General features: G+C 33.3%; 2 protein-coding genes and 1 long non-coding RNA gene across 8 annotated transcripts; 2 read left to right on the top strand and 1 right to left on the bottom strand.

Annotated features, from left to right (window-relative positions):
- Positions 1–1,277: 1,277 nt before the first annotated feature.
- Positions 1,278–16,093, bottom strand: LOC114933653 (uncharacterized). 5 transcript variants are annotated; one of them, XR_014924539.1, is made up of 8 exons: positions 15,912–16,093; positions 15,306–15,412; positions 14,383–14,613; positions 13,279–13,433; positions 12,966–13,192; positions 10,946–11,100; positions 2,584–10,847; positions 1,278–2,516 (listed from the first exon to the last, which is right to left on the bottom strand). It is a non-coding gene; the product is annotated as an uncharacterized LOC114933653 (long non-coding RNA). The 5 variants fall into 5 exon arrangements; XR_014924540.1 differs by lacking the exon at positions 1,278–2,516 and adding an exon at positions 11,446–11,485 and having other exon boundaries at positions 10,662–10,847; positions 15,912–16,073; XR_014924537.1 differs by lacking the exon at positions 1,278–2,516 and having other exon boundaries at positions 10,662–10,847; positions 15,306–15,447; positions 15,912–16,071.
- Positions 16,094–16,471: 378 nt separating this feature from the next.
- On the top strand, positions 16,472–32,265 carry LOC114931367 (uncharacterized). 2 transcript variants are annotated; one of them, XM_085481863.1, is made up of 8 exons: positions 16,472–17,385; positions 23,916–24,170; positions 25,980–26,172; positions 28,700–28,913; positions 29,011–29,156; positions 29,235–30,071; positions 30,159–30,659; positions 31,074–32,265. In XM_085481863.1, the coding sequence occupies exons 1-8, from the start codon at positions 17,060–17,062 to the stop codon at positions 32,175–32,177; spliced, it is 3,576 nt and encodes a 1,191-aa protein (XP_085337989.1). In that variant the 5' UTR covers positions 16,472–17,059; the 3' UTR covers positions 32,178–32,265. The 2 variants fall into 2 exon arrangements, with proteins under 2 accessions (XP_085337989.1, XP_085337988.1); XM_085481862.1 differs by having other exon boundaries at positions 29,235–30,659.
- Positions 32,266–39,464: 7,199 nt separating this feature from the next.
- Positions 39,465–40,136, top strand: LOC146723492 (uncharacterized; the record flags this gene model as incomplete). Its single annotated transcript, XM_085481861.1, has 2 exons — positions 39,465–39,468; positions 39,559–40,136. Coding segments are annotated over exons 1-2 (582 nt in total), but the record flags the coding sequence as incomplete, so codon positions are not given.
- Positions 40,137–54,272: the final 14,136 nt, after the last annotated feature.

Genomic DNA, 54,272 nt, shown 5'->3' with positions numbered 1-54,272 from the left:
GAACCTTCACTACCACATACGCAGAATTTTTACTTTCGATGGAATTGGATGTTTTTTTTCATGTGTTTGTAGCTTATGACTTGCGGAATAAAATGTAATAGCCTTAAAGCTAAATATTCGACAGTTACAAGTCACAGTCAACCAGCTCGCAAAGTCTTAATTTGTCATGTTTGACTGGCTGTAAATAATACCATCTATTATTTAGCTTTTAAGCTTATTATTATATTTTTTATTTAACATCATAAAAGTTACAACATGTGAAAAAATTATTAACTGATTTTAATATTCATCTAGAATTTTTTATACATTTTAAGTTCAAAAACTCCTAATAAAAATAAAATTGAATCTTGGTAAGATCAGCTAGTTTTCTCATATGTTATAACTTTTGATATGTTGAACAAAAAAAATGTAATTAAATAACTATCTAATATTTAACTTTGAGGTTATTATATCTTTTGTTCAGCAGAACATAAACTGTACAACGTATGAAAAAAACAGCCAATTCCATCAAAAGCTAAAATCCTATATATTTAATGCGAAGTCTTTTTAGGAGTACATGGTCTGAGTATAAAATTTTAGAACTACCTTTACTAAAAATAAAAAAGTCGTTATACTTTCAATATTGTTTTTATTTTGCAATAAATGAATCTGCTTCATAGTCAAATCAGTTTTCTTTTAATTTTAATTTAAGTTAACGGAAAAAAACAGCCAGAATTAAATTAAGAAAATAAAGACGATGATAAAGCACACCTCTTTTTTTCAACTTCTTGCTCTTACGAAATCGAGCATGCCAATGAAAAACGTTTTCTGAACGACGTTGAATAATTTAGAAGAGCAACGCCAAACGCCCTTTTTAATTATATTTTATTTGTTTCTGTAGCAGTTTTATCCAATTTTACACAAAAAATTGATCGCGTATTGTTAATTGCTTAATAGACTTCCATGACAAGATAAAACAAATTATATACACGTCACACAAAACAGATTATTTGAACATGAACTGACCTGAATTAATTTGATAGAAATGTAGTTAAAGATTAGCACAAGAGATTTTAAGTGGCGAAAAATAAGTAACGCTGTTTGCGCACATTTTATTACAAATTTATAGTCCTAAAACTTTATAGCTAGATCGTGTATATAGTACTCAAGTACAAGTAATCCCAAAAACCATTTATTTCAGAATTACAAAGCATATTCTGTTATAGAACTCACATTTTTTGAATATACAATGTATGATATATTTACACGATTGTTGACAATGTCTATGGTTTTATTTTGTCTGAAGAATGGCTAATTTTTATTACAAATTCTAAAATAATAACAGACATTTATTTTATTTTTGACAGACTGTTTATGAGCGCGATAGTTATTGCGGTGCGAGAAATAGGGAAGACAAGTACTGATTTTTTTATAGACAACAAGCAACACAGTTTATTATATAAATCGAACACGAACACAATATGTACAAGATATTTAAGTTTCAGATGCTGAAATCAGCGCGAGCAGTTTATTGAAAAAACACGAGACGTAATTCCGTTTCAAAAGATTAGCAGTTTACAATTGGCGGTACCTTTGTGTGAGGCTGAAGCAACGAGACTGTCTTATTTGGTCGAGCGGAACGCTTTTTATTAGCGACCTAAAGAACTCTCCTAATTTTTTGACATTCAATGATTTTGGATGAATTTAAACATTTTGAGGTGACCCAAGAGCGCTGTTTTTAATTGGTAGCTGATAGTCTCTCATGTCAGAAATACGCTTCTGCCATGCGCAAAGTTTCAATCCGATCGAACCAATGGTTGATGGGCGTCCATTTTGCGCATTCGCGCATGCCTCATTAAATCATCGACGGTTTGCAACTTTTTTCAATATTTATTTTTATTGACTAGTTTTATTTGAAAAAAACAGTATGCACGCGATAGATTTATGGCCTTAGATTATATTTATATGTTTTTTCTATCGGTCTCTAATTGAAAAATCTCGAAATAAAGAGTTTTAAGCCGGTATTCATAGTCCGATCTTATATTTAAGATCGTCTTAATTAATGGTCGGAAGTTGACTTAAGACCCTGTTTAACCAATCAAATAGCTACGTAGCGTCCTAAGCTCGAACTTAAGACGATCTTAAATATAAGATCGAACTATAAATACCGGCCTTAATTTACATTACAAATGTTTTTAATTGCTATCTCAAACACAGACCAAATCGTTACAAAAGTAGTAAATCTGCTGTACATTAAAATATGTGATATAATAAAAGGCCAACTTAACGAGCTTATATGCTATTAATTGAAAAATTTATTTATTAATTTACGTCATACTATACAAAAGTTAAGATAAACGTTTCGACTGTACGACAGTCTTTCTCAATATCCTAATAATATGTTAAAAAATTAATTTAGTCATTTCGACATCATAAATAAATACAACAATTATAAGATTATATGACGAACGCAGTACAAAATTCATGTTTGTTGGCATGAGTTAGAGCGTCAGATGCTGTTATATTATGTAACGACACTGTGAACAAATTAATATATCCGCTCAAATATTACATTTAGATTTTTAATAAATAGTATTAACTTACTTTTTTGTCAACGAACATAACACTTTTTTTAAAAAATTATTTCTTTTTACTTAACATAATCACAATGTGTACTTTTTTAAAAAACAAATCGATATCTGTATCTTACAATGTCGGCGCGCTGTATATATACCCAATTTTTAAGATGACGTAGACAATTTTTTTAGAATATCATAATAAGAACCGTCAAGACGCTCGGTGTCCTTTTTTAGGTTGATACTGTTGTTTTCTTCTTTAATATATATCATTTCTGTAGATTAAGTTTATTTAATAACAGAAAATACTTTTTATATAACTTTATATAAAACTCGGCAATAAATAGTTATTAAAATTATGCAATTATAAAATTTCTTTTATTATTTTAAAATGTCGTGCCATTTTTTTTGTACATCCTGTATAAACCTGCTGTATTATATGTATACTATATTGTACTATACTGTACTAAATATACTATTCTTAATTGATATAATATCTAGTATATACAGGGTGTCTGACATATTAGATGTCACATCGAAAATATACGAGTAGATCTCGTTATTTGGAGACCATTTTTCTCAGCAAAAATATTAAAGCATCAATAATTTTTTAGTTATAATTAAGCGATTGAAAATAAAGGATTTTTCACAAATTAAGCCTTGTGGAAATAAAATATTAACAAAATCACATTTTCCAATTAATTTTAAGTAGAGTTTACTTTAATAAAATTTTGATTTAAGATTTAGTTATAAAAACACATGCTGGCAAAAATTGAGAATATGCAAAAAATGATGTCTTCCTCAATATTTTTGCTGAGGAAAAATCGTTGGTCTTCAAATAACGAGATCTACTTGTATATTTTCGATGTGACACTTTATGTCAGACACTCTGTATATATAGTTCTTAATTAATATATATAGTATAGACATTAGATTATTAATTATTTATTGATTTTATATCGATTAATTACTTAAATAGAATCGATAGTTATTACAATAAAAAAATTATTTAAAAAATTCAAGATAATCCGGGTAGCAAGCGTATACGTCATTTTGACGTTCAATGACGTTAGTTTTGTTACTTGAGAATAAGTTATTATAACAAAAAATATTTAAAAAGCTAATTTAAAGCTATTTAAAAAGCTAAAGAGTGTATTTCTCGAGTATTTCTCGAAATCAAAAATTTTAAGGTATGGTTTGGAAGAAGGGAGAAGGAAAAGATTGAATGAATTATGAGACCCGAAAAACAGGTCAACGACTGAAAGAAGCGATATTGTTTCAAACGTTCGTTTGGTGGAGGAGCTCTCTTCTTGATCAAAGAATTAAATTTCTGTGTTATCCGAGAAGAAGAGAGAAGAATAGGACTTTATGTCATTTTCAAGGTGAATATACCCAGGTAGAACATAAAACTCATAATAACATCATTATAACGTCACTTAAAAGCCATTTAAAAAAAACCATAATGATCTCATTTGATACATTTTTCGTTATTGGTTGGATAAGATTGATGGGGATGAGAATCCGTGAATTAGGCTAAGCGCTCCCGCTCGAAAGAGGAAGATGAAAGAATCCAAACCTCAAGGTAACGCGGTTTTCGGGAGAGCGGACGTTCCGTTGCGAGTGTAGGCTAAGTCGGGTCACAATTAGAAAAGTAAGAAAATCTCAGAGAAGAGTCAAGTCCACCAAGAGTCAGGACCATCTAAAGTTCACGAGCTGGAGTTACTCCAACGCTGTCTCGGAGCAGAAGTGTCTGTCGAACGAAATAAACTCTTTTACATTTGATCACGAGAATTGAATGATTACCAACCCGCTCATCTTCCACGAGCCAATCCTTACAGTTAATAAAATCAGAAGTGGGATTAACAACCTGTGCACAAATGCTGATTCGAGCCCAGGAAGAGACCCGATTTGAGAGTTTGCGAGGACGCCTGGAAGGGCTCACAGAGGAGCAACTCCGTGACGAAGCAATGACGTTGGGGTAGATCGCAGAGGGATCTTATCAGAGATTACTGGATCGAATTTTGGATCACTAGGGGACCAACCTGGGATTGTTGAACACGGAGCCGGTACCCCAAGCACCAGAGGAAGCGATGGCGCCGCCTGTTCCGTCGGGGAAGAAGGCCGGACAGCTGAGTAACACCGCGGGAGGAACTCGAGACGCAGCGCAGCCCGACAACGAAGAGATGGTACGGATACTAGCAAATATCCAGCAGATGCAGATGCAGAGCCGCCTAATGGAGCAACTGACGGTGCTGGTAGCGAGGACCCAGGAAACTCGCGCTGTAAATGCACCAGCGAAGGTGGAGGAAAAGATACCTAATAAGCAAGGAGAGACATCCTCGCCGAGCAGCCCAGGGCAGGCTGAACGGAGGTAGTAGTAGTAGTAGTAGTAGGAAGAGCGGGTGGGACTATATATGAGTCCCTAAAGATCACCTAGATCTAAAAGTTCCTTTGCGACACTCCGCTGTGCTTGAGAATTATCCCTGTAATACTCAATCCGGCGTTTTTCGCCAGATTGCACAGGTTGTTTATCCTTTGTTTATACAGCTCATCTGGTTCCATGAATGTGAACCCTAGATGTCTATATCTTTTTCTTCCGGGGTCTGGGTGGACTCGAACCTGCGCTCCACCTATTTTTCGTCTCAGGCGAGTTTCGGTGACGCAGCGTGCACGGCCATCTGCCGCCTTTGAACGGAGGTACCTTAATTAAAATAATTTCTCCGCAAATACCTTTGTTCGAGGGCTCCGAAAGAGACAGTTAGTTTAAGAGCTGCCGCCACGAGAGTGACGAACTCACGCTACCTCGCCCATTCGGGCATACGCGACCACTGCTATCCATCGTCTATCGGAATCGCCCCGAGAATGACGATAGAAAAATCCAGCTGCGCCTGCGAGCGTACGCAGAATGGACAGTTTAGCCACGACGAGCGAGTGAGCCCTTCTGCTCCTCTAGCCGATTTTCCTCCTAGGGACCACACTTACGCCATAAGGACACGGTGTGCGTGTTAGGCTGGTGCGGTCCCGCATCTCGCTCGCCGTGCCCACGGGGACCATGGGGAGGCCTGTCCATTTGTGTCCCGACCCGGATACACGCTCTGACCCTGAATGGGTGGATTGGTTTGGATAAGAGAAAAGGATGATTCTACTTTTTTCTCCGAAAGGGACAACGTGAGCAGATAGCTCGAACGAGTCGACTACGTTGGCGGTTTGTACGAGATCGGCGATAATATTATACTGCTAGCGACTACCAGCCGTCTCATAGGGATAGCTGGACTAGACTGGTATAATCGCCAGCCCACGAGCGTGATCTTTTCGTGGACCGAGGTGAAAAAGGGGTTAATGGAATATTTCTAGCACAAGGTCTCATTTACAGTAGCTATGTCGAGAATAAACGAACGAGTTTGGTTGCACGCTAAAGAGAAGTTTGTCGATTACGCAAACGATAAACTAAATCTAATGCAATTTTTAGATCTATCGGAGAAGGATCAAATTGATTTGACAGCGGCCGGCATAAGATTGCCCCTGATCCAGGTCGCTGCGACAGATAACCGAGCAGAGAGCTATCCGATTTTATCGAGCACATGCGGCGAGTGACAGAGACCACGGTGGTCACCGGCGGCCCAGAATTTCAATCTTCGAGACAGACGGGAAGCACTGCAGCAAAAGCGGAAGGCGCTTACAAGGACTTGGTGTGCCGAAATTGCCAGCGGAAAGGCCATATTGCGAAAGATTGCCGATCGAAACAACCGGGACACACGAGGTCCCAATGTCCGTCGAGAGCGTCAGAGCAACCAAAGACAGCGGCCAAAACGATCGCGAAGCCGGCCGACATCGCGACTATCGTAAGCGAAAAAGTATCGGAGATACCTTACTTACGCTTAGAAAGTTTAAATAATCGAGCCTGCTTTCTGAAAGCTTTAGTAGACTCAGGTAGCCGAATTAGCTTTGTAAAAAATTCAGTTTATAACGGCTTTCAACGTGACGTAAAGTTAGATCCGTCACCCTCAAATCAAAATTTTCAAGGCATAAGTAATACTCCGATTTGTATATTAGGAGCGGTAGAAAGCGTTGCGCGGATCAAGGATATATGTCGGGACTTAAAGATACAAATTTTGGTGGTGCCGGACACGACTATAAAGTATATTGTTAGGTAGAGCTTTTTTATTGGGAACGACTTGACAGTTACTTATAGACCGGGTCATTGAAAATGCGAGATTACGGAGAGTCATAACCACAAAACGGAGAAAATTTTATGTATAGACGCAATAAAAACGTGGAATTGGCGCAATGTAATATTAAGTAATTTGGAAAACAATGTGAACAGTGAGATGAGAAAAAAAAATCGGTTCGACGAGGTTGACGATATGCCTCTCGAGACGGTTAAAGATAATTACACAGTACGGGTCAATATAAAGGATGACTTTATTTACGCTTACGCGCCCCGGCGAGTATCTTATAATGAGAGATTAAAATTGCGGGAAATAACGGATGATCTGCTCAAACGAGGAATAATAATACCAAGTAGCTCGTCTTATTGTGCCCGAGTGGTGCCGGTAAAGAAAAAAACGGAGATATAAGAATGTGCGTGGATCTCCGTCCGTTGAATCAGAGGGTACATAAACAAAAGTTTCCGTTCCCTATTATCGAAGACCAACTTAACGGTTTGCAAGGAAAGCAAGTGTTTACAGTGCTTGATCTGAAGGACGGATTCCATCAGATCGACGTTCATCCGGACGATACCAAATATTTTTCCTTTGCTACGCCGGACGGGCAATTCGAGTATGTAAAGTTGCCCTTTGGTTTCGCAAATTCACCCGCCGAATTCCAGAAGAGAATCTTGCAAATATTTCAGCCGTTGATTCGCAAAAAGAAAATATTAATATATATGGATGATATAGTTATTGTTACCTGCTCTATTGAAGAAAATTTAAATAATTTGAAACAAATATTAATGATATTAAAACAATACGGGTTTGAATTAAATTTTTCAAAATGTCAATATTTAAAAACAAAAATAGAATATCTAGGTTATATTGTTTCCCAGGAAAAAATTACAATGAGCGACAAACATACGCAAACCATACTAGATTTCCTCCAGCTGAGAACGGTTAAACACCTGTAAGGTTTTCTTGGTTTGCTACGCCGGACGGGCAATTCGAGTATGTAAAGTTGCCCTTTGGTTTCGCAAATTCACCCGCCGAATTCCAGAAGAGAATCTTGCAAATATTTCAGCCGTTGATTCGCAAAAAGAAAATATTAATATATATGGATGATATAGTTATTGTTACCCGCTCTATTGAAGAAAATTTAAATAATTTGAAACAAATATTAATGATATTAAAACAATACGGGTTTGAATTAAATTTTTCAAAATGTCAATATTTAAAAACAAAAATAGAATATCTAGGCTATATTGTTTCCCAGGAAAAAATTACAATGAGCGACAAACATACGCAAACCATACTAGATTTCCTCCAGCTGAGAACGGTTAAACACCTGTAAGGTTTTCTTGGTTTAACTAATTATTTTCGGCGATTCATTCGCGACTACGTCTTAAAGGTGCAGCCATTGCACAAGCTGATGAGAAAATTGGCGAATTTTGTCTTCGACAAGGAATGTGTACAGGCGTTCCAGACATTAAAAAAAGAACTAATTATCCGGTACTGTGCCTGCACAATCCTTCGGCGGAAACGGAACTCTACACAGATGCGAGTGGCGTTAGTTTTGGAGCAATTTTACTCCAAAAACAAATAGATGGCAAATTAGCGCCGGTAGCTTATTTTAGTAAGGCTACCTCGGATATTGAAAAGAAATATCATAGCAACAAACTCGAGACATTAACAATTGTCAAAGCGTTAGAAAGGTTCTACATATATCTGCAAGGTATCCTCTTCAAGGTCGTAACCCACTGTAACTCCCTTGTATTAGTTTTAAAGAAAATTGAAATTAACCCTAGAATCGCGCGGTAGAGTTTGGATTTTCAAAACTATAATATCGAGGCCGTGCACTGGGGAGACAAAATGACACACATGGACGCGCTTAGTCGTAACATATATGTGATAAATGCACTCTCCTTCGAGGATAAGCTTATGTATAGACAACTGTTGGACCCGAACCTACAAAAACTCACCGAGGAAATTGAGTTGAAAGGGAGCAAACATTTCACTTTAATAAACGGCATGATTTTCAAAATCCATAGCAATCAATCCTTATTCGCAGTACCGGAAACAATAACGGAAAATATTATACGCGTCTACCATGACGAGACGGATCATGTAGGGATGGAAAATACCTTGAAGGGAATATAAGGGCATTATTGGTTTCCGTGTATGAAAAACAAAATAAAATCTCACATTGAAAATTGCGTCATCTGTCTCCAATTCTCTCTCTATACGCAACACCGCGAAAGAGAATTGCAGATAGTGGATAAAAACACTACCCCTTTCGAAACTATACACGTGGATCATTTCGGACCATTAGAGACGGCGTCCAATCGATATAAATATGTATTAATGGTTGATGACGCGTTTGCCAAGTATAACTGGTTAATACCTACCAAAACGACCAATGAAAAAGAAGTTGAAGAACGCCTTTCGTTCTTATTTAATATGTTCGGAGTACCAAGGCGTATAATTAGTGATAGAGGCTCGTGCTTCACCTCGCAGAATTTTGACCAGTTCCTAGAAGACGTATGTAAATGTACAACATGTCAAAGTCGCCGTAGCTTCCCCGTGGGCGAACGGGCAAGTGGAAAGGGTAAATAGCTTTCTAAAAAGCACTCTAGCAAAAATAACGGAAGATCCGAACAAATAGAAAACAAAATTGGGCGACGCATAATATGTCGTAAATAATACGCATCACAAGTCCATTGTTACAACGCCGAGTAAACTATTATTGGACTATGACCAGCGAAGACATAGCGATAGATCTTTATGCGAATTTATAAACGCCTTTACCAAGATCCAGACAGATTTTGTGGAAAAGCGCACTGCCCTACGCAACAGTGTGCGACTAGCGAATAAAAAAATTCGAGAATATAACAAAGCATACTACGATAAGAAACACAAAAAGTCGTCATTATATAGTGTAGGCGATCTAGTTTGATAAGAAGTATGAATGTTAAACCCGGCGTGAATCAAAAGTTACTTCCCAAATATAAGGAACCGTATTAAATTAAAGCCGTACTTAAAAAAAATCGTTACATAGTCGCGGATAAGAAAGGGTATAATCGTACGCATAAACCATACAACGACGCAATACTTTCATCAGATAAATTAAAACCGTGGATCTGAATAGGTGATTACTCTAAACCGATAGAAACAAAGGAAAACGAAGACGAGGACAATAACAAAAACGAGGACAGTAATAATAATAACGATGAGAACTGTGACGCGTGAATACAAATACCAAAATTATTATATTATAAGTCAAAATTTATTATGTAGTATAGTTATAAGTGTACTTCATTTGTTCTTTTTGAAAAATATATATATATCTAATTATATTTGTATCGACATATATGTGAGCGTTGTTCAGGGTCGAACACGAGGGTCAGGCTGGCCGAACTGTAAGGATTCCTGTGAAACGCGAAGACCGTAATATAAATCGTATAGGTATGTTATTGAGAAGTAGGATTAATGGGGATGAGAATCCGCGAATTAGTATAGTCCCAACAAAACTTAAGGGGGGAACAGGGGATGTATGGAATTAAATCTCTTGTAGAGATTATTCCAATTTTAAATCTTGGCCGTGACCAAGTAAAATTTAGTGCCTTGTGCACAGGTTTTTAATTCTAACGAAAACATTTAATTTTGTTGGGATAACGCACTGTCATCGACGATTTGGCTCTTATTGCCTGTTTGACACTCAATTTATATTTATATTTATATTACAGAGCCTTGTTAAATTCTTAATATATATATATATATATATTTATAAATGAATTACACATAAACTAAAATACACATAAACTATAATTATGAAAAAAAAAATTTGATATGTCGTACAAAGTACACAAAGTGACAATGCTATAATTAATGATAATATATTATCATAAACTCTTGTAAATATAAGTTTTGTAACTAAATAATAATAACTGCTCAGATCTCAAAGTAATAATTAACATTATTTTTTATTATTTATCAGTTTAAACATCTCTTATCTTATCAGGTACGTTTTCCTTATTATTTTTCGTTTCTCTGTGATATTGTTGCTTCGCAAAACGAAACCATTCCGCCATAATGTTTTCTGTTTCTGTTTCCGTTAATGTTGGGTAGTGTGAAACAACTTCTCCTTAAAGAAAAATAATAAAACAATTTTGATAGATATTTTGTAATACTTTATATTTAAAAATTAAAAATTTTTTTAATAGTTTATATCTTGAAACTTACTTTTTATTGTTTTTATTAACTGCAAATTACAAATTTTAAAATTATCTTTTTTCTCTTTCCAGGAACAATCCATGGCACATTTATTTGTGAAAATATTCTTTAAAATCCGATGAATATTGTCTTTATGATTATTCCCTCCAATTTTCGATAAAAATCTTTTCTCCAAAATAATATTTTTTGTTTGTTAATATATTTGCTTATCATAAAGTTTTTATATTAAAAAAATCATAATATATATTTATATATGACTGTTCGAAAGTTTGGAAACATTTACGATTATTTTACATCTCATAAAAAGTTAAAATTTCTAAAAATTCTTGAAAAAAGTAATGCAAATAAATAAAACAAAAAATTTTTTTTTTGTAAATATTTTATAATTTTAAAATTTATTTTTTTTAAATAAGTTTAAATACAATCAATTTGAAATATTATAAAAAAGCTCACATATATTTTTTATAAAACCATTAGTAAAGTTAACAAGTAAACCTATTTAATAATACCTTTTCGTTGATTTTTGTCGAATAATGTTTCGTCTATATTCTTTTAAAGTAAAACAAAACTATTGAAAAAACTTTATAACCAATTTTCAATTATATGTAATTTTTTTAGTAACAAAAAATATAGAAACAAAAACAATTTTGTAGCTTTTACCGCTCCTCTCTAAAATATATATTTTTTAAAACTCATTTATGATTTTTTTGTTTAAATACTTGACTTTTTATAAGTTATGAAAAAATTACGGTAAAAGTGAAGATCAGCGGTTCTTCTCACCGATTTTTAAAAACTTTTTTTACAAGTAGATTTTGATGCGTAGAAAAACTTTTTCCTTTCACGAAATCGTCGCTCTGCCATGCGAAACGAGATATTAATTTTTTAAGATAACCACTTTTTAACTACTTCTTCGCTCTGCCTGCACATACACACACACAGCGGAGCGATGCGGGGAATGCGAAAGGGGTGCGAGGGGCCGAAGGCCCCCCTCGCACCCCATCCCCCTGCACCATCACGCCGGTAGGAGTGCCTGAGCATAAAGGCCTAAACACAATAGAAAATATAAGGAATAGGAACAGGGAATAACGTAAAAAAGAAAGACAGAGAAATATCTTTTTCTCTCTTTTTTCCTACATTATTCCTTGTTCTTATTCCTTATATTTTCCATTGTGCTTAGGCCTTAAGTGCGCGAAACTTTCTATGCATAAAGTGTATTCGTGGATACAGTGTGAGCCCCTCGCAGGAGAACGGAACACACTGTAATCACGCATATACTTTCTCACCTGTATGGCACGATTGCTTCTTATTAATTAAAAGGCAAAGCAATGTTTATCGTGGCGCGAAGCGCCTAATACTCATGATAGGGATTCTATTTCCCCAATGGAGTTATTTTTCAGCGGGCCGCAGGTCGGTGCGGCGAGCGTAGCGAGCCGTATTATGTCTATCTTAGAGTGTTTAGGTCGTCGCCTGGTCAATCGCAATCACACTAGAGAGTTTAGGCATCGACCTAAACACTCTAAGATAGACATGATACGGCTCGCTACGCTCGCCGTACCGGCCTGCGGCCCGCTAAAAAATAACTCCATTGAGGAAATAGAATCCCTATCATGAGGAATGAGCGTTTCGCGCCACGATAGACATTGCTTTGCCTTCTAATTAATAAGAGGCAATTGCAACGTATCCGCGCGTCTATTTCCATTATCTATTTCTATTTAAAATCGAAGAAACTTTATCTCCCCTTACACCCCTCCGCTGTATATGTGTGTACGTGTGTGCAGCCGGAGCAAAGAAGTCAATTAAAAAGTAGTTATCCTTGAAAATTAATATCTCGTTTCGCGTGGCAGAGCGACAATTTTGTCAGAGGAAAAAGTTTTTCTACGTATCAAAATCTACTTGTAAAAAAATTTCAAAAAAATCGGTGAGAAGGACCGCTCATCTTTACCTTTACCAAAATCACAAGTGTTGCCGAATTATATAATAATATTAACGATAATAAAAACATACATTGTAAAAAAATTTAAAAACTTACGAGTAGCGTTTCTGCTTCTTTATTTGTTTTCAATATATTTTCTATATTTCTTATATCTTCAATTTGGTTGAGAAGAAAAAACTCCACAATAAAATTATTGCTTTCCATAGATTGTTGTATTGGATAGCTCCGCCTGATTACATCTTCAATTTTTTTCAATCGTTCAGTGTTATCTCTTAATGTTACATTGCATGTTGCCACCAAACGTTTTATCTCTTTTAAGTTTTCTGTAATGTTATAGCTAATATTGTACGTATATATAAGACAAAGATATTATAAAATTAAATTAAAATTGTTTTGAAAAATAACGTACCTTGTATATTAAAGTTTTCTTGCGTTTGAAGAGGAGTTGAGAAAAAAATTGGTACAAGCAGTATTTAATTCATTATTAATCAATTGATTATATCGTCTTTTAGATAAATATCGTAATTCTTTAGGCATGATGAACAAGTTTTTCTTATATAAATGCTGAAAAAAAATATATATATATATATATATGTATATATATATTTACATGTATATACATACATATACATACACACACACATTTATACATATATATAAAATATTTGAATGCACATATCTATTATACATATAATCTTTCCACGATTATCTTCCGAACCTCATTATTCGTTATTCTCAGTATCAAAAAACTTTATTAGGAAAAAGTAGTAATATATAGATAAGAATCTGTAGAAAGAAACTAACCCTCAAAAATTGAAGATAAAAAAAAAGATAAATTAAATTTTAATTTTCATTAAATAACAGTTTTAATAAATTATAAAAAGAAACAAATTTACAAAAATCTATTTTTTGTTAATTTTATATGATGTAATAAATTCTATATAATTAGATAGATAAAATAAAGATAAAATATAATAAACTTTAAATCCATTATGAATATAAAATTAATAAGAATTCTGAATTTATATAAATCTTTATTTATTATTATATATTTAAGTAAATAGATTTCTTTCTGTACAATCTCATCTATATAAAAGAAGTATAATAAATCAACTTATTATTAACACATCAATAATAAACAATTGTAAAATGTTTTTTTAAAAGTATTAAAAAATAATTTATTAAAAGCTGTTCTAATTGAAATAAAAATGATTTAAAATCTATATATATATTGATCTAATGCAATAAAGTAGCTTAATTCTAAAGATTTGTTCTATAGTTTTACTAGTTAGAAATCAAAAATATTAAAATATATTTTACGTCTCTATGACAGAATGCTGCAATAATGTAATTATTACAGCATTCTGTCATAAACGTAAAATGTACTTGCAAAATGATTGATAAATTTTAATATGTCTAACTAGTACAATATACAAAATAAATATATTTGACCAAAAAGCTTAATTTTTCACTTAGCATAAAAATATACATTATCTTATTATTAGAAACTTACCTAATATAATTGTTGATTATATTATTGGGTCTCTATTGGAACCAAACCATATTGGTGTTATCTGCTGCAAATCTTTATCTTTCACCAACAGATACTATGTTAATAGTAATGCGCATATATATATAATATATAATAATCCATATGACAGCGTTTTCTCTCTCTCTCTCTCTCTCTCTCTCTCTCTCTCTATATATATATATATATATATATATAAGTACCTGTGACAGATTGCTGCAACATAATAAAGATAATAATTATTTTTTTATATATTTTCTTATATCTCCTAACAAAAACACAAAGTACCAATAATATACAATAACTGTTATTAATTATTATAATTTCCTACTCAATAATGTTACTATAATATAATACAACATGCCTTGTGCATAACAGTTATATTGTTCAGTAAAAATTTAAATTATTATATACTATAAGATCTATTGTACAATGCCACAGGCAATAGGCAATAAGAACAGGAAATAACGTAGAAAGAAAAGACAAGAAATATCTCTTCTCTCTTTCTTTCCTACGTTATTTGATTCTGTTCTTATTATTTGTTGTCTGTAGCATTGTGCAATATATAGATCTCATAATTATAACTTCCCATCCAACAATATATTATGTATAACTGTTTTATGTTCAAGTATGTTAATAATATAATTATATTTATTGTATAATTGTAACATAACCTAGAACTTTATAGGCAGAATATGATAAATTATTTAAACATATATATATTTTTTAAATATGTATAAATATATATTTATAAATAATTTATCATTATATATTTAATATTCTGCTTATAAGGTTTTAGGTTATTTTACAATCACAGTCGTTGAAGGCCGTAACATGTTAATTAAAATATATGCAAATGCTTCCCATAACTTATATCAAACGTTTATTTAATAAACAAATAAGCTTACCTCTGATTGAAATTGCACTTTATTAGACATTGCGTAAAAAAGACTAACACACAGGACACACACGATGACACACGTGTCGGATCTCTTCTTCCCTGCACAAGTGCGCACTAGCGGAAAAGGCGGCGGAGATAAATATATCCTTCTTAATACAAATTATATTATACCAATATGACATAAACATAAAAATTGTTATGTAACACGCGACATACCAGTTATATTAATGTTCATTTATATAACATATAAATAACAAAGTAATATTATTAGCAATATAACACAGTTACATTGTATATATAAAATAAAGTTACGTAGCTATAATATTAATAGTGTAACATTTGTTATATTAAATGTTAGTCCTGAGTAATATAATATTTATATTTTCATTATGTTATATCTGTTATATTACATGTTACTCCTGAGTTATATAACATTTATATTTGGTGTTTGCTGAGATGCAATATTTTAGTAATATTTCGTGTTGTAGGGGTTAAGCATCACCATAAAAGCTTTTCAAGATCCCAACTCATTAAATAAAAATATTTATTTACGATTATATTTCCCCTCAGTTACAATAAATAAAATTATAAAATGCATTTATACAAAACATACATAAATTTTGAATTACCGCGTAGTCGTGGAGTGAAAATGATAGAATTTTGTTACTAAAAGCCCTTGCACAATACTAGGTAACAGGCAATAGGAATAAAAAATAGAAAATATCCACCAATAGGAACAGAGAATAATATCTATCTCCTTTTCCGATTAATTGATATTTTCTATTTTTTATTCTTATTGCCTGTTGCCTGGCATTGCGCAAGGGCCTTAATTGCGATAGTTTGTATAGAAGCACGGTTCTCGGTACCCCGCGAATCGCATGCACGAGCTGGAATACTTTGCTATAGTTTACGTCACGTATACTGTACTGATTGTGAAATGCTATAGATAGTACAGTATACGTGACGTAAACTATAGCAACATATTCCAACTCGTGCGACTCGCGGGGTACCGAGAACCGTGCTTCTGTACTCGTCTATATTCTTTAGTATAATCGAAGCTAGATTTCCCTAGTAATCTGTTGGTAATCCTGAAACTTGAGTTTCGCGCTGTTACCACGCGAGGTCTCTAGTATCAATTAGTGACTTTATTTTGGAGTCTGCCCGTCGACCAACCGATTCAAAACTTTCGAGAGAATATCAAACGGAGCGCGCTCTATGCCAATGTGATATAAAGTTCAGTAGCTTCTGATACATTCGTTCGAAGTTCGAATACGAAGCGCGTGTTCTATGGTGGAGATGGAGTAAGAACAAATGCGGATCGCGAGTAACGGAGAATGGATTAGTCGAGAAGACGATCGTGGACCCATTATAAGTGGGTGTCGCGCCGAATTGTTTTTACCTGGTTCGCATTCGACCCTCGGCGTTCTCGACTCGAACGTTTTCAACGATGTGGCTACCACGGGCAGTGCCGTTATGACAAATTTGCGTGACCCTATACACAATACTCGCGCTTCGGCGAGTTGTTTCACGCGGAACAGTCTCTTCTTTCGAAGCTTTTAAAGGAGAGAATAATAATAATAATAATGGCGCGCCGGGATGCTAACCCGGAGTAGCCCAGCTGACAATCGGCCAAAAACAAAATGGTAGCTCGCCGTGCTGGTCGTGCACCGACAGGTGATACGTTTCCGCGTTATTACACTTATGTGAGTTAAAACACCGTGGCGGGACGGGGCGGGATTTCGGGGGCGAATTTAGGTTACGATGAGTACTGACAGTCATGATCGGACGAAAACACCCTGCAAAGTACCCGGAAGAGGCGAGGGGCAAGTGGAGGAGGGGGAGAATATGTTCGATGATAAACGGATTAAAAAGGAGCACGGTGACATTTGCGCGGAGAATGGTGACGCTGCCATCACCGCCGCCGCCGAGAAAGAACAGCTGCCGGCCGGCAGATTCGCCTCGAACGGCTTTCACGGAGATGGCGATCTACTGCAGGATCTCATCGCGGCTAAGTTCACGACGTTGGCTAACCACGGCGCTTCTACCAAACAGGACAAGATTCGCATCATGATAGAGGATGGCATTAGGTTAAAAAGCAATTTTTTTCAAAAATTTTGATTTTCAAAATTTTTAGTATATATGATTATTTCGATTTATATTACACAGTGTCTCGGAGAAAGGAAGCCCCGCATAATCTACTGTCTCTTTTTCCCGAAGGTTTTGGATACCTATAAAAGGTTTACTCTTCATAAAAAAAGATCTACCGTATAACCTATTAATGACAGATAACTGGGATCATTTGGAGACGATTTTTTTCCTCAGCGAAAATGTCGAGGTCATCATTTTTTTGCCATCATGTATTTTTGTAACTGAACCTAAAATTAAAATTCTATTAAAGCAAATTTTACCTGAAAATTAACTAAAGAGTGTGGTTTTGTTAATATTTTATTTCCACAAGGTTTAGTTTGCGAAAAATCCTTTATTTTCAATTGCTTATAGCTTGAAAATTGTTAGTGTTTCGACGTTTTCACTGAGGAAAAATCGTCTTCAAATAACCTAGGAATCTACCATTAACAGGTTATACAATAATAGGTCTGGGACACTTTGTATATTGAGCTGCAAGAGTCCTTTGCATGAAATTATAAACATGATTTACTTACAAAATACTTTTTTCTCAATAGCTGCTGGCATATCAACATATAGAACATGATTTATGCACATTTCAATGTAATAAGAAAGTTTCTATTTTGGTCATTGGACAATTTCTGGTGTTAAAGTGCTTATTTATTATAAGAAAAAAAAATAAAACATTTTCTTTTTATATTTTATGTTATATATTTGCTAGCCTCAGTAGCTAAAAAAGTATTGTAAATTATGCATATAATTAATGAGTTTAATTCAGTTAGAAATATAAATGAAATGTTTATTATGTATGCAATTAACATTTCTATTAATATATGCAAAATGGGTAAAAATGTGCATGTACATACATACATACATATGCAAGTTTATTAGAAACATAGTATAAACTATGTTTTAATACATTTGACAATGAGATATATTTGAACATCACATTCATTCTGTTTCCAAATCTCTACCAAATATCTTTCTTTAAGTGAATGAGCATTTTTGATATCAATATTAATTTTACTAATTTATTGTGTTATGTGTGTATTTTGTCAGATATTTTTCAAACAAAAATTAATCTATTTTGTATAAAGCATATTTATAATCATAATTAGAAAGAAAGAAGAAGCAAGAAAAGACTGAGAAAATAAGCTTTATTTAACAATTTTTTTTATTTTGTGCATAATATTTACAAAAAAATCATATAAACAAGGTGTCCCATTTTAACTTTCGGATTGAATTTTCTCGATAACCAGACTATCGAAAAGTGTTTCATACAAAAATTCGTAAGATGTCGAAGGGTGCATCTTATTATAATCCAGATAGCAAACTGTCGTTAAACGTCAAAATAACGTCATTCGATGTCAAAATTCGACGTCATTTTGACGTTTAATAACGTCAGTCTGCTACCTGGGAAACATAATCTCATTTTAGGTGAAGGCATTTTCGAAATTTCGAGATCATTACTTTTTCGAACAGAAGCACTATAATTTTTTTACATAAATTGATTCGTCGTAATATTTGACTTAAAAAATGGTTAGAATTAAATAATCGAAAAATAAATGATTTATGAAATATTTTATGCTTTATCTTGACATATTTTGGCAAAAAATATGAAATATCGTAATATATTCATTTTTTCGATAATCTTAATAATTTTCTGCACAGAATAATGAAATAAATTAATTAATGTAAGAAAAACATAGTTATTAAAAAAAGTATACAGTTGCACATTGCAAATTTTTTTTTAAATCACACGACTATATTTTTTTTACACCAATTGATTTATCTCAATATTTTATGCAAACAATTTATTAAGGTGAAATTATTGAAAAATAAATATATTACGATATATTTAGATACACACATATGTATGTATACATAATTAAATGCTTATATAATTCCATAGTTATCATACAATATTTTAATATAATTTTCTGGGCTATTTAAATATTAAAAACACTTAATATCTTATTAGGACTACAATAAAATAAAAAATCTTAATGTTAATATGAAAATGAGATCACAATAGTTTTTGAGTTATAATTCAAAGTCTACTATTGATATTGTAGAAATTACATATTTAGGCTTAACTGGTACCACACATCCAAGTTTATAATTATACATTTACCGAGATTTGGCATTTATTATTGATTCTCATAAGTCTGATATTGATTTTTGCACATTTAATTTGATTTTATTGTTTTTTTATGTGTGAGTATACAATGTACATATACACTACATCAGCAATCAGCTGATATTGATAAGTTGATTACAGAATACTAAATTTTAACTATTATATGCAAATTATGTAACCTTTTTTTAGACAGACGGCTAATTTAACAATTGAAATAGTTAATTAATTATTTTGTTAAAAAATATTATTAATCTAATATTAATTTGCTGTTACTATACAATTTATTAATCAGCTCTTCAATGATATACCATAACATTTATACATAAAAATGATGAATTAAAATTTTAGTTGTGCAATGAAAATAAATATTACGCCACCTTAATAATGATTAATCATTAAAAAAAAAGATTACATAATTTGCTTATTAATTTTTGTTATTAAAATTTAATATTAGTAATCAACTTGTCAGTATCAGCTGATTGTCATAGTGTACATAGTAAAAATATATAAGAAACAATAAAATAACATCAAATGTGTAAAAATCAATATCAGACTTATGAAAATCAATAGCAAATTATGTGTGCAAAATATATAATTACAAACTTGAATGTGCGAAGTTTGTGCGATATCGTTCGTCAACTTTGATCAAAAGATGCTGCAGTGTCTCGTGTCAAATCATACGCAACAATAGCGAAGTAGATTGTATTAATATATTTATACGCGAGCCATCTAGTTGAAAATATCTTAGGGATTTTAATTATGTTATCGGATCTTAATAATGAATGGCTGAACAGATAAAGTTCTTAATAAGCTTCATTGACAGAGAGTTTGGGATAACACACTTCATCCATTTTACATAAAGTGTTTTTATTTTTGCTCCATACATCCCGTATGAACAAAGACATTATAACTTGAAAGTCTAAAATATGTAAATTTTTGCCATGTGTTTTTCGTCGCGTTGATCATCATTTTATGAAAATATTTTTTTCTCAATTTCTGACATAAGATTGCGTTCAGTATATATATACATATATATACATATACATATCATTTACATATTAATATCTTATCCAATATCATAATTTATAACATCAGTAATACAGTTAGCAAGTTTGAATTATCGGTTAATAAGTTTTCGGACTATTATTGAATCATGCCATTACGATCTAAAATAAAAATCTTTGAAATAGTTTTTAATCACTGGAAAATTGCCTATGATATTTTACATTACACTATGGAACAGTTTTGCAATGAGATTGAAAAACATTATAAATTTTCTCTTGATAGCACTAGTTTACAAAAAAATTTTTTTTCATTATTTTAAACTAAAGAAGGTGTTTGTTACAGATTTTTGGATGCTGAAAACGATATTGCAAAGCAATTTTCACCAGCACGTCAGATTTCTGATAATTGGGATTTAATATGCAAAAATGACTTTTTTGCGATATTTGAATTTTTTGTGAAAAAAAGTTAATATTAAATTCTGTAAATTCTCATCAGATGTAATGAATTGTTATATTGTTATATTGTTTATCCTCTATAAAATGCAGAGGATGAACAATACATTCATGATATTTGATCCGACTTTTCAGATAACATTAACCTTTTTTTGCAAAATTCTCAAATATCACAAAAAGGCTATTTCTTGCGATTTGTGGCATCGTTTTCACCATGAAAAAATTTATAAGAAACTGGTTTAAAATAATTTTTGGTTGTAAACAAGTGCGTAATCTTAAACTACTGGTTTATTGATATCATATAGAGAATTATGATTTCATATAGAGAATTAGAAACGAAAAATTACTCATGAACTTTTTTCTTGCAAAATACAGAATAAATATATGCATAATTTTTTTTAATGCCACCATGTTTATAATGTGAATTAGTAAAGTATGTCGGAGAAATTCTTTTTTATAATATAAAAAAAGCGGGCTAATTAAGAGCCAGGTGTAAAAATTCTTTTTTATTCATTTTTTAATTAATAATAACTGTAATTTGTCTTTACAATAAAATCGTTTACAAGATCATTTTCGTTGAAAATATAGGACAAGTGCAGATAAGTCATAATATAATAATTTATTAATGCAAGATGAAGAAATAAAAGAAAGGAGTTTTTGATGCAATTTATTACTAATTTGTTATTGAATACAATATTTTAAAAAATTTATTTATTTGGAAAAAAATTATATTATATTTCTGAAGTCATAATTCGATATAGCTGCTGCAGTAAAAACATAGGAGTCGTTTTTAAAACTCTTTTACATTTTGGAATATATTCAGACGCGTGCGAATATTTTTTGATAAAAGAATAGGAGGATTTCGAGAGAAAAAAATTGATCAATAATAATTACTCGTGATATAAAATAATAAATATTTACATAAATATAAATTTGCAAGAATGATTGTAATATTGATTGCCTTTAATTAATAGTAGATAAAATTAAGCACGTAATATCGAATTAATTCAATTCATAATAAATGCTTATTATCTCTTATATTCTTATAATAGTTTTATAAACTCTTATATTCTTAATTTATTATTAATATACAGGGTGTCACTTAATTGGCGCCCATTATTTACATAGCAATATTCCTCGTGGAAAACTGAGTCAAAAAGTCCTGAGCCATTTTTTCTTATAATGCATAATAATTATTAACGATAAAAAAAGGCATGTCAAAGGCGCGCGCAAAAGGATAGCGCCTTGCCATAAGCATGTGCCTTGCATAGTGCGCTCACGCACATCGCCACACGTGCGATTTACCATTATTAGTAATAATGATTAGTGTTATTATGGCTTAACATTATTAGTAATTACGGCTTTATTATGCATAGAAAAAAATGGCTCAGGACTTAGTTTTCCACGAAGAATGTTGCTATGTATTGTAAATAGTGGACGCCAATTAAGTGACACCCTGTATTATAACATTTATTTTTATATTATACATATATAAAGATGAATCATAACATTATTATTGTTTTGAAAAATATGTTGCATTAAAATTTTTTAGAAAAAAGTTAAATAATTGTATATCAATATAAATTTTACTAGAAAATTTTTAGTATTTCTTTAATATACAGAATTGGATATTTAACTTTATGACATAATTAAATTAACTGTTTTATGCATACAATTATAGTTAAAAGATATTTTCAACAAAAATTTCATAATTTTAAAGGGAAAATGATGTAGTTTGCTTATGCACTTTTTTACAATATTTTAATATTTTTTCTGTTTTTTAAATTAGGATCATATATTTTTTTCTTATGTAAATCGATTTTTCTTATCATTCTACATACAAAATGTTTATGCGATTTGGTAAAACTGTATCTTTAAAATAATTAAAAGAAGAAAAAATATAGCAGGCAAAATTAAATAATTCTAAATTCTTTTGCAATTTTACATGCTTTTAACAATTTTATTATTTTCACGTATTTTTATGCGTGGAAGTAAAAGTATTAAGACAAAATTATGTAAAAGTCAATAGTCTGAAATATTTCATAAAAAATTTGAAAAAAATGAAGATAATGTGACAATATCGTTAAAAAAATGCATGCTATAAGAAGTTTGTATACATATTATTCCCCTGAAAATTTCTTCCGTAATTTAAATAATTTTAGTAAATAAAATATTGTAATTTTATAATTATACGTTAATAAAACATATACTAATATTAAAATATAATATTAATATTAAAATATATGAATCTATATTCAAAGACATATATGATATAAAGTTATTAAAAATGACAGATAATTTAAGCTTAAAAAAGTATAAGTATTGTATTTTATTAATTTCGCCAATATTTTAATTAGTTTTTTTTAATATAAAAGTTTTATATCCCTATGAAGTTAGGTACATGTTTTAAGATTTTATAATGTTGTTTTGTTTTAATATATAACTTATTTATGTTTATATTATTATTAAAAGTTATTTCAAAGAAAAGTTATTAATTAAAACGTTATCAATTTCTTAATTTCAAAGCCACTTTTTTTAAAGACAATTTTAGATATAAAAATTTTATTTTATTTTTTATTTTATATGTTTACAATTTTATTGTACATTTTATTCCATTTATTTATCTCTTTTTCTTAATTTATTTATCTACAATCTAGAAAATATTCTTTTGAATTTACAATATCCTATACTATAACATTTTGCCATAAATATACATATATCTCTATACAATACATTAGACTAGTATTACAACCAAAGTACGTATTTTAATAATAATTTGTGCTAAATATTTTATAAATTTTGCAAAATATTTTTTTACTATTTTTAAAAAATTTTGATTTTTTTGCTTTGAATAAAAGAAATTGCAATAATATTTATATAATTTTTTTATTTATAGCGAAGAATCTAGAGCACGCGTAGATGAGATCTTCTCGCAAGTGGAACAACTTAAGTTAGAGGAAAAGTTATTGTTGTACCTGAAATTTCCGTTACTGCTGACAAATCCAGGTGGGACCATTGATCCACTGAGGCAGCCACTGAATCCATTAGGAAATCGTTATGAAATTCATCAAACTATTATGTGGATTAAAACACATTTAGAAGAAGATCCAGATGTATCTTTACCGAAACAAGAAGTCTATGATGAATACAAGTAAGTTTCAAAAACTATTTATTACTATCTTAAGAATATATAATTTGGCTCTCCAAATAAATACAACATATATATTTGCATGTATATCGGCTGTAGAGCCTACCGCGATGCTTTTTGCGTTAACGAAAATTAATTTTTCGTTGATTAGGAATAGTATCCTTGGTTTGGATCTCTATTTCCTGTGTTACTACATTTTAATCCCCCCTGTAAAGCTATAGGCAAGAAAAATATTGTTCTGAAAGTCGGCTGAATCGGGAATCGAACCCGAGACCTTTCGCTTTCGAGAAGTATTGTTTGGTAAGTGTCTGAATAGCTCAGTTGCAAGAGCAGTCGCCCGGCAAGCGAAAGGTCTCGGGTTCGATTCCCGATTCAGCGGACTTTCGGAACGATATTTTTCTTATCTATAGCTTTACAGGGGGGATTAAAATGGGGTAACATAGAAATTAGAGATCCAAACCAAGAATACTATTCCTAATCAACGAAAAAATAATTTTCGTTAACGCAAAAAACATCGCGGTAGGTTCTACAGCTGATATACATGCAAATATATATGTTGTATTTATTACTATCTCAAAAACTTACAGATAAATCTTATTATTTTAATGTATTTTAAGGTGACTGAAACTATTTGACACAGTTTTTTTTAAGCAGAAACGATTCAAGATTTCAAAAACTTTTGTTTTTAGGACTATCCGTTTTTTAGCTAGGCATATAACTTAAGAGGAGTTCGTTATAGGACCTAAAAAATATGGGTCCTTCAAGAATGTGAAGTCATTCATAGTTTATCTTTGCTCAACGATTACAAAATTTTCTTTATTCGAAAAGACGATATTGATCTATTCCTGAATGGCAGTTCTGTTTTCTCGAAAAGTGTCCTCGTAATTCTTTGATTTTCTTTGCTTTTTGAAGGCATTTTTGGGTTTTATATCATCCACTCTTTCTGATAAACTTAACTTTCAAAAAATCCTATAAGAAGAAGTCTAAAGGCATCATATGTATGAATCTCAGTGATTAAGAGATGTTATTTTTTTCTTTAAAGGTCCAATGCCACAACACTAAGTGTCTTATGTTCAAACACGAATATCGGAATTTAGATCAGTGGTTTGAATTTGTATCACACTCAAAGTTTTAGGAATTTTAAGAAATGTTTTTTAATCCTTTACCGACGATAAACTGTGAATGATCTTAAATAACTTTTAAATGAACTTTAAATTATCTTCAATGATCTCAAATGTCTTTAAATAGCTTTAATGACCTTGAATAATCTTTAATTAACATGCCAGGGTTGATGACTTTTTGGAGTTGGTTATTTAATATACTTATCTAGTTAAACAAATAGGTGGTTCTAATTAACAAAGAAACAAAATTGTATATGAAATCTCGAAGATATCTCCACCTAAAAAAGAACTTGTGCTCGTTGTAAAATGTCTTCTTCAGTGTCTTCAAATAATTTGAAAAATAATTGCATAGAAAGATTAAAAAGAGAGAGAATTGCGTAGGTAGAATAAGTCTCGAAATTGAAAATACTAAAAAGTTTTCATAAAATTAAATAAAATACTCGTTTGCGATTTTTATTTGAAACACTAGTTTTTGAGACTTTATTAGAATTTAAAGGTAGCCAATTACAATAAGCATTTAGACTTAATAAACATTTACAATAAACATTCAGACTTAATAAACATTAACAATAAACATTTAGACTTAATAAACATTTACAATAAACACGTAGACTTAATAAACATGTTTACTTATTCATGAGCATTGTGGCGTATTTTATACTAGTATTAGATATATTATTTCTGTTTTCAGCATCTATTGCATAAGAAATTCCATGAAGCCGTTATCAACAGCTGATTTTGGAAAAGTCATGAAACAAGTATATCCACGAGTGCGTCCTCGCAGACTGGGTACACGAGGAAATTCTCGCTATTGTTACGCGGGTATGCGTAAACGAATTAAATTGGATCCTCCAACACTGCCAAAGATATCTGGCCCTCAAACTGTAAGCAGCCTAACTGAACACTTATATACATACACGCACACACGCACGCACACACATACGATAGCTCGTACATACAGGATATACCACACCCAGTGAAAAACGATTGGTTGAACCGTCATCGATTTGACTACGAATCTCTCTCTCTCTCTCTCTCTCTCTCTCTCCTCTCGATCTTCGCATCGTCCGTAGATTAGAGGTCAGGATCAGAGGATATCATCGCATGGCGTCGAGAGCAGCAGACCCTCGACGCCAGACGCAGACCAACAGCAGCGAGACGTCAGCAGGACCAAACGGTAAGCCAGCCACAAGAAACGCAAAAGAGTCGACATACGTACTCAGAAAGCACGAACAGAGGACACCGCAGACCGACAAACGCCAGACAAAAACGCTCCTACGACCCGGACCACCGTAAGCCCGACAGCCACCCGCCCCGCAAGAGCGACGAAGGACCGTCACCTCGAGCCTCGTCCTCGCGTCCGCAACTCACCATAGCTTCACGCCGGAGCCCGTCCGACTAGCCGCCCACACGACCAGGCCGCAGCGGGTAAGAACACAATCGAGGGAACCCATCCACGATCGCAGGGAACCGGGCCCGCCAAGCACTAACGGTAAACATCGCTCATCTCGGCCACCCCTACGTTCCATCCGGAGTCAACGTCGCTCCTTTCTTCTCACTCCTCTCCACCTCTTCTGCCTTTCCCTCCGCTATCACCTACCCGTCTCTCCCTACCTTTCCCTCCCCTTTTTCTTCTCTTCCCCTCTCTCCCCCCTCTCATCCCCCCTCCTCCCTCCCTCCCTCCCTCTCTCTCTCCCCCTCCTTTTCTCCTTTTTCTTTTTTTCTCTCTCCCTTTTTTTCTTTCCCCTTTCCCCCCTCCCCCTCTCTTTTTCTTTCCCCCCTCTCTTTCCCTCTCTTTCTCTCTCTCCTTTCCCCCCCTCTCTCTTTCTCTCTTGACATCGATTCGACCATCATTTCTCACTGAGTAGGAAATTGCTGCAACTAATTAGCTGTTATTTTGTAATGCATACAGTTATTGATAAAACAAAAATTGTGTTGGAAATAGAAAAGTTTGCAGTTTTTAATGAATATAAATAAAATGTTTGTATACCAGTTTATTTTATTGAAACAAGTAATGAAAAAAGTGGTAATAATGACATATGTAAACTAATGATAAATATTTTCGAAGTGCGCTTTATTTAAATTTGTACAAATTCTGTTTTTTTATGAAAACTCGTAAAAACTTTCTACCATGTCATTTTTAATGTTATTGACGATTCTTTTAATAGCTAATATTAAATCTGGCACTGTTGAAAATATTTATCATTAGTTTATGTGATTTTATGTGATTATTAGCTCTTTTTACATTACTTTTTATCAATAAAATAAACTAGTATACAAACATTTTATTTGTATCCATAAAAACTGTAGAGTTTCCTCTTTCCAGCATAATTTTTGTTTTCTCAATAACTGCATGCATTAAAAAATGACAGCTGATTAATTCCAGCAATTTCCTATGGGATACTTTGCACATACATACATACAGGGTAGTCAAAAAGTATCGGACCCCTCCAATATTTCCGTTCCCTTGCATTTTACAAGAAAATGTTTCAGACAAAAGTTGTAGGGTTTAAAAAGATCTATTTACTGATCTTATCAGTTTGACCTTGGATGGCGTTGCCAAGGTCAGATCAAAATTACATTAACTTTTTTAAATGGAACACCTAACTTTTTATTGCATATTCTTATAGCTTATCTCGAGACCTTTCCAAAACACTACAAGAAAGTTTATTTTCGTTGAGTACTTTCCGAGTTGTGAGGCTTGAAAGCTACAGTGTACTGTAGTGTGGGTCCAGCCAGTTAAGGCAAGAGTGGTGTGTGGGTCCGGCCAGTTAAGGCAAATGTGGCGTGTGTCCAGCCAGTTAAGGCAAGAGTGGCGTGTGGGTCCAGCTGGCCGGACCCACACGCCACTCTTGCCTTAACTGGCTGGACCCACACTACAGTACACTGTAGCTTTCAAGCCTCACAACTCGTAAAGTACTCAACGAAAATAAACTTTCTTGTAGTGTTTTGGAAAGGTCTCGAGATAAGCTACAAGAATATGCAATAAAAAGTTAGGTGTTCCATTTAAAAAAGTTAATGTAATTTTGATCTGACCTTGGCGACGCCATCCAAGGTCAAACTGATAAGATCAGTAAATAGATCTTTTTAAACCCTACAACTTTTGTCTGAAACATTTTCTTGTAAAATGCAAGGGAACGGAAATATTGGGGGGGTCCGATACTTTTTGACTACCCTGTATATATACATATATATATACATATAGTACATTACGGGAAATTTTATTTGAAATTTTTGAGTTGGGGTTCTCCTGAAGGAACAAAAACCTCTTCAATTCTCTTAAAAAAGTAGCTCCTTAAAATGACCACATATTTTGCGATTTTTAATAATTTTGATAAGGACAAATTTTATGGACACTCTTGTGTGTTGTATTTGTGTATATATATTTAATTATTTAATTATTAAATTTAGGGAGAGCATTCAGAGGAAAACATCACTGAGGAAATGTTAGGAGCTTCGTCTACATTGATAAGAGAATGGGCGGAAAACGTATTAGGCTTGAAATTTCCAAATTTGAGTGCCTTAGCGCGCCATCTGGTTGATAATTTTCGAGTTGATACTAGGTCTTTGGCTGCTGTGTGCATTCTATCCACTTCAGAGGAACGTAATGCTTTATCTAATAAACGTGAGTTCCCCAAACTTGCCGAATTAGTTTTTCTCCTAAACTATCTTGCATTTCAATTGTCTTCACTTCGAGAATTCTCAATTGTGACATTATTTAGAAGCAATTTCGGATTTATCAACAACGCCTGTGAATGCTAAGCCTGCTAAACTTCGAGAGGCTCAATTGCAGTTGCAACGTAAGCTTCAGCAACGGGAGCATATAAAAGATCAGAAACGTCGTCATCATCTCGACACTATCATACAGGTATATACTATACTATTTTCAGCTTATAACATTTACTTATGATTACAGATTGCATTCAGAATTTTCTTTTTTTCGCAGAATAAAGAAAAGATTGTCGAAGGTAAAGGAAATATTAGTAAAGGATATAAAAAAGTCAAGTCTAACCTATCACCTCAAGGTACAAACAACACAACAGCGACAACAGTGATCGGACAGAATTCACTGACAAAAGTGAATTTGTCTACTGTAGTCTACAACCGGCAGAAAAGGGTATCGAAAGTCTGTAATCAACAGCAGCAGCAGCAACAGTCCTGCAATGTTTCTGAAGAATCCAACTGTGATAATCTAGTAGTATCGCGTGAAGATAGACAGAGTAATAGCAACCCTAGAATAATGACGAGCGTGCAACGCGATGTTAAAGGTAAAAATTCCAGAAAACGTGCCAATAATCCAATTGTAACGCAGCAGGAGCCCAGCCCCGAGAAACAAACAAAACTTACAGAAGAGAGTTCGAAGCATTCCAGTGTCCTGTTACCCAAGCTAGCGTCTATCCAACGTACCGGCAAGATATCGGTAATACTAGCTAGCAAGTCCATCAAGTGCAAAACGATCGAGGCTGCGGACAGTCAACTCGCTAAAAACTGTGATATCGATTCATCGAGTTGTTCCGTTTCTGGTGTAGTAACGGAAACACCCTCGGGACTCCTTATGAAGGATCAGATCTGCCTCTTGAAGGACGCGACGCCGATCTTGAAAAATGAAAAAGTCCGAGACATCGAAACAGACGCCCTGGATGATTATTTGAACGGTGGAAATAATTCGCAAGAACAAGAGGAAGAGTTGCTGCAGTACTTTCAACAGAGTAATTCGTCTAGTTCTGACGTGGAGACCAGCGTCATCGGTTCCGATGCTGAACAAATTTCTCATTCGGACAAGGTATCACAATTACGACTGATATTACAACAGAATTTGAAGGCATCTGCTATCGCTACTAATGTAACGCCTACGACTATCATTCGACAGAGCGTCGTTGCCGCGGATAAGCGAGACTCCACGCAGAAATGCAATAACAATCTTATCCTTTCGACTCTACTGAATCATAATCCGAGCAATACTCGTCGTGTCAGCTTCGAGACGAACGTCATCGAGCATACCACCCAGGAGGCAGCAGCGCCGAGTGTAGTAGCCAATACTGTACCGCAAAGTCCAAATACGCGGCGCAGGATATTCAACTTTACTCCGATCTCACCTGGACCGCACTCCCCGATCAATGGCCGGGCATCCAAATCCAATTCGGCGAACGCCAGCCCATTCGTCTCTCCGCGTAACACTCCGGTACCAAGGTCACGCAGTAACCTGCAGGCTGGCAGTTCCAGATCGCGCGGTCAGAAGACCTTTTCACGTTCCATCTCATGCAGTGTTCCGTACACTATCAAAACAACGGACACCTTTATTGTACCGACATCTAGCGGAGCGGAACCTACGCGCCATGTGCTTACAATTGCAACGACCGATTCGTCAGAGGTGAGATGGAAAGCATGTACAAATTAGCTCGAGCATGCGGTTGGATCTTGGTATTTTTCGATATATCGATTTTTCATATCTTTGGGTATTTTTTAAACGTTTTTAATGTTATTTATATAGGTTATTTATAAGGTGTTTAGTTATTTGTAAATACAAGGTGTTTCAAAAAGATGGACAATTTCAAATCTCTACATTTCTGGAACCACAAACCGCCCATAAATGAAATTGTTATTACTTGACAGGAAGGATCAAATGATCGCTAGATACTCCCAGCGCACTATTAAAGTTATTAGTTTTATAAAGTATCACAATCCATTGTCTCATGGAGGCAACATGGAGTAATTCACAAGCAATTTGAAATTGGTCCATCTTTTTGAAACACCCTGTATTTTATAAAAATGTTTTCCAACGCAGGTCGTTCTAAAGGGCTCGCCATGCACCGCATTTTTGGACCTAACACCGCAGAAACAATTATTGATCAATTATCCGAGCCAGGAAAATCTACAAGAGATCAAGAATGTGTATCAGAAGGAACCACCTCCACCCGATCAGGAGATCACGGAGCTTCTTCATGCCGGCAGGCACTTGAATAACGAGCAGTTATTCTACAGATCGCAATCGGTACCGTTGCATAGGATGGTGAATCCAATGCAGTCCGTAATATCCCCAATCTCGACTCAACACCTATCGACGGTGCAGAGTCAAAGCTTTAACCCATCGACGAGCAGCTCCGTCGCGCCTACCCCCGTACCAAGCGAATACAACGACTTCGGTTCTTCCATCGGACAAGAGAGCACGTACTTACTGGACGACGCGAACTTCATGTCGGACGAGCAGCAATTTTTAATGACGGACAAAGGGATCACGTCGGAGAATATTAATAACATCCTTACAATTTTGGATGAGGAGGAGGGCCAATCGAATTTGCAAATATTGCAGACCGAACAGACCACGGAGGAGACTCTGAACAACGCGATCGACCTCGCTTTACCGAATACCAATCTAAATCTGTCGCAGGAAGACATGTTGGATCCGTCGAGTATCCTCAGCGATCCCGGCGGCGCGTTGCAGAAGATAATCCAATCACGCTCGTATCCCAACACGCCATTGCCGGCTCCGGTGTCTTCGTACACGCCGTCGTACATCGAGGACAGCAACGGTTCCAGGTCGTACCCGTCGACGCCGCTGCACACGGTGCAACCCCAGGAGGTGTACCAAGATCCGAGCAACTCGATGCTATCCAACCCCATTCTGAATTCTCTCAGTTTGCAGAGCGACGCGATCAACGTTGCTGTTTCTACCGTCACTGGCGTCACCGCCTGCACTAATGTCGACACTGCCGCAACCGCTTCTTCCAACAATCTGTGCAGGAACGTCGCCGATCTCTTGGAGGCCAGTTTCCTCGGGGAGACTGATCCTGAGACGGATGATCTGGACCCCCTCGGTAATTTCGACGGCCTGCAGGATATGGACTCGTTGACGCCGTTGTTCAACGAAGTCACGGAGCCTAATCGCTGAATGAAACTCTGTTTTCTTTCATCTCTCTGTATCTTCGTAATTTTTGCATTCGCACAGGGGAGAAGTGTAATAAACTATATAGACTGTTTTTTGGGTCCGATGGTTTTTAATCGTATTATTTATATAGATCATTTTAGAGTGAATGAGAAAGAAGATTACACAAGAGTAAGATGTATAAGTAAAATTTTATTAGTAAATATAATTAAATATTATTCAGTTTTAAGAATGTAGAATATATATACATACTTCGAATTTTCTGTATCTATCGCGACATTGTAATTTGATCATATAACAGTTATATTTTAATTATTTTTTATTACAAATTTTTATGTATATATAGATTTTTTATTAGGAAGGAAATTATTTCAGCTTATAGTTAATTATATTTCAACATGCAATTTACTATGCGGACTGTATATCGTCGATTGTTTAATCTTTATCTCAATAAAAATAGTATTGAATATTGTTCGAACTTTCCGAAAAACTTTGAAAAACTAGCGAGATTTTTTTTAATTCATGTTTATAAATTATTAAAAATTATACGATTTTAAGTATACATATATTATTAAAGAAAAATGCTTGTGTTTTCCATGAAATTTGTTTTATTCCTCAGTCAAAACTTTTTTGTAGAAAATTATAATCACAGTATATACAATTTTAAAATTTGTATTTTATTCTGAATATATTAAACACTTTATGCTATTCAATAAATGTAACTTGAAATACACATGTATGTATATATTTGGGTTTTACGTTTCAAACATTTCGATGATAATTAGAATTAAAATTGTACATTTTTTAGAGAAACACTAAGTTACTTAATTCAACAAAAAATGCAATAAAATTATTTATCGTACATTTCTTAATCCGTTCTTTAGAATACATTTTTCTATAAAAGTGATACCAGAAAAAAGCGCCAAGTGAAAATAAAAAAATCATATAATATAAAATTTAATTCTTATTTCCTACAAAATATCCCATTTCAAAAATCGCGCTCAAATTTTTTTCAAAAAAAATGTATTTCCTAAAAAAAAAAAAAAGTAAAAATACAATAGAAAAATAATACAAAATCAACTAATTTATACCAGTGTTCAAGCTCGTATGTAAACAAACACAATGATAACTTATTAGTAAGTAAGTTATCAAAAGTAAAAATTTTCGGAGATTTGTATATAAAAATGGAATCCTATTAACGCGCGTAATTTACGTTACTATATTTACTATATATTGTATAAATATATATTATAGGCATGTCAAAAAATTTTAGTCTTGAAATTAAGTTAAAATATACATCTTTAAAAAAATTGAGATTTTCCGAGTGGTTGGTCACTAGTAGTTATATAATGTAAAAAAATTACCTTTGATATGGATTACCTTCAAGGATATATGAAAGATATCTAAAAATGGTATAAAATTTATATAAATTATTTAGATTTGCTTTTACTTTGATACTAAATAAAGCTACTGTTAATATGGTTTTTATTAATTCACTAACTCATTTAAAAGTTATTGCAATTTAAATTTCTGCTACTTTTATATATATAATAAGTATAATCTTATTATATGCATAATCTTAGAATTCGTTATTTTGATTGATTACATTAAAAATATCAAAAAGTAATACTATGTATTTAAATTTTTTTACATGTATAACTGAACTTTCAAGAACAATATGTTGCAAAATTACATTAACATTCACTAAACCATTTAGAAGAAAATAATAGTAATAACAATATTTTAATAAGAATTAAAATAATAATTTGTTGAAATTCTGACTTTCTTTCCGTCTTCTGAGCATTCAGTGTCAACACTGAAAATAGCTAAAAGTTGGAATATAAAACTATAGGTTTTTTATTACTGTACTGATGAACTTAGTGCACACTAGTGCAATAAGTTAAAGTGAGATACGTATATTTTGTTCACTCTAACTTATTGCACTAGTGTGTACTAGTTCATCAGTGCAGCAATAAAGAACAAACCCATAATATAACGATTTTATATAAGATGAATAGATTTTCCATAAGATATTCATCTTATATATATTAGTAGAATAGCATTGATATATTAGTAGAATAATGAATCTCCTTTTTTATATTTTTTTCTAATCAAACAGATAAAGTTTGAAACTTTGAAGGAGAACAGTAAATCCCAACAGAATAGTAAATAAATCTCCTGTCCTATTCTTTTTTTTCAATCGATTAATGTCAGATGATAACAATATATGCGGTTTAAATCATACCCAAATCTCCGGTCACTATTATTAGTGGCGAATTTTCGCAATTTTTAAACGCCTTAGGAAATAAGTATTGGGAAGATCGCGAGACAGCGCTAAACAAACAAAATTTTTTGGCTCCATCAAGCAAAGATAAAAAAGAATTGTTGAGTCCCAATATCAAATCGAACCTTTCAAAAGAAAAGAGCAAGAAAAAAGGAATAAGTATGTCCTGAAAATGTCTACAAATATATAATGCATAATTATGTCGAAATCTTTATTAAAGATTTGCATAGAATTTGCTCATGTAGACAAATGTATAAGATGTTTCAAGTATTATCAAACAAAAACATAATTTTAATAAGTATACATATAAGAGTAGACTAGTTTGCAGTTTTAAGATTAGTTAAATTTTCAAACCAAAAAAATTAGTTTCTTGTGACAATTAATTCAATATATTATTTTAATTATATATGAAAATGATATAATTTTAAATATAAATCTAAATCACAAGAAAGGCATAAAGATGAGCGATACGCAGATGTTGCTGCGCACCTTTCCAACAAAACTAAGTTTTCGTTGGAAAATAAACCGTGCACAAGGCACGTGTTATTCTCGGTGTACTACCAAGACTTAAAGCGGCGAATAGGCGTCACTTAGAGTATATATAAGTAGAGAAGGGTATAGAGTCGAAAGGTCTGAATAGCTCAGTTGGAAGAGCAGTCGCCCGGCAAGCGAAAGTTCTCGGGTTCGATTCCCGATTCAGCGACTTTCGGATCTATATTTTTCGCTCGCATTTATTTATTTATTTCCGTAAGGGGGGGGGTTAGGGGGTTTTTGAAATTAGATCTCAAGTATGAGATTATTTCAAACTTTAAGTCTTGGTAGTAGTACACCGAGAATAACAACACGTGCCTTGTGCATGGTTTATTTTCCAACGAAAACTTAGTTTCGTTGGAAAAATGTGTAGCAACATCCGCGTATGGCTCTTTACGCCTTTCTTGTGATTTAGATTTATATTTAATATTACAGAGCCGTAATTTAATCTTAGTTGGATATAATTTTAATTATTATTTTTAAAGAAAATGAATTTCGATTTGCCCCAGTTAACGGTATATATATTAACATTTTTATAAATTTTTATTTTTTGAAAATTTTACTTATTGAACTTATTCACACAGCATACAACTTTTATCATATGTATTATACATACAATTAATTGATCAATCAATTACGTTACGACAATTTAATTATCAAATTATTTTAGGAATTTAAATAGATACAGTAATAACAAGATAGATTGCAAAATAAAGATACATGAAGAGTGCTTAAAATCATAGAGTAAACACAACTGGAGTTTTACAAATTTTATTGCCTATAGGTTTATTTATTTGATGAACGATGTAAATATAAATGTTTCGCAAATTAAAAAAAAAATCGCAATATTTAAAATAAACTGCGATTTTTATCGAACATTAATATTCATGTAATACATATGTACTTCAGCTTTGTAAGAGAGAGAGAATTTAAAAGAAAGAAAACATATTAAGCATATATGTAAAATATAAAAGAATTTGATATTGCATGCTAAGTTTTACAAATATGTTCTTATAAAAATTTTTCTAGTAAAAGTTTTTAAATTTTTTTGAAAGACACTTTACATATACAAAATAATATTTAAAAATCGACACACACATATAATATAAAAGTTTTAAAATAAAGTTTGAAAATAAATAGTTTAAAAATATATTTAAAAATATGAAGTCAAACATATATGTAAATATAATAACTTTTCAGCCAAATAAATAAAATGTTAATTTTTGCAGATTATGTGATATAAAATTTATCTTAGAATCATCCTTGTATTTTAAGAATGATATTATCATCTGTATAGACAAACACACACACGCACACACACAACGGTTTAGATCTGGCGTTGAAAGAATTAAAATTGAAGTGATGAAATTGAAGTGACAAAAAACGTAGCATACCTGGATCAGGATATTAAAATGACATAAATTTTATATATATATGAGTCATTCCACGTCAAATCGGCCACCCCCCCCCTCCTCCATCCAAAATTGTATTAAAGTAAAGGACCCCGCCCGGTTCTTATGGAAAATGGGGTCCCGGTCAAATTGGCCCAACTTTTGATATGATGTAGATTTTGACTCACTGATTAAAAGTCTCAATGGTCATCAGGCCAAATAATGAATAGTTTTGGAGTTACAGCGGCTTTAATATCCAAAATTGACGCCGGACGATATCCGTCGTCCGGCGGTATAACGCGATGGTAGGCACTTGATATTTCGTGTGTTTCATCCTTCTCAGAGTCTTCATTCATACTTTTATGTGTTGCACACTTACACATCTATATACACGAATATACATACACGCGCATACACACACATACGCGCGCGCGCACTGTTGGGTAGAGTGCGCGCGCGCGCGCGTGTATGTATATTTGTATATATAGGTGTGTAAGTGTGCAACACATAAAAGTATAAATGAAGACTCTGAGAAGGCTGAAACACACGAAATATCAAGTGCCTACCATCGCGTTATACCGCCGGACGACGGATATCGTCCGGCGTCAATTTTGGATATTAAAGCCGCTGTAACTCCAAAACTATTCATTATTTGGCCTGATGATCATTGAGACTTTTAATCAGTGAGTCAAAATCTACATCATATCAAAAGTTGGGCCAATTTGACCGGGACCCCATTTTCCATAAGAACCGGGCGGGGTCTTTTAACTTTCAAGGTACCAAAATTTAGCTTGAAGCATCTAGTTAACTTTTTATATGCCGTGGCAATTTTGAGAAATGTTAAATAATACCTTGGTTTTGTCAGTTATTTAAAAAATGGTATGTATTTTCTTATTCAAATCTTTACTATTTCCTTACAAATAAAGTACAAAAGTCATTTTTAATGTAATTTGATCTACTGAATCCGAATCTAAAGTCAGAAAAACAAAAATTTTTTTTTGCAAATAAATAATTAGTTATTGATATTTACTTCTAAAAAATAAAATTAATGTTATTATTTGTAAAAATGCTTTTTTTACTACGACATTTCTGTGCTAGAATATTAACTTATTCTGTGCCAGATAGCAAAATGTTAACAGAATGTCGGCAGTATGACAGCAAATTTAATCATGAATTTAAAGCAGATTCCTGTCCACTGTATCCGCAATTGATGACATTCTGCTAGCATAAATAGTAAGCAAAATCTGACAGTAGACTAGCGGCAAAAACCGAGAAGATCTGCACAATATAGTTGATGGGAAATTGGCGGCAGAAACCGAGCAGATCTGTCAAACACAATCTGATAGCAGATTGGCGACAGAAATCGAGCAAGACCTGCGCACGCAATCCCTTGTCATTTGAATATATGATACAATTGAATATTTTTCTGTAAATATGTATACATAAGATGTATCATCTGTTAATTATATTTCTTTTATAAATATAAAGTTTAATGTATAACATATATTGTATTGTAATTATATCTCACATAACAATTAAATGTTTAATTTAATTTAATTAATAAAATAAATTTTAAAAATAATTAAATTATAATTTAAAAATTTAATATATAATTTATAAAAATTAAATTATCTCTTATTGTTTTATGCTTTAAATGGGAAGTAAATGGATAATTTCTCATTTATATTTTATTGATTCTAATCAGTTTAATATTTTTATGTTAGACTTGTTTTTAAGTTCCTTTGAATACATAAACAAAATAATTTTTGTGAAATAATTAAATAAAATTTGCTAGTTACGTCGAAGTCAAGTTTTCTAAGCTTATTTTCACCACTAGCGACCAATATTAATTTTGATTAATATTAATTTTAATTGAAAATAATTTTTCTATATTAGTAAACAATTTTAGCTATTATTTAACAGCACTTTCTAGTAATTTTAACAAAATAACTTTGTTATATTAGCAAAGGCTTTAATGTGGCATTAACAATGCATTTTATAGTTATATTAGCAAATAAATAAGTAATTTTGCGTATTAGGAAGATAACTTTTATAGCAATATATCTTATTTGCAGTAATATCCGTTCAGGTTTATTTTCTATCTAAGAAATAAAAAATTTCTGTACTGCTGAGTCTCGTAGGCTTCGTAAAAAATTTGATTGGCTCGCGAATAAACATAATGAGTCAAATATTAGAAATATTAATTATTGTTTTTCTACCGTCAGAAATGACAATAACATTAATCAAAGAGGAGCTTCTTTAAGATCAAGTAAGAATATTACATTTCCTACTAAGTATGTTTATTCTTTTTCTAAAGAAAAATTGATTATTAACGACCATTCCAGCAACATCCTTAACGAAGAAATCTTGATTTCTCCTTCCCTCTTTAAAGAACACAAAAAACAACCTTTGTGCTTGAGAGACAAATGGTTCGTTAATTTGTCATCTAAAGATATCCCACAAGATGTTCGAGGTTTATTGCAAATGGGTGAGGGTTTTTGCTTACCGACTATTTCAAACGAAGATAAAATAACAACTGAATTTATCAAACATATAGAAAATAATATCAGAAAAATACAGAATAAACGACGAGATAATGCAATTGACATCAGAAATCGGTCTATCCCACTGATCAAAAAAATATTACACATTTCAATTTTATTAAAACTAACACTGATAAAAATATTTTAAAAGCTTTGACCACGACAAAAAAATTCATAATTGATAATCCTGACATATTATTTACACGTGCTGACAAAGGCAACATACTGTAGTCATGGATCAGCTTTCATACTTTGATAAGATGCATGACTTATTAAATGATAGTGATACATATACAAATATCCAACGCAATCCGATCAATAAAATTTTATCTGATCTACATTTATTAAAAAGATGGAAAGATCGAGACTTTATTTCAGATTGAGACTTTATTTCACGATCTACTTATATATAATTTTCTTAATTCTAATATCGCTATACTTCCCCGAGCCTATGGGCTGTCTAAAGTTCATAAAAAAGATTTTCCTCTCAGAATAATAGTCTCATCTGTTAACAGCCCATTATACTCATTAGCCACATTTATTCATGGGTTAGTTAGAAAGAGCATACCATTAGCAAGCAGTCATGTTTAAACTAAACAGTTTTTATTTAATAAATAAGTTATCCATTGTTTTTATAGATGATTATTATGAGTTAATTTCTCTCGATGTTGTGTCTCTTTTTACAAATGTTCCTCTGGATTTGGCTATTGACAGTATTAATAAAAGATGGGAACTAATTTCATCCAATATTAAGATTCCTAAAGATGAATTTCTGATAGCTGTCAAATTAATTTTTAACTCTACTTATTTTAGTTTTAATGGACTCACATATAAACAGACTTTTGGCATGCCCATGGGCTCACCTTTCTCACTAATCATCTCAGATATTGTTTTACAAGATCTTGAGAGCAGAGCAATATCCATGCTTCCAGTTCACGTTCCTTTTTACGTTAGATATGTGGACGACATTGCTATGGCCATTCCTTCTGCATTTTTTAGATCTGTCTTAGAAATTTTCAATTCATTTCATCCCAGATTGAAATTTACCATGGAAGTGGAGATTAATAAATGTCTTAATTTTTTAGATGTCACTATTATCTGTCGTGAGGGGCAATTAATATTTGATTGGTTTCAAAAGCCTACCTTTTCGGGTAGATACTTAAACTATCACTCTAATCATCTGCTTTGTCATAAGAAAGGAAGAATTATTGGCTTAGTAGATCGGGCTTTTCTTCTATCTCATCCGACATTTCATGAAAAAAACATCATTTTCATAAGTAATATACTGTTGAACAATAATTATCCTTTTGTATTCATTTTTGAAACTATAAATAAAAGATAAAAATTTCTGCTTAATAACAAAGATGCCAACATATATAAAATGTTGTAAGTCGGATAAGGGACCTTTCTTTTTATTGCCTTATATAAAATCGTTGTCTGAGAAATTTGACGGTTTCATCAAAAAAGCGGATTTATGTGCAGCTTATACATGATTAGATAATCTGAAAACTTTCATTAAAATACATAAAGATTCTTTACCACAACAATTACATAGTAATGTCGTTTATAGAATCAATTGCGTGAACTGTGAGGCTTCTTATGTTGGTCAGACAAAAAGATTACTAAAAACTCGCATTTTGGTGGATGCATTCGGTGGATCACAGCTGGATGCTATACATCCGTATTGGCTTTAATATTGCCTTATACAACAGTAGTTTATTCTTCACTGATAGTTGTGATCCTCTTTGTAGTAGCCAGAACATTTTACGTAGTTTAAATCCAAGCTGCTTCCTTTTGATGAAAATGTGTGTTTGCTAATTCAGTTGGCGATCGAAGTAAATGCCTAGGTATTTAGCAGACTCTGATTGTGGATTTGGTTGAGTGTCACCTGAGGACAGGTTTCTCTTCGAGTAGTAAAGGTCACATGGACTGATTTGGTTTCATTAGCCTTTATACGCCACTTTTTCAGCCACTTTTGAATGACATTAAAATTTGTTTGTAGCATCTGAGAGGCTATTACAGGATTTGCTTGAGAGACTATAACTGCAGTGTCATCCGCGAATGTTGCCGTTGTTACTCCAATTGTTGTAGGTAAGTCAGTCATGTAGAGGAGGTAGAGCACTGGGCCTAGCACGCTTCCCTGTGGCACTCCCGCTTGAATTTTGTGTAGATCCGTGGTTGCGTCTTGATTTTTCTCAAAGAAGTGTCTATCTTAAAGATACGACTTTAGAAGAATGAAGAAATTTATAAGTAGATTTTGTTTGATTTTGTATAATAGGCCATCGTGCTATACCTTGTCGAAGGCTTGAGTGCTGTCCAGAAAGGCAGCCGAGCAATACTTTTTCTCCTCTTGCCCTATGTATATCTATTTATAGATACGGTGAGCTTGCTCGGTAGTAGCATGTTTTTGTCGAAAAACGAACTGATGGTTAGGAATTAATCCTTTTTTATCTATTATTGATCTTAACCTTGAGAGCAGCAGCTTTTCAAAGACCTTTGACAAAATTGGTAGAAAACTGATTGAACGATATGATTTAATATCTTCCGGTTTTTCCCTGGCTTCAATATAAATATGATCTAAGACACCTTCCATTGTAGTGGGAAAAAATTCATTCTCATTATAGCATTGAATAGTTGAGTTATAAATTTTCACCCTTTTTCTGGTAGATTTTGAAATATTTGACCGGTAATCAGGTCATATCGTGGTGCCTTTTTTGGATTTAGGTTATTCCTGGATGAATTGATACAAAGTTTTGCTCGTATATTGTAAATACAACTAGTGATAGATAAAAAGGCCAACTTATTGAGCAATTATTAGAGTTGTTCTGTCAAATAAAATTTATTCCATGTATAAACTAAACATAAAACATTATGTGAAAGCGACAAATATTCTATACTCAAACTTAAGCAAAAATTACAATTATTATAAAATAAACGTTTCAACCGCACGCGGTCTTCCTCAGTATTATATTACAGTAATTATTAAAAAATACAAAATTATACAAAAATTCCACATAATATCGAAAATTAATGTTAGTTCTTCAATAAGAGTCGAGAATTTATAAGCAGTTAAAACGTGTTTCAATCCGTCATATCCAACAAATGTTCGCCTCGATATGATCTTTGATTTTAATCAAATCTCGAAAAGTTTCATCGTTAATATGCGAGAAATTAATACGTTCCGTAGGCGTTGACATCGTTCTTCCTGACAATTTTAACCACGTTTTTTCGAAAAAGTTATTGAAGATGACACAAGATAAGACCAACAATATAAAAAGACACTCAAGTTTGAAATGAGGTGTTTGCGTACAGTCTTTTTGCGCACAGTTCTTTTGCCCACGGTTTTTTTGCCCATGGTTCTTTTGCGCACTGTTCTTTTGTGCACGATTCTTTTGCCTACAGTTCTTTTGCCTACGGTTCTTTTGTGCACAATTCTTTTACCCACAGTTCTTTTGTGTTCGATTTTTTTGCCTACCATTCTTTTGTCCACAGTTCTTTTGCACACGGTTCTTTTGCCCACAGTTTGATCAAACTTATAAAAATAAAGTTTATAATTGTGTATACAGGGTGTCCGATAATTTGCGTACACCTTTCGTGAGCAGGTAGATCACGTTAAACTGAATGAAAATCTTATACTATTTTGCTAAATTTGCAATAATTATTGAGTTATTTATTAAAATATTTAAGCGAATAAGCGATTGGAAAGCATTATCTGATTGAGAGGCGGCATTATGCAGCGAGCGGCGAAGAATGTACTCCATCTATTGTAGACAACACTTTATAGTAATACATACATACATACGTGATGTTTATAAAATGAAAAATGACTTATAAGGCTTATTTTCTGTTTCTGCATTGATGAACTAGTGTACACTGGTACAATAAGTTAGAATGAGACAAGTATATTTTAACAAAACTATTCAAAAAAAAGGCCAACTTATCGAGCAATATTCAAGATGTTGTATCCAATTAAAATTTATTTCATAAACAAAATATTAAAATTACAATAAAACCTTCCATAAACATTTCAACCGCACGCGGTCTTCCTCAGTATAACAGTGTTACGTAATTTATAATTCTTACAAAAAAAAATAGATCATACTATTCTTAAACTTATTAATAGTTCGTTAATTCGAGTCGAGAATTTATTAGAAATTTATGCGTGTTACAATTTGTCATATTTAATTTATAAAAGTATTCGCCGTAATGTGATTATTATGATGTTGGGTCTCATAAATTATTTCTTCGTTTTTAAGCGAGAAATTCTTAATATCCATCGGCGCTGTGATTAACCAATAAATAACGATTAACGCATGTCTACTAATAGATAAAAGCTTTACATAAATTTATTATGCTTACTTTGTGTCGCCTCTTCTCACAGTTTTAACACCATTTTTTTAAAAAATTTTGAAATTATTATAAATAGATAGAACCAACAGTCTAACAAGACATCTCATTTTGAACTATATTTAATCGCAAATTATGTGTGTTTATATAATATCGGAAAGATGTGCCTAAACAATTGATGTCCTATTTGTCTTATTATTATTTTTATTTTGCTAATTTGTCTAAAATATCATAATAGGATTCGCTAAGAAGCTCAGTGTCTTTATTTAAATTTAATCCATTTTTTTGTTCTTTAATGTGTAACATCTCTGAGACGAGTCTTTTATGATAATTAATTTCCTTATCCATAATCAATACATTATCCCAATTGAATGTATGGTGTTCTTCTTTAATATGTTCAGAAATTACCGAATGTCTCATCGAATCCAACTTGATATTATTTTTGTGTTCATTCAATCTCGTCTGTAATTGTCTCTTCGGCCCACATGCATAAGATGCATTACAATTATTGCAATTAATCTTGTAAACTACATTGGAATTGCAAGGATGTTTAATTTTATCTTTTTGTGTTTTAATAATTATGTATTAACGTTGTACTTTAACGAATTATTTACAATAAATGATTGCCAGTTTGGTCGACTTTTACCATTGAGGAAAGATTTTTATTAATTATTACTAGCAAACATTAAGGATTATTATCTGTTTTATTACACCAAGATCTTACTATGGTGGTTATACAAAGAGGCTATTTCAAGTATGTGGCGGAGAAATTCAGTATGCAAATGTCGGTGATGCTTAAATCGTGGATCAAGACCAAGAAGAACATTTGTAAATCATACCAACAACTTATATTTTTACTCCGGTGCAAACGTATGGATATTTTACCTCCGCATATTAACAACAATACAGCAAGTAAATCAACTGTTTTTCATAGCAGAAGTGTTACACGTAAATGGCTACATCTTCAGCATCGTAACAAAGTTACTTTATTAAACCTAGAGATAAATGATATTAATTGTAAATTACGTGTTTTGCGTGTCAATTTGAATTATATCGAGAAACGACTGTGCGAGAATCTACCCTCTGAGTTTGTCGTCGGTTTTTTTAATCATAATAGGCATATCCTCCATAAATATAATAAGAGTGAGAAGTTGCGTCTAAGAAACAAATTTGAATATATCATTTGAAAGTATTATGGGGTTCAGAATCCATTGAGAAAAATTGATTATAGTAAATGGATTATGAATATTAGTAATTGTCACGTTCCTGACTCATTGATGAATTTCTTAAGTTTAGGTGATAAGTTTGGTCTGCCCATATGTAGAAATGATAAAAACGATAGGAAAATCTCTGCATTGGAAAATATAAAAAATTTTGAAGTCAATCATCGAAAGTTTCCTAAGGATAGTCTTGATAATGTGAGATTGTCAATAGCGTGCTCGGTACACAAGTTTTTGAGTAGACAAAAACATGTGTGCTACATGGATAGATACATTTTTAATAGGTATTCTGAATGCTCAAAATGTTTAAAAGTAAACAAAAATATTTCTGTAACAAAAGCAGATAAGGGCCAAGTTACTGTGTTGATGAGTCGGACAGACTATGTGGAGGAAATGAACAATTTATTGAAAGACGTCTCCACTTATAGATTACTTAATAAGACACCACTAAATGCACTAAACGCAAGAATTACTTCTTTGTTAAAATCTTGGTTAGACAATAAACTTATAGATGAGACTACATACAAACATTTGAGGTGTACGAATGGTAATTTGCCTCGGGGCTATGGTTTACCAAAGATCCATAAAGCGGGTTACCCTCTCCGTATCATAATTTCAACGGTAAGAAGTTCTGTTTATAACATTGCAACCTTTTTGAGTGAGATACTGCAAAATGCAGTCAAAAAACCTCGATCTCATATCAAGGATAGTTTCCTTGAGAGGGGAAAACCAGGTCCTTTGTGGAAATTATTAAAGATAAAAACATTGACGATGGTCAGATTATGATTTCGTTGGACGTGATTTCGCTTTTTACAAACACCCCGTGGGAATTAATTAAGATAGCAATAGAAAACCGATGAGAGGACATCTCACAATTTACAGAAAAATACGGAGAATTTTAGTGGGATCTATGATCGTGTTCTTGACGCTATTTAAATTATTTTTATTTTTACCTATTTATTTATTTATTTGACTTTGTTATGAGGTTTTAGATTGCGAAAGACACATTAGTTTTGTCTCGATTTTTTAACGCGTAGTGATTAAGATCCTTGCTAACTGTTAACATCTATTTATTTCTTGCTTACTTCTGTCAATTTTACATTGTTCATTAAAACAATTGTGAATATTGTCGGTGGTATGCAGTGAATTTGATTTACTGTATTAATTTATTATGCATTGACGTTTGGTATGTAACATATTTTTGTATTTGAATGTATAATTATTTGTTGCGATAAAGTGTATTAAAATTATAATTATTTTTATGTAACTTTTTATAGATTTACTTGAAAAAGGCTGCAATGACAGCCGAAACGTTGTATTTTAACTAATTATTTACAATAAATGATTGCCAGTTTGGTCGACTTTTACCATTGAGAAAAGATTTTTATTAATTATTACTGGCGAACCTTAAGAATTATTATCTGTTTAATAATTTTATCAAGTTTATTAAGGCATCTATATCCTACTAAAAATTCTGTATTTTTTATCGAGGAGACAATCATTTCAGAGATCCTATTTATATATGGAATAACAAATAGTTTTTTTGTTTCCAATTTTTTTATTGTATTTTCTGTTCTTTCTATGTTTGTTTGTCTTTAATGCTTTTTTTTAGCAATGAGGTATCCTATTCGATGATTGATTTTGTTAAAAATAAGATCCAGGGGGTAACCGTTGCTTATAAGTACGTTAATAACTATCTCTAAGTTTTTATTAAAAAAATGTGGGTGTGATAATAGCAAACATCTATCTAATAAGTTATAAATTATTCCAATTTTGTGACATTGTGGATGATTAGGAAAAAATGATAGAGTTCTTCCTGAGAAGGTTTCTTTTTGGTACCAATCTAAATATATTGTATTGTTCATAATTTTTATTGATAAATCTAAGAAATTCAAGCTGCGGTTAACCTTCTGTTCTACTGTAAATTTTAGTCTGTCATGATAATTGTTAAAATTATTAACTAACTGACTCATATTGGTCGTAGAAATGATCAGTATTATATCGTCTACGTAACGGAAATAAAACGTGCATTTTAAATTTAACGACTTAAAAACCGTGTCCTCCAGATCCTGCATGACGAAATCAGCTATGATTGGTGATAAAACTACTCTGTGCATACAAAGATTCCATAAAATTTTGCAAAGATAATCCGAATATTATATTCATGCGTGCGGATAAAGGTAATGCCACTGTTGTAATGGAAAAATCATATTACACTAATAAAATGGAAAACTTATTAAAAGATGCTAACACATACACTGTCATTACTAAAAATCCGTGTAAAAAAATAGAAAATGAATTGAACAACTTATTGAAGAAATGGCTGAAAGAAGAGTATATCTCTAAAAATGAATTTTATAAATTACGCTCTAGCGATTCTCTCCTACCAAAAGCGTACGGATTACCTAAAATCCATAAAGTAAACTATCCATTGAGAATCATAGTTTCTTTGGTAGACACGGCTTTATACTCGCTAGCTTCTTTTTTGCAAAATATTCTACGAACTAGCTTCCCTAAAGCTAATAGTTATATCAATAACAGTTTTGATTTGTACAGCATGTTATCTGGAAATAAGATTGATGATAACGATATGATGTTCTCTTTAGATGTCGTTTCTTTATTCACGAACGTACCTCTAGATCTTGCGGTCAACGGCATTAATGATAAATGGGAACATATTGAAAAAAATACTAGAATAGCAAAAAGTGAGTTTATACTAGGTATAAAATTCATTTTGACATCTACTTATTTTACATTTAATGACACAATTTATAAACAGACTTTTGGGACCCCGATGGGGTCTCCATTAAATCTCTAAAAACTCACCTTTAAAAAAAGGTAAAAAAAGGCGACCAGTTAAGGGCACGCCATTAACAAAAATTATCCATTGCAAACCCATGTAGAATCCTATCCTATTGCAAACCCATGTAGAATCCTATGAAAAATTAATCATTGCAAATCCATGTAGAATCCTAGGCAAAATTAACCATTGCAATCCCATGTAGAATCGTACCCATTGCAAACCTATGTAGAATCCTATGAAAAATTAACCATTGCAAACTCATGTAGAATCCTATGAAAAATTAACCATTGCAAACCCATGTAGAATTGTATTAAAAATTATCCATTGCAAACTTATGTAGAATCCTACATTGCAAACCCATGTACAATAGAATTGTATGAAAAATTATCGATTATAAACCCATGTACAATCGTAACAAAAGTAATGAAATAAAAAAAATAAAAAAATGTAGAATCGTACCATAAAAAAACTTATCTTTTAAAAAAAAAGATAAACAAGATGCCAAGTCCATGCGCCATGTGAAAAAGAAATAAAAAAATTTTAGTTAAAAAAACTGGGCGCGCTGCTAAGTTTCAAAATTACAATGCACCTTAAAGTAACATTAATTAATTTAAACACAAAACATATTTTAACTGTAATGAGTTTAAAAGTAACAATTTAATTTTAATATTGTTAGAATATTATTTAGCAGCGCTCCCAGTTTTTTTAACTAAAATTTTTTTATTTCTTTTTCACATGGCGCATGGACTTGGCATCTTGTTTATCTTTTTTTTTAAAAGATAAGTTTTTTTATGGTACGATTCTACATTTTTTTATTTTTTTTATTTCATTACTTTTGTTACGATTGTACATGGGTTTATAATCGATAATTTTTCATACAATTCTATTGTACATGGGTTTGCAATGTAGGATTCTACATAAGTTTGCAATGGATAATTTTTAATACAATTCTACATGGGTTTGCAATGGTTAATTTTTCATAGGATTCTACATGAGTTTGCAATGGTTAATTTTTCATAGGATTCTACATAGGTTTGCAATGGGTACGATTCTACATGGGTTTGCAATGGTTAATTTTGCCTAGGATTCTACATGGATTTGCAATGATTAATTTTTCATAGGATTCTACATGGGTTTGCAATAGGATAGGATTCTACATGGGTTTGCAATGGATAATTTTTGTTAATGGCGTGCCCTTAACTGGTCGCCTTTTTTTACCTTTTTTTAAAGGTGAGTTTTTAGAGATTATATCATTCATTTTTGTATATTTTTATGACCGGAATAGAACAATTATTAAACATGTTTATCTAAACTTCTTTGTTTAAAATGATGTGTACAATCATATCCTAGAATCCTGATCATTCCTCCTAAAGCACCCTATTTATATAAATTTACCCATATGTGTGTGTGTGTGTGTATATGTGTGCGTGTGTGTGTACTAATGTCGAGCATCTTATTAAACGTTCCCTTTTCTATTCCCTAAAACTTTTGGTCTTCTCTTTCCAACCAGTAGTTTATGCCTAAAATGGGTGACTTCGAATCTAGTTTGCTCGCCACCCTCACCCCCTGAGGTTTATTCAGACGTTTTTGCAAGGGAAGCGGTGGGTAAACAGAGGTGAGAAGTACTAGATGGGAGAGGTTTGAGATCCGCGGAATGAGTTGGGTTGGGGGGGAGCGGAGTGTTCGATGGGTGAAGGCAGGTATTGCCCGTGTGACCACAGGCAGGATAGTAGTGGGTGGTTATATAACGTTGCAGCTTGCACATAACATCGCCAAGGACTGGTTGGTTGTATGAAAGAAGTTAGGGGTGTAAGGTGGCTTTGATGGTAGGGGGGAGTAAGGAATATGATAGTCTTAGGCCCTGTGGCTAGGGGGAGATCGGGTGTATGTGTATGGATTGGATAGATGGAAGGGGAGGGATGTTGTAGATGTAAGGTCTTATTTGGAGGGGGGGGGGGACGAAGCTGAAAGTGATGTGATTGAGGTGGGGACGGGAGGATACTTCTGACGATCGGGGCCCATGGGAGATGATGTAATTTATTGGGCTGCGACCGGATTGGGGGGGGTATCGGTTTGGGTGTGGTAGAGGGTGGGAGCAGGAGGTGTTGTAGGCAGGGAGGAGAAGAGTTCTTAAGAAATTCATGGTAGTGGGGGATATGTAGGAGGTAATATATGGGTTGGGGGGATTTATTGAGTGCACTGTGTGTGTGGAAAAATGGTTGAGGGTGTGGGAAGATATGTGGTTACTGGAAAGAGAAGGGGTAAGGACGTTATGTCTTGGATGGTTACGGGAGAGCGAGTAAGCGAAGGCGGATAGTGAAAGTGTGGGTGTGAGAGGGGTGGCGGGGAGGGTTCGGGGGGATCTGTGGGGGTGAGGGGTCTCGTAGGAGTTTCAATGGGTTTTCAGGAGGGGGGGGAAGTATGGAATACAACGGATGGCAAAAGGGTTAGTGGAAATGAGGGAAGGGAGTGAGGGGGGAAGGGTGGGGGCTGAGGAAAAGAGGAGGGGGGAGGGTGGGTGAGGTAGAGTTTTGGAAGGAGAGCAGTTGGAGGTCTTGATGGAGTTGAGGCAGGGTCGTGGGGTTGGAATGGTTGTCTTGGAAGAGTCCGAGGTGTGGGAGAATGGTGGGGGGGGAATGTGTAATTGGTAGGAGATGGAGGGGGAGTCCAGTAAGATGTGAGGAATTGGAATTGAGAGGACAGAGAAGATGAAGTGGAGGTGGCAGTTGAACGTGTGGGTGCGAGCTATAGGTGGCTAGGGGATAGAATGTAGGGGGTGGCGGGGAAAGTGATGTGAGGGTAGGTTAGGAGAGGGGGAATGGGTGGATAATGGGAGACTGTGGAAGGCATGTCGTGCGTGAGGTACGAACAGACGATAGGGTGTGGTTCTGGGAGTGGAAGGAAAAAAGTAGGACGGGTCTGGTGGACAGGACGAAAAATGGTGGGAGTGGGGGATATTCAAGAGGGAGAGGAGGAGGAAAAGGCGAGAAAGGGGTGACTGAGATGGGGGGATGGGTGAAGTCAAAAGGACGAGGGGTGGGTGGGGTGGATAAATAACAGCGAGGTAAAGGGGCCCCAGGGGGAACGTGGAAAGGGCAGGAGGGGGGGATCGAATATAAACTAAAACCGGGCTTATGGCTCGTAGGAAAAAAAGTCTAGGGTAAAAACATTAGGTAGAGGGTATAGGGAGTTTCGTATTGGATAGAAAATGGGGCTAGGAGAAACATTTAGGAAGGTGTGATCCAGACAGAGTAAAGTAGGACAAGCGGATGGGAGGGGAGTTGTAGCAGCAGATGGTAATGTGTTGCAATGGCTAAAAGTGGAATGGGGTTAGAGGAGCCGGGTTGGGTAGCGGATTATGGGGGTAGACGCTCGGAAGATGTTCGCGGTGAAGGTGCGGGGTGGGGAAGGAAGGAAGCAGGACGGCAAGAAAAGCGTCGCTAGATATACACAGTTTAAAGGAGTCCGGTGGGAGTAGAAGGGTGAGGGAATAGGGGGTTTGAAGGGATTGTTGAATGGGTAGACGTGAGCGGTATAGTAGAAAAGTAGGGGTGAGGTGTGGGGACATGTCATAAGGAGTAAGAGGTAGAGAGGATCGGAGGAGGGGTGTACAAGGAGAGTAAAACTGGATGGTGGGGGGGAAGGGATTAGTGTTTGGGTTAGTCGTGCGAAAGTGGGATGTGGGACTAGTAAGTAATAGCTGATAGAAATTAAAAGTGGGAGGGTAACGGGGAAGGGGGAAGTGGTCAGTCAGTCGTTAGAGTAGGGGGCAGGGGTTATGTGTATTATTTTCGGCAGGAGTCCGGGATGCAGTAGGGGGTAGGATGGGGTGTGGTGATGGGGTTTTGTGCGGAGCCTAGGGGAGTGTATTGTTTTTGTAATGGGGTATTCCGGGTGGGGGACCAAAAAGTAACAATAAGGCCCAGGATATGGTGAGGAAGCTAAAGTAGTTGTAGAGGTATGGGGTAGCGGGATGATGTGTAGTAAGGTGGTTTACCCAGAAGTGCTGGGTGTTTTACTAGAGTGGATATTCGGGCTTAAAGTTGGTGGCAGAGGGACGCTTTGCAGAGAGCAGGTAGGGTGTACTGTGGTTTGCGTTGGCAAAGACGACACCTTGGCCGTGTAGGTAAGGGGGAGGGAAGAGTCTGGCAGCAAGTATGTACAGTGACAGATGTGGTAGAGTAGAGGTGTGGAAAGACGGGGTCATCTAAGGAGCTGCTAGATTAATGGAAAAGGGTAGTGTAGGGGAGTAGTTGGTTTGAGAGTGACTGGCAAGGTTTTAATAGCCTGTAGTTTTGTGAGGGGGGCTTAGGAGGAGAAGACGGGGCAGTGTAAGAGAGATGACGGTTGTGGGGGTGGGAGAATATTGGGATCGTTAAGGGGTGATATGGCTAAGTGGGTGGGACTGCGGTAGTGGGAGCGAGATGATCTGTAGTTTGATGTGGGTGAAAATGAAGAGGAAGTACGGTAATTGGGGGAGAATGAGGGACGTAGGTCATAGGGGGAAGTAGGGCATGATATCTAAATTGTAAACGTGGGGTGCCAGTGGGCCGAACTTTTAGAGACGGATGGCAGAGGGAGAGCTAGTGTGAGTGGGGAGAGTAAGTGAATTAGTGATCTCACTGGGAGGGGGGTTTATAAGTGTCGTCACCATACAGACAGTTGGGAGCAGAGAACGTTCGCGTGTGACATTAATTTTATTTTGTAATGTAGCGGATGCAATGCTGTGTGCGCCGGTTTTGTGTAGAAAAATTTATGTTGGTTTTTAGGTTTCGGTGAAGAGGTGGGGGGCGGGTTTTGATTCTCACGATCAAGGAATCTTGGATCCCGGCAGCGTTTACCTTTAGAGAGACGCTGGCATCAAGGGTTTACATTTTCTCTATAAATCGATTAAACAACTCGCAATATTTATATAAAAAGTTTGTAAAGGTAGATTTTTACATAATTCTTACATAAACTTTCGAAATATTAACAAATATTTTTATTTATGAATATTTCATTTTATGTAAAATTATGTTAGAACTATCTTTAAAAATATATTCAATTCACTTTTAGCCATCTTACCTTACAAAACCTTTAATAGTGATATTGCAACAAATTGGTTTATATATGATAATTATATATATAACATCCAGTTATTATTAATTGATGTTTACAATTATTTTTAGTAGACTTACTAGAGCTCAAATGCCCCCATTTTTGCAAAAACTGTTATTCTACATATTTGCAATATCTTTTAAATGATGATTACATATTTCCTTTTTTAAATATTTTTATTATTATTTTCATCTCACTCAACTTTATAACTTATGCCAGCACGATCCCAAAACATGTGTTTTTTTTTTTTATTTTTTTTAAATTTTTATTTTTTAAACTCAATCAAATTCTATAACCCCTTTTGCCAGCAGGATACAAAAAAACATGTTTTGTCTTTATTATTGATCAACTCTTGTCTTTTCCATTAACCTGTCTTCATAGTTTGAATTAAACCCTTTAAACTTCTCAAACTTTCGCAGAGATTTAATTAATAAAAACAAATCACACCCAAATAAAGTTTTTCTGGGAAAATATACAGCAAACGATAACTTTTAAAAACTGATTACGTGGAAAGAACAAGAGTTGGTACAGTAAAAGGGAAGTAATAAGTACATGTAAAGTATCGTATTTGGGATAAGCTATATCCGCGGAGGGAGATAATGTGGCTGTAAGGGGTCTGCAGTGGCCCGGGGGTAAGGGGCCCGGGTTTGGGATTTTTTGGCTTGGGAAAAAATAAAAAGTTTTCCTTTAAAAATTTTTAAAAAGGAAAATTTTAAAAAATTTAAAATTTTAAAAAAAAAAAACCGGTTTTTCAAAAATTTAAAAAATTTAAAAAGGTTTAAAAATTTTTTCCTTTAAATTTTTGGAAAATTTTTTTTGTTTTTTTTAATTTTAATTAAAATTTTTTTTAAAAATTTAATTTTTTTTTAATTTTTTAAAATTTTTTTAAATCTTTTTAAATTTTTTCATTTATTTTTTTCATTGGTAAATACATGTATGTCCCTTTTTTTTGATATGTTTAATATAATTAGAAATTTATTATTAATTAGATATGAACTATAAAATTTATAAAAAATTTGAAAAAATATGTGAAATTTAAATTTTTATCTTCTCCTTCCTCTCCTTCCAAACTCTTAAAATTTAATATGTGTATGTGTGTACACGCGCGCACATTGTACGTATTTTTTTAATTATTTGGGTAGTTTTTTAGAGTAAATTTAAATTTATAAAAATTATGACAATATAATCCTTTTTTTTTTTTTTATTATTTACTCAGATTTTTTTTTCTATCTTATAAGATAAACTTTAGAATTTTAATATTTCAAGTAAAATAATTGTAAGTAATTTCACATTAAGCCTATAGATGTTTTTAAACATGAATGTACTAAATGAAAAAAGAACAGTGAGTGAGTGAGTGAGAATTGAGGGTGTGTGGGGTGTTGGGGTGAGAAAGAGAGAGAGAGAGAGAGAGAGGAGAGTTAGCCAACATAACCCCGCACCGCTGCCGATATGGCGGAGCGCACTATCGCCATCTGTTGTAAAACGTGCGAGATGGACAAAATTACCACTACATGCATCTTGCATGTTGTTGTGTAGTGTGATATATGTGTGCGCATGTGTTGTATACGTGTGAATACGTGTAAGCACGATACTACTATGTATGCGTGGGTCGATGATGATATGAGGAGATAATGATGATAATGATGATAAATGATGAACAGGGGACGTTTGCGTAATAGAAATTTGTCATATTCGACTTGCATTTATATATCTCTGGCTTACAAAATCACGTAGAGCAGAAATAAAGACACTTTATATATAATTCGAACTCAAATCTAATCGATTAAGAATCTAGTATACAACTCGATTGCTTCAGCCATTATTGGGGGATTCGAAAAAATTATAAAGCTCAAATTTTGCTCGCGTTAAAAAACAGGTTTTTCCG

This window comes from Nylanderia fulva, unplaced genomic scaffold, assembly GCF_048542155.1.
Source record: "Nylanderia fulva isolate GAGA-0341 unplaced genomic scaffold, ASM4854215v1 Scaffold192, whole genome shotgun sequence".
In the NCBI taxonomy this organism is placed as follows: Eukaryota; Metazoa; Arthropoda; class Insecta; order Hymenoptera; family Formicidae; genus Nylanderia; species Nylanderia fulva.
Note: the sequence above shows the minus strand (reverse complement) of the source record. Positions and strands in the feature narration are given on the sequence as shown.

Coding starts and splice junctions, on each gene's coding strand:
- LOC114931367 (XM_085481862.1), top strand. CDS start 17,060: ATGAGTACTGACAGTCATGATCGGACGAAAACACCCTGCAAAGTACCC. Junction 17,386..23,915: donor ATGATAGAGGATGGCATTAG/GTTAAAAAGCAA, acceptor TTTTATTTATAG/CGAAGAATCTAGAGCACGCG. Junction 28,914..29,010: donor TAATGCTTTATCTAATAAAC/GTGAGTTCCCCA, acceptor GACATTATTTAG/AAGCAATTTCGGATTTATCA.